This window comes from Macaca mulatta, chromosome 5, assembly GCF_049350105.2.
Source record: "Macaca mulatta isolate MMU2019108-1 chromosome 5, T2T-MMU8v2.0, whole genome shotgun sequence".
Taxonomy (NCBI): domain Eukaryota; kingdom Metazoa; phylum Chordata; class Mammalia; order Primates; family Cercopithecidae; genus Macaca; species Macaca mulatta.
The window spans coordinates 74877120-74949208 of NC_133410.1; the positions used below are offsets into that span (position 1 = coordinate 74877120).

General features: G+C 36.6%; 1 long non-coding RNA gene across 1 annotated transcript; it reads right to left on the bottom strand.

The window, feature by feature from the left end:
* Window positions 1–30873: 30873 nt before the first annotated feature.
* LOC144340983 (uncharacterized) lies at window positions 30874–38081 on the bottom strand. The gene is made up of 3 exons (XR_013417521.1): window positions 37711–38081; window positions 36939–37029; window positions 30874–31697 (listed from the first exon to the last, which is right to left on the bottom strand). It is a non-coding gene; the product is annotated as an uncharacterized LOC144340983 (long non-coding RNA).
* Window positions 38082–72089: the final 34008 nt, after the last annotated feature.

Sequence of the window (72089 nt, forward strand, 5' to 3'; positions counted from 1 at the left end):
ATGAAATGCAATATATAATTAACAACTAAGCAGGAACCACAAGCTGTTGAGTCCAGAAGAAAGTTTGCCTTGAGTTTTCACCGTAGCACTGGATCGCAGTGAACAGAAAATAATAAAATGGCTCTTTTAAAATCCTGTTTTCTCTGAACACTCTCTGTTTTTATGTATTTATTCCTATTTCTCACATCTTGATTCATGACTTACATTATTTTGCTTAGTTCTAAAAAAATATACAAAATTACCGAGAACAAACATTCACAATTATTTGGAGAATTTCATAGCATTAAGGTCTAAGTGGACAGGAAACAAAGATGGTGTGCAACAGCTGGCCAATTTTTTATTTGTATTGCCATTTCACAAGAACAATATCTGTTTTTTCCAGAGGGATGAGATTCAGCAAGTAATTATTTGAAGAAGAAGGAGAAAGAGGAGGAGGAGCAGAGGGACATAGAAGGTAAAGAAGGAAGAAAATCTTGTTCTGGTTTTTTTTTTCTATTCAAATCATTATAATCTTCTAAAAGTAAATATGGCAGACATTGTTTTTTTACTCATTTTCATTGTTCTATGTGCACTAAAAGTAATTCATTTCAATGCTAGGCTGTAAAATACACTAAACAGTGTGCGGGCAAATTTCAGTACTACTTTCAAGCTTCTCTGGATTACTAGGTATGATACAGAAATCTAAGGGAGAAAGGATATAATTTTACATTCAGTTCTAGAAATAGTCACCAATTAGGATGTTTAAACAAATTAGTCTGTCATTCTTCGTGTTACAAGGAAGAAATGAGAGAATCAACAGAACTGAGAGTTTAAGGGTATAGCCACTGGTTCTGTACTCTACTGCTTCTGACCTACCAAGGTCAAATCTGTAGCCGTGCAGCTTTTAGCAAATAATTTATACCTGTCTCTGAGCTTCAGTTTCCTTATTTGTAAGATGAAAATGAAAATAATAGACTTATCTGAATGAATGCATGCAAAAAGGTTAGAATAAGTATAAGCACATTGCAACATTCTTCAACATTCTTAAAAAGCATGAGCAATTATTATTTTTTTCATTTTAGAATTACTCCATTCTTTAAATTATACAAAATCATCTCAGGATAAAAGACAGAAAAATATTCATATCATTAAGCTTAGAGCAAAAGGATCAAATAATGTCCTATAAATATTGTGATATGAAAAACTTATATTCAACATGTATTGTTAACAAAGACAATAAATAAAACTATACAAATCTGAAAGTCACTTTTTATGGTCATCTCATCTTTTAAAATATGTGCTTTGGCTGTAGACATATCTTGGGGGGATACAAATTATATTAATTATCAGAATAATTGCTGGAATATGGATCAGATTTTTAAATTCCTAAGAAGCATTTATTTCCTTTCAAGATCAGTAGCCACAACTATAAATGTGAAAAGAAGTCCAGCCTCAAATAAATGCTTCACTTCACATGACATGCTCTCTTCTCAGACATTTACTAGAAACATATTTTAGAAAAATTCTTAAAAGAAAAAATATACATAAACATAAAAATAGTGTTTTGTATTAGTGTTTTCTTATCACAAACACTAAAATAATCCCACTAATCATGGCATCTTATAAAGCAATATGATATTTTATGCCATCTATTTGTAACATGATGCATAAAACATTATAATATAACTCTTTTAGAGATTTCATTGCTAACATGCCTTTATAAATCCATAAAGCATTCAGAAGGAAGAAGGAATACATGTTGTTCTGCTCCTATCTTAGTGTTCTTACTTTCCAATAAATTAAATTATTTTATGGAATCCAGTTATGATGTTAGATAATAGATCCTAGAAAGGAGAAAATTAAACCTCTTCCCAACCTACCCTTCCATTGTATCTTTAGTCACTCTCTGTTAAGTGATGAAGTATTCTGTTCAAGTGGAAACTATTCTGCTATGTACAGGCTCTTAGTTAGTGGGAGCCAGATGTCTTTTTTTTTCTGAGATCCTGAGCTACTTGGTAATATTGACTTTGTTTTATTCATCTCCGCAACACCAGCACCTAAAGCAGTGGTTAGCCCAATGCAACAAACTATTTCTGTATTTAATGAATATGCAAAAACTACTGTTGTCCTCAAAGCCAATAGAGAGACACTTCTTCACATTAGTTCTCAGCTTTGATAAATAGACACTAACTGAAAACACTTCTGTCTGGTAGGTTGTTTTCTAGAATTTCTATGAAATATGAAGCAGATTCTTAATTTTTTCCCTATTGCCTTCATGCTTAAAAAGTACACAAAAATTTACTTTTTATAAGTAATGATGAAAAAGTCAAAGTAGAACAAAAATATTAATAACAAAGAAGGAATTTTGTACATATTAAGAAACCTTCAGAGAGCCAGCCAATGCTAGCACTGAAACCTAAGTAGCATTTGGCTTATATCTTTTCACTTTCTTTGTATTCCTTCTATTACTCATCCCAGCCATTCTTGCCTTAAATGTCAGCCAATCCAAACCATCTCTCTTGCTTTAATTCTGTAGTCTGGAATCCTACATTTTACCATTCAGTCCAACTGTCTGTTGGAACTAGCATGAATGCATGGTACACAGTAGATCTACACCAAGTATTCATGTTCTGTGTGGACAATAAGGAAACAGTCTACTGTAACAATTTTATTTTTTAAGGTTGAGTCCTTAAACTCCAAAGAGATATTAGGTGAAATGGAGCAGCAAACAGTTAATGCCCAATATGTGGAAATTATAAGCCATAGAAGAGAATGTATGTCAAATAAAACTAAAATTTATTGAGCACCAACCAAATATCAGGCTCTTCAAAAGCTCCGTCTTGCTTAATTATTTCCTAACGACATATCGTAGGATTTATTACCAACAGTTCACAGGTACACAGAAGAGGCAACAGAGCTCCAGAAAGGTGAAAAAACCTGCTGCAAGTCAGGGAATCCAGATCTGCCTAGATCCAATGTTTCTTCTGTCTCCAAGAAAATCGCCCTGTCTCTAAAAGGTCATACCTGAAGTTTCAATAATAATTTCCAAGACATAGACTAACAGGATTCTATGTTTATTTTGGGTAGAAATAACATTAAAAATATCAGTTTTATACAAAAACAAAACAAATTATGTTTTCCTTTTGATTAATGTTAGTCAATACCATGGACTTACATTGTAAAATATGAACAGAAGATTATGCATGTACTGACCCCAGAGGTTATCAAAAATGTAGTTTGAAATTTAACATACAGGGATTATAATTCAAATAATTATACTCTTCTTTGGCTTTTTAAAAAAAATGCTTCTTTGGCATGCAGCTATTTCTCCCAGAATATTATGAGCTACAGATTATAGGAAACTTGCTTTATTTTTTTTAACCTCCATCTATCTCTGAATGCATAGTAGCTGCTTTTCCATCAATGAACAATGCATCTGACAAAGGTCTAATATTCAGCATCTATGAGAAACTGAAACAAATTTACAAGAAAAAAAAACTCATAAAAAGTGGGTAAAGAACATGAACAGATACTTTTAAAGAAAATATACACGTGGCCAATAATCATGTGAAAAAATTCAGTATCACTGATCATTAGAGAAACGCAAATCAAAACCACAGTCAGAATGGCTATTATTAAAAAGTCAAAAAATAATAGATGTTAGTGAGGTTGCAGAGAAACGGGAACCCTTATACGCTGTTCGTAGGAATGCAAATAAGTGCAGTCCTTGTGAAAAGCAGTGTGGCAATTCCTTAAAGAGTTAAAAGCAGAACTAGCACTCAACCCAGCAATGACATTACTAGGTATATATCCAGAGGAATATAAAATTTTCTACCATAAAGACACATGCGTGCTAACGTTCATTACAGCATTATTCACAGTAGCAAAGACATGGTATCAACCTGAATGCCCATCGATGACAGATTGAATGAAGAAACTGTGGTACATACATATACACCATGGAATACTTTGCAGTCATAAAAAACAATGAGATTATATCTTTTGTGAGAACATGGATGGAGCTGGAGACTATTATCCTTAGCAAACTAATACAACAGAGAAAACCAAATACTGCACGTTCCCACTTATAAGTGGAGCTGAATAATGAGAACTCATGAACACAAAGAAAGAAACAACAGACACTGGGGTCTACTTGAGGGTGGAAGGTGGGAAGAGGGAGAGGAGCAGAAAAGATAATTATTGGGTACTGGGCTTAATACCTGCGTGATGCAATAAGCTATACAACAAGCTCCCGTGACACAAGTTTACCTATGTAACAAACCTTCACAAGTACCTGCGAACCTAAAAGGTTTTTAAAAAAGAGAAACATTGCAACAAACTCCACTATAATCCAAAAATCCGTCTAACTGAATTTGCTAAAATATTTGTAAAACACACAAAGTCTCCAGACAGATAATTATAATTTAGTATATATTTTGGGACAATCTTTTATATTACTCAAACTGGATCCTGGTCCATATTTATATCCCATAAAGTCAGGTATTTAATCTAAAATCAGATCATCAAAGAGATACCGGCAATAATTAATGGTTTAAACTCAATGGGTCTCTCTGAGTTTTATTCCTGCTATAGGAGTACAGGATATTACTCCTATCATCAAAAGGTTTTCACACATAAAGTTACTATTAAGTATGCAATATCAAGTTTAGCTCACTTCTGGAAACTGGTTAAAAGATGAGATTTCCTAGCCAATGAAGATCTAAAATATTTGTACAATTTAAAGCAATGATTCTCCAAGTTCATCATGCATTATAATCTGCTTGTTAAACACAAACAACCCAGCCTCACCTCGAGTTTCTGCAAGTCTGAGACTGTGCTGAGAATTTTCAGTTCTAAAAAGTTTCCAGGTAATGATTGTGGTGATACTGGTCTGGAGACCACATTTCAATAATCATTTATTTAAAAAATATGTTTTAAGATGTAGTCCCTGACATCATCAGAGTAATAAGGTTTGTTTAGTAAGATGCAAATTCCCAGACACCACCCAAGTCTTACAGGATCAGAATATCCAGGATGAGGCCCAGATACCTGCATTCTTAACAGGAATTCTAGATGATTCTGATGCACATTGTAATTTGAAGACCAGTGTTCTTCCGTCCAATTCTGACATCCTGTTTGTTTTCTTTTTTTTTTTTGAGACGGAGTCTCGCTCTGCCGCCCAGGCTGGAGTGCAATGGCCGGATCTCAGCTCACTGCAAGCTCCGCCTCCCGGGTTCACGCCATTCTCCTGCCTCAGCCTCCCGAGTAGTTGGGACTACAGGCGCCCGCCACCTCGCCCGGCTAATTTTTTTTGTATTTTTAGTAGAGACGGGGTTTCACCGTGTTAGCCAGGATGGTCTCGATCTCCTGACCTCGTGATCCGCCCGTCTCGGCCTCCCAAAGTGCTGGGATTACAGGCTTGAGCCACCGCGCCCGGCCATCCTCTTTGTTTTCTAACCTACCGTGTGCTTTCACAACTTCGTGTAGTGTTCAGAGCTCCCAGTGGTAAGATTGTTTGTCTTTTCTTCCTCTGCTTGTCAATTTCTTTTCAATCTCCCAGACCCAAGCCAAATATGCCCTTTTTATAAGGCTTCCCTTCCCTGTCAGAAAGATTAATTTCTCCATCAATTCTGCTAGCAGTCACAGCATCACATACTCATGTCTCTTTCCGTTGACAGAAGGTGAGCTTCTAAACTAAGAAAGAGACCAATGTAGGCCAGGTGCAGTGGCTCATGCCTGTAATCCCAGCACTTGGGGAGGTCGAGGCGGGAGGATCACCTGAGATCAGGAGTTTGAGACCAGCCTGGCCAAAGTGGTGTCTCTATTAAAAATACAAAAATTAGCCCGATGTGGGGGCCGGGCGCCTGTAATCCAGCTACTCGGGAGGCTGAGGTAGGAGAATCGCTTGAACCCAGGAGGCAGAGGTTGCAGTGAGCCGCGATCACAGCTCTGCACTCCAGCATAGGCAACAAGAGCAAAACTCTGTCTCAAAATTTTAAAAAAAAGGAAAGAAAGAAAGAGACCAATGTTGTTTTTCACTAAGTTTTGCATTAAAACATTGGGCACACATTAAGCCATTAAGAAGATATTGTTGACTCAAAAAAAAAAAAAAAATGTAAGGGATATAAACTTGAAGACTCAATATAACCGAACTGAACTTGATTTTTCCAATATAGAACGGTATGCTTTCCATACCTGTAATCACTGACCTATTTCAAATGAACATCTAAGAATTTTCATTTCAATAAAAGTTGTCTTTTTTTGAAAGCATTTGTAATGAATGTCTGTGTGCAAACACATGATTGTGTAGCTTTTCTGACCTTTTCACAATGTTTTATTGACTTTTAAGGAAATGGATGGTCTATTTAAAGAGTTTCTGCAATGATCATTTGCCAATTTTCCCCATTTGTCTAATTGTAACAGCTGCTGCCTTAGGTAACATCTGTTCTCTATTAACTCCTCAGAAAGACATTTTGAAGGGTCATAAGGATCAGGGCTCTGATACACCTAGAGACTTGGCCTAAAAGACTTGATCAGTGGATTAAGTCACGATTTCCTAAGTTACTTTAGGTATTATGACACATCTGCAGATCAAAAGAAGCCGGTGAGGAGTTTAAATATGATATAACAATTAACAGAATGGATTAAAAATTTGAATAATGCCAAGCTCTTACCATTTTAATTTCACATCTATTAGAATGATAATGACTTGCTTAGTTGGTAATTATTGCTGTGGTTTCTTCCTTTCTTCTCTCCTTTGAGATTGAAAACATCAGCAAACAAAGATGAACACATTAGAACAAGAAGCAGGGAAGCTACTCCCTGATAATGGAAAAGACCACTTTGGCAGGACTGGCACATTCCAGATCCTCATACATCTAAAATATAGTTCTCTATGGATCCATTGTAATATTAATGACTCATTCTCCTGGTTGCAGTTTATGTTGGTTATCTATGTAATTTAGTAAATAAATATTGGCCACAGAAAACATCAAAAACACATATTAAATAAATCTGGTGCTCAAAATTAAGAGAGACTCTGAACTAAAATATGCACCAATATGAAAGTTGGTTTATAATTTGCTTAAAATTCCTACATTATGTATAATATGCTAATGGAGTAATAACAATCCACCTTTTTAATGAATTGGCAACACTGGGCACTTCACTTACGTTTTAGTGAATAATTTCAATTTATTCCTAGCAGCTAACCTGTTAGGGAGGGACAGTGTAAGTGTTCATAAAATAAATTCGTAAAGGCAACTTCCTTTAGATTTTTAAGACCTAAATCCTAAAAGGAAAGCAAGAAGAATTATTGTTACTGACAAGTCTTGTTAACTTCAGAATAGATACATACATTGAGATGTCACAGCTCTCTCTACAGTTTCCTGTGGCATAATGATGCATAAACCTATCAAGGATGTATGTGAATCAAAGGGAAAGTAGAAAATCAGGAAGTCTTGAAGAAACTGTTCATCTAAACATTTCACTTCAGTATTCAAGCATAGCTGAGTTGGTTTAGTATACTTAATGACATTTTGGTAATGCTATGAATATATGAGCTTATATAAAATAAGCTCTTCTCCCTAAATAGAGAAACACTGAGAACTGATGGAAAGGCAGAAAAAAAATTAAAATGGGAAATATTCATTTAAATCATGGCTTTATTATTTAGCAGATATGTATTATGGGGTCAGACACTACTCTCTCATCAGAAGTGGGCACAGCATCCTAATTTTATGTGATACTTAAATAATATAAAATCAAATATTCTGTAAACCATGAACTGTGAAGCAATTACAAGTTATTAAAGATTGTCTATTGAATAAAATAGGGCAGACACATAAGAGTACATAATTTAGGACTCATATATTTTTAAGATTTAGTCTTTATAAGTGAGAAGTCAGAATCGTGACTATTTAGGTGAGAGAAGACATTCTGTTTTTCTGAGGCCACACAATATTTTACACTGAGTGGTTTACCAGTAGCGCTTTGTAATCTCCAAGCCTCTTCCCACCTCAAAAACTCCTTTGGCACAAGTTAAAAAAGAGGCTACCAACTTTCAATGCTTCTTGTCAGTATTCACAGTCCTTATATCACTTTTCACGGTAAACCATCAGCATTAATCTCATTGTTTTTATAGCAGTTTGCATTGGTATAAGGTTTAGTTGTCTCAGCTTCTTGTCTTCATCTTCTGTATTCAAATCCTGATAAAACTTTTCAAAGTCTACTTTCTGAACAGTCCACTTTCTGGTATCTACCGTTCTTTCCTAACTCCTGAAATCTTTTTACTGTACCTTCTGAGGGTGATTCATCAGCCAAATCCTGCCTATCCTAAACCTATTCACATTCTTGCTCCAAAGGAAACCAGGTTCTCTCTTAAGGACAGATTTCCCTGTAGCTCTCTTAAATAGTGTTGTATAATTAAAAAAAAAAAAAAAAAAAAAAAAATTGTCTAGTCTTTGTCCTTAGTTCTTGGGCCTGAGCTTCTAATTCCTTGGATTTTTCCCAAGAAAAATAACCCCTTGCTTTATTTCTTAATAGTAAGTCCCTGGGACCATGCCTGAGTTTATCCTAGGGTGACGACTCATGGTGGGTCCCTAGATAGTTTTATAATTGGAACTGGCCATGCCAGAAAGACCAACCATATGATGAGAGGATTGAGGCTTTGAGACAGATGATATTACCCCAACATCTGAAGAGGAGAAAAACACATAAGATTGAGTTCAATTATGTGGCCAGTGATTCAATCATGCCCATCTAATGAAGTTTCCAGAAAAATCTGGATATTAGAGCTTCTGGTTGGTGAACATCCTGATGTACCAGGATAGTGATGCATCTGATTTTTCTAATTCAATTAGAGAAGACACAGAAAAGCTGTCTTGGGACCTTTTGAGAACTTGCTCAATGGTTCTTGAATAGTTCTTGATTTGTATCCTTGCAATACAAATGTCATTTAAATAGCATTTCTTGAGTTCTGTGAGTTGTTTTAATAAACCATTGACCTCCCATATTTGTAGCCATTTGTCAGAACTGTGGGTAACTTGGGAAGTCCCAAACTTGTGGCTGGTGTCAGCAGGGAAGGGGAGCAGTGTGGGAGACTGTGCCCTCTCCCTGTGAAATGTTTGCTCACTCTGGTAGTTAGCATCAAAATGGGATGACAAATGGTGATTATTTTCATAAAACTGCACCTGCAGGTGAGCTGGGTATTCTCTATGCCTCCCTTTTCTCATTCAAGAGCATTTTCAATGCCTCCCCCTCAAAACAAATAGATCTTCTTTATCAGCATATAAGTATCAGTACCTAAGTATCAGGATCTCTTACTGCCACCATAATCTGTAAGACCTGTAATTTCTTAGAGATTTCCAGTCTACTCCTTGTCATTTCTCAGAGATTGTCAGCTCCTGGTTAACTCCACTCTCTCCAACACTTATTTTTTTTATTATTTCAATAAACATATTATTGATATTTGCAATGTTCTGATCTCTCTCAATTCACTGAATTTTCTTCTCCAATAATCTTTTTATAATACTATCCCTCACCCTGGACATTTACCAGTATGGTCATTTCTTAGACTTTGTCATTACCAGTAACTTTAAACCTTCCATCATCTCAGATTCACCCCGTTCTACGCACTCTCAACCACCAACTTGCATCTTTCTAGTTTACATTTTTGGTAATCTAACTTCTATAACCCACCTTTAAGACATGTAACATTATCCCCCAATATTTTTATATTTCTAAGTACATTGACATTTACATTCTCCTCGCTTCGACACCTTTTCCCTTATCTACATTCTTAATTAATGACCTTCCTATTTTTTCTGAGAAAATCTAAGCAAATATCTATATTTCAAGTTATAAAAATGATCACAGAAAAGTTAAATAATTTCTCATGGTAAACATAAATTAAATTCAAGGTCTGTATTCTTAATATTTGTATTATCCAGCTACAGTCAAAATAATGCTGACAAATAAATGACTCCTAAACTCAGTAGCTAATTTTTTTAATTAGTGGTTATTTTCATGTTTCTGAGTGGCCGAGTATGCTGCAATTAAGCCATTTAGGTGATTAGGATGGGCAACTACATACTACATAATGATTTGTACCTGGACTGCTAGTTTGGTTCGGTATTGCTCTATTTGTGTTTGAATTAGGTCCTAGGTTTTCCTTTTTGGAATTAAATATGGATTTTCTTTAGAGATAAGAATAGTGACCGTATTTTAGATAATAAATATTGGGAATGAATAATTTTCTCAATTCCTTCTAAGATTATGGGGAGATACATCCCCAGATTGGGATTATATTTCCTTCTGTGAAAATTCTGATGTGTGTCCTAGCAGGTGACTGTGGATATAGTTAAGTTGTTAACAGCTTTGAGCATTACTTTATTGTTGTTTCACATTAACACTATATGCTGATTGCAAAAAGAAAAAAAATGACAGCTTTTTTTTCACACTTCAAAATTGTACTTCTTCAACTACTACTCTCACAAATGTTGTTCAAGAGTCCAAAAAGGATTATTTCATGAAAAGTGACTTACCTTCCTCTCTGTCATGCTCAACGGTGTAAAAGGTAGTGGGAACATAAACTGATTGTTGATTCTTTACAGTGGGGCATGAGTTAATTTTTTTATGATACAATTTGAATTTTTTCACCTTAAAAAGCCAGGAATAATATTCCCCCATGTTGTCCTTCCAGGTAACATATCAGACAAAGCCATGTCAGGAAATCCTCACAAAATATACTCCCCGCTTTCTCTTGGCCTCCGTCTTCGGATTAGTAGATAATGAGTACAGGAAAGTAGGTCACACAGTCCTGACCTTGTGAGATATAGCTCATAATACTGAAATGTCATGGCTGGAAAAAAAATGGAGATCATCATTTTCCCATCCTGACATTTTTCCACATCATAACTCACAGGTACTTCATTAAAGATCAAAAATGAAATAGAGTAATAAGACTATATTGACAGCCACAGTAAATAAAATTAAAATCTATGTAATATATTCAAGGTTAGGTCCTGATGTTAAAGTTTGGAATATGCCATTTTGTTATATAGATATTCATCATGAAGAAATTTAAAATACATATTAACTACACACAGATGAATAAAAAAGTAAAGAAAATGTTTACAATCTGTACTGTTAATAACTAAGGTAGTGTTGGTCATGGGGAGTACCTCCTTTTCTGAATCTCCATAGAGGTAATTGTAGATTTCAAGTTATATATGTGTATATATATATACACACACACAATACATATGACCAGCTAAGAAAAGCTTATCAAATATTAAGAGCTAGAAACAAATCAATCACCAGAACAAAACAAAGTGTAATTGTTAAATTTGCCATTTAAAAGAATGCAGTAGGAAATTATTTTTTTTCGTATAGCACTAACAGCAAGTTACCTCTTTTATTTCTATGCTACTACCATGCTTTATAAATATTTTCTATTCTTTTTATTCCCACTGATGACTGACTGTATCTTTCTTAACTGGCTATTCCTGAATTCCTCAATAAAGTCTGAACAGGTTTGTAGACTGAATAACTTTCCTATCTCCATCTTCAATTCTGTGACTTACAGCTGGTAGCCCAGTGGCATCAGAGTAACACGAGAGACAGGAGACAAAATCTGGCTATATTTTTACCCTTACAACTCATCACAAAATTTTTTTATAGAACTTTTTTACTTGATGGATGTGACTTGACACAAGCAAGAAATGGAAGGGAATTTGGGAATTTTCCTAAAGAGATTATTGACTGAAAAAGAAATCGAAGATGTATTTATGTTGTCATAAATGAAGGTTATGAGATGATAATTGTTCTGAAGCTGCCAAGATAACTTTTTCTCACCAGAAGTTTTATGTTTACATTTAGAAATTGAAAATTGTATATTTTTTATTGGCGTTTATAATCAGAATATTCTTAAAAATTTAATAATTTTAGAATTCTACATATCAAAATAAATATTAAATCTTCTCCCTGATTCCCTAAGAATTGTATGTGGTGTCTGAGTACATATGATTTCTGATTCAAAGACATACATTCATGTTATTTTTATAAAATAGTGCAATTTCTGGAATTTTTCCAACTCAATCCAACAAATGCTATTTTTTTTTTTAATAGCTAGGTGCTTGCCTGTGCATTTTTTGGATATCATATATTTTCCTTTTTTCAATTAGCTCAAGGATGCTCAGGAATAAACATACAGCTTACTGTGTGCTTGATCAAAAATCTGCCCCTGTAAAAGTCATCCAACAACTAGATTTCCCTGTAACTCCCACTAGAAATGCTGACCTAGTCGATGCCTTGAGAAGTGGGGTTGTGGCTATTCAAAACACAGATTGATATACAGGTAGCTTCTCTTTTTGTCCTGTTTTCACTATTTCTATTTATTTTTCTTTTTATCTTCCTCTCTTTTCCTCTCTCTCCACTATCTGCTCAGCTACCCATATATAGAAACCTTCCTGTAAATTGACAGAGTTAAGAATGTGTTTTTGGATGATTGTATTTTTTCTTTCACTTGTGAAAGACAGTAACATTAGAAAAGAATTAGAGAACTCTTTACAAATTCTGTGTTCACATGTAAATTTTACTTATGCATAGTAATATATAACATTAGCAATATAATAGTGCTAATGTTCGAATTTCAGGATTATAAAATGTTTCTGAAATTAAAGGAACTACAGATAATAGTAATAGTAGTTATCTTTATTTAGTAATTTGCTAAGTGGTATATGTGCATTATCTATTTTAATGTACAAAAATTACTCTTTGAAATCATTTCCAATTCTACAGAACTAGCAAATATCAGAACCAGTGTAGGAACCTAAGAGTTTATTTCAAAGCACTCTCTTAGCCAGTATATATATTACTCTTCAAGTAATACAGCAAATGTATTTGTTGAGGAGGATTGCAAAAGCAATGTCCGAGACACATGTCACTGAGCTTCATGATAATGTTTTCTTAAATGTAGAAACGTTCAAAATGATAATTAGTTTTACACTTTAGGATACTTCTTTATAATTAAAATCCTTTTAAAGTAATCAAGTGAAAATTATTCCTACTTTAAAAATCTATCATAACAACACCACACTAATTTTCTACTGTGAAATTCTATATTTGGGAGTCGTTGAAAGTGATGTCTATTTTGTTGGTCAGAGCAATATAATTGAAGCAAGTGTTCCAAAAAATATCGAAGACCACAATTATACATGCTAAAAGTACAAGGGTTTTGAGAATTGCCAAAGGTGTCCCGCAATCAACATCTATAATTTTCTGCCAGATTCTTCATTCCCATCATCACTCCTATTCTCATCAATGGGATCACTTAAGCCCTATCTGAAAGTCGTGTTCTCATACTTCCCAGACCTGGAGCGATCTTAAATTGTTCTAAAATGTTAACATTTTACAATACTTGGTTCATTGTTTTTGTATTTTTATAAAATAGTTACGGCTATCAATAAAACTCCCTTATTCCTCTAATCTCTCTCCTGCCCAGTTGGCATGAATAAGCATTTTAAATATATTTTGATAGATATATGTGTTATTTTGTAGAACAATTATGAATAGTAAAAATAAGCACAAATGTTTTCAGGCCTACAGATCCTCTTGCAACTTCCCTTTATGCTCACTGTTATATTTGCACAATTGATATTTTTTATCTATCAAGTTTTAGCTGGCTCATTTTTTTTTTTAAATCATTGTGTTGTTATACCACTCCTAGTCTCCTTTCCTGTTTTCAAACATTTGCTGTGACACATATTACTTCAAAAATTTTGTTTCATGTCATCCTTTGCATATGTGCCCAAGTCCATCTAATATATATAAATACACACACACACACATATTTGTGTGTAGTGTACATTGGTGAGCCTTTACTAGTAGTGTGTATCTTCAACTTTATTAAATTCCCTCTAGAAGTTCCTTAAGAGTACCTGTTTCTTTCCATCTTTTTAAACACACTACTCTCTCAGCTATAAACCCAGTGGGTATAAAATAGCATGACATTGTCATTTTGTATTTGCCTATTAATGAGGTTCAGCATCTTTTCCCATTATTAATCATTCTTGTTTTCTTGTTAATAAAAGCCCTATTTACATATTATCCCCCATTTTTTTCCTAATGGGATGCTTTAGGAACGTATTATATATTCAGGAAACAAAGTTGTTCATATGCATTGCAAATATATTTTCTCATTTAGCAGTTTTTTTCTTTTAACTGTGATGAGTTATATTGTTTTATACAAATTTCTTTCAAATTGAATATATTCAGATTTAACATGTTCTTTTACGATCTTTAACCTTTGAATTTTATTCAAGCAATCTTTTCATAATCAAATGTACTAAAAATACTTCCTATTTTTCCTTTTAAATGTATTACAACTTTTTCTTATATTTACATATTTGTTTTTTATACATTGGAGTCTAATTATTTTTAACATAAATATTTCATAGTTCCTGAACTGTATTTTAACTGGCCCACTCTTTGTCTATTGATTTGTAATGTCACTCTACCATAGAGCAAGTTTTCATGCATTTATGGATAGGTGGTTTGTTCTTAGCTATTGTTTGTCTTTGCTGACTCCATGTAAGACCATTTTCATTCTTATAGGTTGAACTCTGGCACTTGATATCTGAGAAAGTGGGCTTCTATCCCTTTCATCAAATCTCCCAACTTCCACTCATTCTCTTCCTCCTCTTTCTTTTTTGTCCTCCTTCTCTTCTTCACCTTCATTGTCTTCTCTTTTTTTCCCCTCCTTCCATTCTTCAAAAATTAAATATAGACTATTTTTTTCTGTTTACCATGTGTCAAGGAGTCACATTTTGTTATTTTTTTAAAAAAAATATGTTAGTATTTTGAATAAAATAGAATTAACCTACAGATTAATTAATTTTATTTACTATTAACTTTTTAATATTTTATTTCATAGATATGACATGTCTTGGAATTTATCCAGTATCTATGCTATTTCTTTCATTTGGGGACAGTTTAATTATAAAGGTTGTACATGTCCATGTGCTTTACGGTTTTTGTTACTTTAAAATTTTATTGTGAATGGAGTATTTGTCATATTCCATTTTAAAATAATTCCATTTTAAAATAATTGGTTTATATATATAAACCACATGATTGATTTTAGTGTTTTCATCTTATTTGCATCAGCCTTGATATTTTTTCTTTACATTTAAAATGTTTGACTATAGATTCTGTTAGATTTTCTACATATTATTTGCTAATAACATAAAATGTGTTTTTCCTTTCTCATCTTTATAATCTTCAATCCAAGGTTGACTAGGAGTGATGAAAATACTCATCCTAATATTGTACCTGATTTTAAATGGAATGATGCTTAAAACAAAAGATAAAGGAGATATTCTGTAAACATTTTTTAGCCAATTAAGAATATTTCCTTTTCTTTCTAGTTTGCTAAAGCTTTACCATAGAAAGCCACTGACTCTTCCTAACTATGAGACCTAGGATTAGTCCTTGTAATACCTTGTATGGTGGCCCCCAAAATGATATACCCATATCCAAATATGTAGGAATGTGAATGTTACTTTTTTTTTTTTTACTTAAATTCTGGGACACATGTGCAGAATGTGCAGGTTTGTTACAAAGGTATACATGTGCCATGGTGGTTTGCTGCATCTATCAACCCATCATCCAGGTTTTAAGCCCTGCATGCATTAGCTATTTGTGTTGATGCTCTCCCTCCTCTGGCCCCACCAATCCCTGACAGGCCCCAGTGTGTATTGTTCCACTCCCTGTGTCCATGTGTTTTCATTGTTCAACTCCCACTTATGAGTGAGAACATGCAGTGTTTGGTTTTCTGTTTCTGTGTTAGTTTGCTGAGGATGATGGCTTCCAGTTTCATCTGTGTCCCTGTAAAGGACATGATCTCATCCTTTTTACAGTTGCATAGTGTTCTATGGTGTATATGTGTCACATTTTCTTTAAAAAGAATCTTTGCAGATTAAGTTAAGGGCCTTGAGGTAAGATCATACTGGATTGCTTGGTTGGCCCGAAATCCAATGACAAGAGTCTTTGGATAAGACAGAAGAGGAAAAGGCACACTGAGGAGCAGGTGGTGTGAAGACAAAAGCAGAGGCTGAAGTGAGGAAGCCACAATCTAAGGAGGCCAAAGAATGCCGAAGCCACCAGAAGCAGAAAGAGACAAGAAGTTTCCTTCCCCAGGAGCTCCAGAGAGAGAAAAGCTGTGCTAACACCAGACTGCTGTAAGAGAGTATTTAGTTGTATTTTAAAGCCACTTTTAAAGTTTTTGGTATTTAGGGCAGCTATCAGGACATTCATACAGTTTCTTACCTTTTACAGCTTCCTTATTTATAAAGGTAGATAATAAAATTACCACATTAGGGCCAATTTGAAGAATAAATGAATGAAACCATGACCAGTCTTTAATGCAGTGTCTACTATACATTAATCACTATATCATTCTTTAACATATAATTACTATGTGAGAATGACCATTGCGCACCATAGAATACCACAGTCACTCCTTAACAGAACCAGCATGTTGGACAAATGTCACATGTCCTGATATTGCAAATAGAAGAATGACAGTGAGGACAAAAGGGATTAAGAAAATCTCAACAAAAAGTAAAGTGGGAAATACAAAAATTTCAAGATCACAAAGTCAGAAAATCACAACAATACTCCAACAATAAAGTTTTATTCAACAGGAATAACTCTTCAATTATTTATTAAACTTTCTTTGTAATAATTTTGGATATAACCCATCACAAGTAAAGCTGTGAGATAACAGTCTGCACTGACTAGTAGGGGTGAACGGTGAATACCACTTAAGTACTCCATATTTAAGTCGGTTCTATATCTAAAATAGCACTTGTGTCTTTCTATCTTCTCTAAAGCAATTCATAATGTTAACTTCTTTATCTGCCCCTATATATGCACAAGACTTGACAGTGATAGATTAAAGACATGACAAATTTATGGCAGGTATCTGGCATCCTAATAAAAATGTTGGTTGAAATATAAGAATTTATTTTTAAAATAGAGAATATTGTTAGGCTCTTAATCTTCTGGGTTTTTTTTCTTCACCCTGGTTGATTCATTCATTTACATCCTGAATGGTCTGGATGCTTATGTACCTCTAAAATTCATATGTTGAAGTCTTAACTCCCAATTTGATGGTATTAGTAGGTAGAGCCTTTGGAGGTCATTAGATTCAGATGAGGTCATGAGTGTAGAGCCCTCCTAATGAGATTGTTACCCTTATAAAAAGAGCAAGAGATACCAGAGCATCCTGTCTCTACCATCTGAAGATACAGCAGGAAGGCAGCCATCTACAAACTAGGAAAAGACCGTCACCAGAACTTGACAATGCTGGCACTTGACTTCAGACATGCCAGCCTTTGGAACTGTGAGAAATAAATGGCTACTATTTAAGCCACTCAGATTTTGCAGCCTGAGCAGACTAAGACACCAGCTTCAAATAAAATTCATATCTTAATGACTCCTGACTTTATATCTTCCATCCTGAACCATAACCTAGCTTCAAACTTATATTCGGTAGCCTACTTAATGTTTGCCTATGTTTACTCTTATCAGAATTTCATATTTAAGATAGCTAGAATAGAACTCTTGATTTCTCCCAAACTGTTTTTTCCAATCTGCATCTCACATCTTGATATAGAACACTATCAGCTCCTGCATTGTTCAGGGAAAATATCTAGGCATCTGCCCAAATTCTTCCATTTCTGTAACTAACAGCCAACATATCAGCAAGCTCTTGATAATCCTTCTTCAAACTGAATCCCAAACTCCTCTATTTTGTAAAAATATTAGCTCAAAACATCATTATCTACCACCTAGACTATTTAAAAAAAAATTTAAACCGGTCTCCTTGCTACCAATTTTATGCTAAAATTGATTCTGTAGTAGCTACTGATATGGTTTCATTCAGTTTCCCCACCTAAATCTTGTCAAAATTGTAATTCCCATTGTTGAGGGAGGGACCTGATAGGAGATGCTTAGATCATGGTGGTGGATTTCCCCCTTGCTGTTCTTGTGATAGTGAGTGAGTTCTCATGAGGTCTGGTTGTTTAAAAGTGTGTAGTGGCAGAGTTTGCAGTGAGCCCAGATTGCGCCACTGCACTCCAGCCTGGGCGACAGAGCGAGACTCTGTCTAAAAAAAAAAAAAAAAAAAAAAGTGTGTAGCACCTCTCCCTTCTCTCTCTCTCTCTCTCCTCCCACCATGTGAAGATTGTGCCTGCTTCAGCTTTGCTTTCTGCTATGATTGTAAGTTTCCTGAGACCTCCCAGCCACGTCTCCCATACAGCCTGTGGAACCATAAGTCAATTAAACCTCTTTTCTCCTAAAGACTCCTGAGACTCCTAAATTACCCAGTCTCAGGTATGCCTTTATAGCACTTTATAGCAGTGTGAAAACTGACTAATACAGCTCCAGTAATATTTTATAATAATAAACCTCATCGTGCTATTTTATGTTTTCACCTTGGAATTATGTTTATTCATATACAATCAAAATTTAATTAACAAAAATAAAAACTGACCTAGGTTGTTTGTATTACTATAACAAAATGTGTGAAAGTAGGTAATTTATAAGAAATATAAATTTATTTCTCACAGTTCTGAAGGCTTTGTAATCCAAGAACAACACATAGGCAAGATCCTTGTCTGATAATCAACCAATGGCTTTTTACCCATTTGACATATATTCTAGCTGCTTTCCCATGGTTGAACAACTCAAAATGACCTGTACCCTATCCCTGAGACTTCACTTATACCTTGTCTAGCTATGCAATATGCTTCAAGCACAGTGGTCCTTGCTTTCTTTCATTTATTTATTTATTTGTTCATTTTTATTTTTTGCTATTTATCCCTTCAAAGACTATGCCACCCTGATTGCTTTCTCATAGTCCCTTATTGAGCTGAAACTGTTTCCCCTGACTCTTTCATACCACTTAGGTCTCAATTCAAAAGTCCTCTCCTCAGAGAAGACTTTCTCAACTAAACAAAGTTTCAGTCACCTCTTCCTAAACAATACGCCCAGGTATATTACCTCACTTTGCATTTTCTTGATAGCACTTATTGTTGTTCCATTTGTATACTATAACAATATAAACTATAATGAAATGCATAGTAATAAGATTTATTATTATTATTATTATTATTAACTAATTTACTAAGCCACTGCTCTAGCTATCCCAAATGAATACTCTAGGGAAATGGGGCAGTTTTAAAACATGGTCACAAATACTTTAACATAGCTCACACTAAGAGATGTTTATATATCTTCTCTCTTTGAATCTAGGAGTTGTAACTGCTCCAATTAATGAAGAATCGTGCAAGAGTCACTACGTGATTTCTCAGAGTAGGTCATACGAGGCCATGCAACATCACCTTTGATCATTTGAACACTTGCCCTTAAAGCCTTGAGTGACTCATCATGTGGAAATACTATGCTCAAACAGACACATGTAGAAAGTCCCTGGTGGGCCCAGTTTTTAACCATCTCAGCTAAGTTAACAGGTGAGAGGAAAATCCTCTCAACCCATTTAGAGTGCCCCACATACTACACAAATATCACTGAGTGGTCTCTATAAGTGCTACATAGAAAAGACGCATTACCCAGGCAAATCCTGACCAAATTGTGATGAACAATTTTTAAAAGATACCATTTTAAGTCAGTAAGATTTGGAGGTGGTTTGTTTCACAGCAATCAATAACTGTAACACAGGTCTTCTAGTATACATTATTCAGAATAAAAGCAGATTCTGTGATTTATAATATGCAGTATTTTGTATGTGAAAGGGAATGGAAATAAAAGTATACAGACACACAGAGAGCAACACAAAGACATAATAGAAAGTTAAATCAGACATTATAAATAGCTACATATAAGAGAGAGAACGAAGTAGGAGAGGAGGCAAAAATTAAAATTATATTTTTGAATGTATGCTATTTTATAGGTTTTTACCTTGGAATTATGTTTATTCATATACAATCAAAATTTAACAAAAATAAAAACTGACCTAGTTTGTATTACTATAACAAAATGTGTGAAACCAGGTAGGTAATCTATAAGAAATAGAAATTTATTTCTCACAGTTCTGAAGGCTTTGTAATCCAAAAACAACACATGGGCAGGTTCCTTGTCTGATAAAGGTCTGTCTCTGCTTCCAAATGGTGCCTTGAATGCTAGGTCCTCACATACCAGAAAAACAGAAGAACAAGAAATCAAAAAAGGATGAACAGTTCACTTGCGCTTCTTTTACAAGGTCACTAATACATTTATTTGGGATCCACCCTCATGACTTAAATCACCTCCTAATGACCCCAGCTCTTAACAACATCACATTGGCCATTAAGTTTCAACATATAAATACAGTAATAGTAAATATGGGAATAGATATAAAATACTATTTAAAACATTTTCAGGGGCAAGGGGAAGGAGAGCATTAAGACAAATACCTAATGCATGTGGGGCTTAAAACCTAGATGATGGGTTGATAGGTGCAGCAAACTACCATGGCACATGTATACCTATGTAACAAACCTACACATTCTACACATGTATCCCAGAACTTAAAGTAAAATAAAATAAAATAAAATAAAATAAAATAAGAGAATCAACCAAACAAAACAAAACCTTTTTTTGTTAAAAGGCAACAGACGAGAGTAAAAAATAAGTATGAATTTTGGGGGACATATTTACACCATAGCAACAACTTCTAAACATCAAAAGTATAAAGACACAAATGAACCTGACTGTATCAAGTGTATGTTATAAACTGTGGCTCAAAATAGTATTTCAAACAATTTTGAAATACTGCATTTGTGTATACAGTGGAACATATATTATGAAGAGTTGGCTACAAAAATTATTTAACTTAATTAGTTTTACTATTAGAAATGAAATACTGTATTTTAAATATAAATTTTGAATATACATATATAATACATAAATAAGTAAATAATTATACCTTTTAAAATCAAAATTTTCTTTGGAAGACAAAGGAAATATCATTGGAACCTAGATAAAGAAAAAAGTATGGCCAGGCGTGGTGGCTCACATCTGTAATCACAGCACATTGGGAGGCCAGGGTGGGTGGATTACAAAGCCAGGAGATTGAGACCATCCTAGCTAATACAGTGAAACCCCATCTCTACTAAAAATAAAAAAAAAAAAATGAGTTGGGTTTGGTGGTGGGCACCTGTAGTCCCACCTACTCAGGAGGCTGGGGCAGAAGAATAGCATCAACCCGGGAGGTGGAGCTTGCAGTGAGCTGAGATTGCACCACTGCACTCCAGCTTGGGCATCAGAGCAAGACTCCACCTCAAAAAATAAAAAAAGAAAAAAAAGAAAAAGAAAGAAAAAAGGGATGACCAAACAATTAAATAAGTATGACAATTTATTTCATAAGAATGTTAAATCAGAGATCCAATAAAATTAATAAACCCAAAGAATAAATCAAAATAAAATTAAAACACAATACATCATACTTAAATTGCTAAAAGCAAAATAAGGAGAAAATCTGAAAAGGAGTCAAAAGAAGGAAAATTGAAATTTCATAATGGCATAAAAATTGTTCAATATCTATAAAAAATATATATTTTGTGTGTGTGTGTGAGATGAAGTCTTGCTTTGCTGCCAGGCTGGAGTGCAGTAGTGTGATCTTGGCTCACTGAAACCTCTGCCTCCTGGGTTGAAGCAATTTCCCTGCCTCAGTCTCTTCAGTATCTAGGATTACAGGCACGCGCCACCACGCTTGCCTAATTTTTGTATTTTTAGTAGAGACAGGGTTTCACCATGTTGGTCAGGCTGGTCTCGAACTCCTTACTTCATGATCTGCCTGCCTCAGCCTCCCAAATTGCTGAGATTACAGACATGAGCCACCTCTCCTGGCTGAGATATTTTCCAAGACAGAAAAGTAAAGAACAATAAAAGAAAGAAAGACCCAAATAGAAGAACTACAGTGTGCTCACCACTGCTCCATCTGTAAGGGTGCACCTTTCTATAGAAGTAACTCACCTTGCTAAGAATTACAAAGAAAATTTTATATTTGAGTGCTATTTATTTTGCAGCACTAAAAGTTTATTTATAACAACATGGGGGCTCCCACTGTGATTACATTCCCCTCTGGGGATGGCCTCTGGTTCTCTCTCCAGAGGAGGCGTGCTCTGCCCCCTTGTGGCAGCCTCAGGAGTGAGAAATCAAGACCCACCCAGTGCGAAAAATAACTCAAGCTCTCAGGAACGTGGGGGAAAAAAAAAAAAAAAAAACTGGCCAGCAACCCAGCTTAAAGGATTCTCACATACTGCAGCAATGATTTTGTGCACAGACCAAGAAAGGAGAAGCCATGGGAGCCGGTAAAGTACTTCTTTTGTAGTCAAATTCTGGATGGCTAAATATGTGTGTAAATGAATGATCACAAACAACAACCCTACTTGTGGTGTTGTTCGTGTGGATGGTGACAAGTCCTACTGCTGGACGGAGTGAGTGGGTCCTCTCCACGGTTCCATAGCCACCTCATGTGGCTTAGGGTGGATCCTGCTGTGGGATTAATTCCAGCACACCAACACTAAGAGGGGCCTAATTCTCCCTGGGGGGAGCGGCCAGAGAGGAAAACCTGAGTCAGAAGTATGCAAGGGACCTTCAGAGGGGAAAAGGGAGGAAACAGGTCAACTTTCCAGAGCAGCAAGGCAAGACAGCCCCTGGCATGAGGGGTTGAGCCTTCCAGGACAGCAAAGGCGAGACATCCCTGGTTTTGTGTCTGGAATTGGTTCTTTCCAGTGGGTTCTTGGTCTTGCTGACTTCAAGAGTGAAGCTGCAGACCGTCATGGTCAGTGTTACAGTTCTTAAAGATGGTGTGTCTGGAGTTTGTTCCTTCAGATGTTCAGACATGTCCAGAGTTTCTTCCTTGTGGTGGGTTCGTGGTCTCACTGGCCTCAGGAGTGAAGCTGCAGACCTTCACAGTGAGAGTTACAGCTCTTAAAGGTGGCACATCTGCAGTTGTTTCTTCCTTGTGGTGGGTTCATGGTCTTTCTGGCTTCAGGAGTGAAGCTGTAGACCTTCGCAGTGAGTGTTACAGCTCTTAAAAGGTGGCGCGTCCAGAGTTGTTCATTCCTCCCGGTGGGTTCGTGATCTTGCTGACTTCAGGAGTGAAGCTGCAGACCTTCACGGTGAGTGTTACAGCTCATAAAGGTAGTGCAGACCCAAAGAGTGAACAGCAGCAAGATTTATTGTGAAGAGCGAAGGAACAAAGCTTCCACAGCGTGGAAGGGGACCCGAGCGGGTTACTGCTGTTGACTCGGGTGTCCTGCTTTTATTCCCTTATTTGACCCCACCCACATCCTACTGATTAGTCCATTTTACAGAGAGCTGATTGATCCGTTTTACAGAGTGCTGATTGGTCCATTTTTACAGAGTGCTGACTGGTACATTTACAAACCTTTAGCTAGACAGAAAAGTTCTCCAAGTCCCCTACCCAATTAGCTAGACACAGAGTGCTGATTGGTGCATTTACAAACCTTTAGCTAGACACAGAGCACTTATTGGTGCATTTACAATCCTTTAGCTAGACAGAAAAGTTCTCCAAGTCCCCACCTGACCCAGATGCCCAGCTGGCTTCACCTCTCAATCCCCCCTCTAAACAGGACACCCCAACTGCTGTTGGGAATTTGGCCAATGACCACTCTAGTTACTTCCTCCTGGGTAGGGGTGAAGAAGGGGCCCTGAAGTTGTAGTGTCCTACAGAGGGGAACTCTTTAGGCCAGTGGAAGGGCCAGCAGGTCAGTCCAGGGGTCCTCAGAAGAAGGTTTTAGTTGAACTCATTTGGGGTTCCATTTGTAAGACCATCTGTAGCTTGATGGCCTCTATTCTAGAGGAAATAAATTTGACAAGCAGGTTAAAGTACAGGGCCCAAAGGCGAGTAACAGCAAGATGGCTGCCACAGGACCTAGGAAAGGGAGGAGCCATGTTGCCCAACTTCAGAGGTTGGTTAAGAGTTTGAAAGGCGTTGTCTGATTTCAGAAACCTTTTCCTGTAAATGCCAGGTGGCATCTCGTACTATCCCTGACTGGTGAGTGTAAAAACACTCTTCCCTTAAGAAGGTGCAGAATCCTCCTTTCTCAGCAGTGAGGAGGTCTAGGCCTCAGTGGTTTTGGAGAGTCACTGCTGCCAAAGAGTCTATTTGGGATTGTAGAATAAGGATAGTTTTTGTTATTTCTTGCAAACTGTCTGAGAAATCCTTTGCGAGTGTGTGGAGGTAGGATAATGAAGTAGATATACTGGCTATTACGGTTCCTGTAGCAGTAGCCATTCCTAACCCTATAAGTAGGGGTATTAATTGTGTGGCTCTGCACTGATGGACTTGAGCTTTGAGAGGTACTGATAAGGTCTGATTTCCTGGGGCAATGTTAATATTGGGACTTAGAAAGACTAAGGTGCAGGTGCCTGTCCAATTAGTGGGGAGGCAGATATAGGTCAATGTTCCACATAAGAATATACCTGGCTGGGTAGACAGAACTGGTTGTGTATGTTAAAAACGTGTGTGAATTAGTTGTTTTCATTTTCCCATACTCCTAGAGTACTTACCAAGGTAGCTCCAGTGAGCAGCTGGAAAGAGCTGTTGGGAGCCAACTGAGTGGCTCCCTATGTTCTATTTTCCCATTGGAGAAAAACTGCTTTGTATCTACTAGGAACCATTCCAGAGAGTGATTGAAAGAGGGGATGAGAAGGCATTCACTAGTGGTGGGGGCGCTGCTATATGGTCATGCAGGCAGTATGTATGCCATTTCAAAATCTGGACTGTTTGTTAAGCAGGGAGGAGGTAATGATTTTGGGGGGCCCTGAGAAGTAGACAAGCCATCTGAATGGATCTGTTTGGGTGACTCAGAAGTTACTATGATCAGTTGGGGCTTGAAGTTGTAGGGTGTAATTACACTGATGGGGTAGTAGGTGCCCCAGGGGCAGGCCTGATACAGGTTGTGTTGGATGCATAAAGGGGATGGAAAGTTAAGATGGTATTTGTAGTTACAGGGCTGTGTATGGGCTTTTCATTGCTTGTGTAATAGGTGAGGTTGGAAATGTAAGAACGTAAAAGTTGGATTGTACATACTGTTAGCGTATTCTTGGCACTATCAAGGATGGGGAACTTAGCTAATGATTGTATATTTAGAAGTCAGAAAGGGGTCTTTTCCTTCATAACGAGGGTGGTAGGTTAAGTTGGTAAAGACCCAGTTTTTTTGCGGGAATGGGAGTGGCAACGTAAGCAGAGATACATAGCCAACAGTCATTTGCAGGGAAGGATTGTACTGTTTTAACAGAGAGTGGGTTAAATTGAGAGTCTTGTAGAGGTAATTAGGAGCTAGTGGAAGGGGAGGGGTGATTGTATGAGGTATCCAAGGAAGCAGCAGGGATAGATAGGCAAAGAGTAAATAGGAAGGTAAAGAGGGTGCTCTGGAAAATGAGATCATCTTATCCAGTGTGGGTTAAAGGTAGGAGTAAATTGCTGTCAGAAGAAAGGAAGATACAAAGAAGGTTGATGTGATTAGGATTTTTGTCACAGCAGAAACTACAGTATATAGTCCTATCACAAAGAGTATGGTTAGTATGTTGCTTAATGATGTGATGAAATAGTGAAAGGATTCCATTAAAGGGGCAAGAAGAGGTGTTAAAGATAAAGATTATGTAGGTTTTCACTTATCTTTAAGGAGGAAAGGGTTTTTCTTCAGGATCAGTGGTAGGAGCCTTTTTAGTCTGGGATGTTTCCTTCTGAAATAGGAGATGCAAGTCCTCCAATGGTTTGCAGGTGTATCAAGGCTGGTCTGGCTGATCTTGGAACTCCTGAGCTGACGGCCCTGCAGGTTCCTCAGGAGATGTCCAAAATTTAACTCGGATGTGGTGAATTCGAGATTCCACTTCTGCCACCTTAACTGCAGTAGGAGTAGAGAGGATTACCAAATATGGTCCTTTCCACAAAGAGTCCATAGATGGGGAGGTAGAGGAGAGAGATTTGACCAACACTAGATCTCCTGGTTGAAACAACTCTGTTCCCTTTTCTCTGTGACATCCTTCAGGTAGGTTTTTGAGGTTTTGTTGATATTTTGCCAAAGAAGTTATATCTTTGAGCAAGTTGGCAGTTTCCTGATCAAGTAGGAGGTCATTTGTGAGAAAAGGTCATCCGTACAGCATTTCATATGGACTGAGCCCCATTTTGTGAGGAGAATTCCAGATTCTCAACAAAGCCAAGGGCAAAAGAGTAGGCCATGGGAGATGAGTTTTTGGTGTTAATTTCCTTAAGTGCCTCTTGAGTGTTTCACTTGCCTTCTCAACCTTCTGTGAGGATTGTGCACCCCAGGCACGGTGAAGGTGATATTGTATGCACCTGGAAATTCCCTGCGATATTGTGGCTTTAAAAGTCAGACCATTGGCACTCTGTAGGCTTTGGGGAAGCCCAAATCTAGGAATTATTTCATGAATTAGGACTTTAATCACTTCCTGAGCCTTCTCTGTCTTGCAAGGGAAAACTTTTATCCGATTTGTGAAGGTATTAACAAAGACCAACAAGTATTGAAATCCCTTCAACTTAGACATATGGGTGAAGTCTAACTTCTAGTCCTCTCCAGGATAATGATCTATACTTTGTTCCCCCAAAGAGGCCTTATGATGGAACAAAGGATTATTCCTTTGGCACACCTCACAAGTTTTGACTACCTGTCGGATGGTCCAGAGGAGATTTGGCCCTTTAAATAGGGATTTGGCCATTTGATGAATGTTTTCAAGGCCTATATGAAAAGTTTGGTGGCGGGTTTTAAGTATTTTCCACTGGCTGGCTTCGGGTATAAGTACCTTTTCTTATTCTGTGGTTAACAACCCCGAGGGGAGAAAACTATGCCCCCGTGAGAATTCCCATTCTGTTTCAGTCAGGGAATACTGGGGCTTAATCTCTTGGAGGGGATTGTTCCATACCAAGTGTCCTTCCATAGGTATTTCTAATGGGAAGTTCTGCCTGGCAGCAATTTTGACCTCCGCATCTGCCCGATAGTTTCCTTCTGCCTTTTCTCCTTCACCTTTCTGATGGCCTTGGCAGTGTAAGACTGCCACCTCCTTGGGTTTCTGTACTGCATGCAATAACTCCATACTTTCCTTGTAGTATTTAATTTAAGTTCCCCCTAGAGGTTAGGAACTCCCTTTCTTTCCATATTGCAGTATGGGCCTGTAGGATTAGACAAACATGCTTGCTATCTGTATACACATTTATTCTTTTTCCTTTTCCCAGTTCTAAGGCTCAGGTAAGTGCCACTAGTTCTGCTAACCGGGCACTGGTCCCTGAGGGAACAGGCTTACTTTCAAGTACGGTTACTTCACTAACTATGGCATAACCTGCCTTTTGTATTCCATTCTCCACAAATGAACTTCCATCGGTATATAAGTTAAGGTCAGAATTAGCTAACGGGACTTCTAAGAGATCATCTCAGGTGACATAAGTCTGGACTATAATTTGTTGGCAGTCGTGCTCGATTGATTCCCCATCCTCTGGGAGAAAAATGGCAGGCTTGAGGGCTACACGTGTACGTATTTAAAGCACTCAAGGAGTGCTTAAGGTCCCTCAAGGAGTAGTGCCTGGTATCTAAGTAGGCAGTTGTCTTATAGCCATAAACTTCCTTTGGCACCTAGTATGCCATTTACATCATGAGTAGTCTAGACAGTGAGATCCTTTCTTTGTATTATTTTGATAGCCCCTGACACTAAGATGGCCACCACTGCAACTACCCTTAAACAGTGAGGTCAGCCTTTTGCTACTACATCAATTTCCTTACTTAGGTATTCCACTGGTTGTGGGGTTGTCCCATGAGTCTGAGTAAGGACTCCAAGAGCTATCTCTGCTCTCTCTGACATATAAAGAGAAGTTATTTCCTGTGTGAAGGCTTAAAGCTGGAGCTTGTACTAGGGCCTTCTTTCAGGTTTTGAAGGCTGTCTCTGCCCCTGGTTCCCATTCTACTAGATGAGTATTTGCCTTCTGGGTCTCCTTTATTAGAGTATATAAAGGCCTGGCTATCTCACTGTATCTGGGGATCCATAGTCGACAGAAGCTGGTGATTCCAAGGAACCCCCACAACTGTTTTTACATCTTAGGGTGAGGATAAGACATTATAGGCTGTATTCATTCCTTGTTGAGGTCCTTGGTTCCTCTCACTAAGATTAGGCCTAGATACTTGACCTGCTGAAGGCAAAGCTGGGCCTTTACCCTAGACGCCTTGTACCCTTGATTAGCTAGAAAGTTCAAGAGATCTAGAGTAGCCTGCTGACATGAATGGATGGGGGTGGGGGGCTTGTTGGACAATCTTTTTAAAAATGTCCTTGTAAACCACACTGATAACAAGCCCTACCAGCTGCTTGGCCTGCTCCATTTTCTGTCCTCTCTGAACCACCAAGGTTTGTTTGTCTGAGGGCCATGACTAAGGCTGTGGACTTTCTCGGATATCACTTTTCCTTTTGGGACTATTATTCTCGGTCCCTATTATAGAACACTGAGGTTGCCAGGTTTGAAAATCCCTTCAGAGTTTGTTCAGGGCCCAGGGCTTGCTTTTGGAGCTTTCTCCTGATATCTGCTCCTGATTGGGTAATAAATTTATCTTTCAAATCAACTGACCCTCGAGTGAGTCAGGTGACAGGGGAGTATATTTTCTTAAGGCCTTTCATAGCTGCTCAAGGAAGGCAGAAGGATTGTCTTCCTTTCCCTGAGTTATGGTGGACATCATTGAAGAATTCATGGACTTTTTCCTAATTCTCCTTAATCCTTCTAGAACACAAGTCAGCAGATGTTTATGACTCCAGTCCCCATGATCTGAGTTGAGGTCCCATTGGGGATCCATACTGGGGACAATTTGCTGACTGGTAGGACATTTACACCTTCTTCAGCTGTCATTGTATCATTTACTTGACTAAGATACCAGGTATCTCCAAACTCTCAGGCTGCAGCTAAAGCTGTATTCTTTTCATTAAGGTCAGGGTGTGATCTAACAATAGCATAACATCACTCCAAGTGAGATTGAAGGTTTGCCCTAGACCCTGTAGGACACCTGTGTATCTATCAGGAGCATCTGAAAACTTCCCCAGGTCTGCCTTGATCTGCTTTAAATCAGAGAGGGAGAAGGGGACATGTACCCAGGTTGGGCCAAATTCCCCTACCCTTAGAGCTTGAAGGGGACATGTACCCAGGTTAGGCCAAATTCCCCTACCCTTAGAGCTTGAAGGGGACATGTACCCAGGTTGGGCCAAATTCCCCTACCCTTACAGCTTGAAGGGGACATAACCAATAGCCTGGGGATTTTTGTAGTCCTTTGGAGGTTTTCTTGCTTATTTCCTTCTGCGTGGGGGAGATTTAGAGGAGGCTTATCATTAATAGGAAGAGGAGCTAAAGGGAGGCTAGGATATAGTGGTAAGCTGAAAGGTCCTCCTGTGCGATGTAAATTGCAAGCTTTGCATAGTTCTGTATTAAGCTTGGACATAAGGTATTTCACTCCATTTGCCTTCCCTCTTACAGAAAAGGTCAACCTGCAGGGTAGTATTGTAATTTGTACTTCCCTCAGGTGGCCATTTTTCCCCATCAGAGAGAGAATATTGGGGCCATGGCACAGTGCAAAAAAAAATGAGCTGCCTCTTTTTCAGGATTTGTAGATCAAATTGGTCCCAATGGCTTAGGATGCATTTCAAGGGTGAGCCATTGATGTCTGAGTGTTTCCCATCTGAAAGACAAAACTACCGCCGTTTTGGTTTGTTTGTTTCTCCCCCTGCCCAAGAACCCACAATGGCCCCTGGACACTGCTGATCAGAATAGTTGCGCTCACCAACGCAGCATCAGAAACATTAGTTTTCCTCCCAGACCACAAGGAGAACCGAGGAAGGTTGGATTTAGTGGCCCTTACAGACACATTCTTGAAAACCTGCACCCTTGTCTGTCCTCCTAGACTACAAGGAGGACTGAGAAAAATCAGATTGGCCCTTAAGGACTCATTCTCTAAAACCTATTAGAGTCCTAAGCATTCTCCTGTTACTATTGGGACTTTACCCCTGTCCTATAAAGATGTTATGCCACAAAAATGAAGTGGAAGGTCATACCCTGAGGGAGGGGAGGGATCTCCAGAGTTGGAAGAGTGATGCCTTTTGTTCTCACTTATACGAATAGGAAGGATACAATTTCTGAGGCTCCACATATCCTAGCTTCAGGAATAGCTTTTGTTAGGCCTGCTTGTCTGAGGAGGGATCCTAAAATTCCAGGTAGTCCCCTTATGATGGAGCTTTGGACAAAAATTATGTCTTTCTGATTAGTGAACCCAGGTGTCTAAAGAAGGTAACAGAGTCCTGAAGTTTATACTAGTAATCATTCTTACAGGAGAAACTAGAAAATCACCAGAGACAGGGAAAGGTTTTTAGAAGTGGGACTAGCCTTGGAGAAGAGAGGTGAGAGGAAGTTTGTCTGACAGGCATTAGGACCTAGGAGACAGGGGTCAGGATAGATAGGATAGATGGGTGAGTCTCCCTTGGGTGTCATGACTATAAGAGTTCCGCTCATGGCCACAGGGTCAACCAACTTGTTGTTGGGCCCCCGGAACTGAATGGCTTTCCTCTCTGTCAACACTTGGCTCAACCCAGAAGTACAGGAAAAATGGAAGCTGGTTCCAGGAAAACCAACGCTTCCAACACTGAAGAGTCAGGGGTTGTTAGACAGCCCTTTTCCAGAAAGCCTGACACCTGTGTCTTTAGTCTGGTGGCCCTGCTAGTTGCTTTTAACTGGCTGACAGGTGCCCAGTATTTGCCCCCAAATTCTAAGGAAAAATAGGACAGAATAGCAAGTGAAAGGGGTCTGATGGTACTCACTATTTGGCGATAGGTCCAATTAGGGTTGCCAAAATGTGTCTGGAATTGGTTCTTTCCAGCGGGTTTTTGGTCTCGCTGACTTCAAGAATGAAGCCACGGACCCTTGTGGTGTGTGTTACAGTTCTTAAAGATGATGTGTCTGGAGTTTGTTCCTTCAGATGTTCAGACGTGTCCAGAGTTTCTTCCTTCTGGTGGGTTTGTGGTCTCGCTCAGGAGTGAAGCTGCAGGCCTTTGCAGTGAGTGTTACAGCTCTTAAAGTTGGTGCATCTAGAGTTGTTCATTCTTCCCAGTGGGTTTGTGGTCTTGCTGGCTTCAGGAGTGAAGCTGCAGGTCTTCGCAGTGAGTGTTACAGCTCATAAAGGTAGTGCAGACCCAAACAATGAGCAGCAGCAAGATTTATTGCAAACAGCAAAAGAACAAAGCTTCCACAGCATGAAAGGGGACCCCAGTGGGTTGCGGCTGCTGGCTCAGGTGTCCTGCTTTTATTCCCTTATTTATTCCCACCCACATCCCACTGATTGGTCGGTTTTACAGAATACTGATTGGTCCAATTTAGAGAGTGCTCATTGGTCCGTTTTTACAGAGTGCTGATTGGTGCATTTAAAAACTTTAGCTAGACACAGAGCACTGATTGGTGCATTTACAATCCTTTAGCTAGACAGAAAAGTTCTCCAAGTCCCCACCCAACCCAAAAACCCAGCCAGCTTCACCTCTCAGTTTGAGGGATTGAGACTTCCACTAATAAGGGTTGAACATGACACAAACTCCCGTTTCCTTTCTTCTTGGGGGAAGAAAGAGCGTCTCCACTCCTGCAGGTCCTTCCCCTAGAGGAAGGGGAAGGAGAGCAGAGAACAACAGCATAAGTGGCTGGGAGAGGTAGGGAAAGACCAGCAGAGAGGAAAGAGAAAGAGTAAGGAGAAAGAGAGAGAGAGAAGGGAGAAAGAGAGAGAGAAAGAGGGAGTTAGAGAGAGAGAGAGAGAGAGAAAGAGAGACAGAAAGTCAAAGAGAGAAAGAGAGACAGAAAGTCAAAGAGAGAAAGAGAGAGATAGAAGTAGTAAAGAGAAAACAGTGTACCCTATTCCTTTAAAAGCCAGGGTAAATTTAAAACCTATAACTGATAATTGAAGGTCTTCTCTGTGACCCTATAACACTCCAATACCACCTTGTTGTCAGTGTAAACAAGGGCACAGCCCTAAAGCACTGAGGCCACTGACAACTCTTAGCCTTCCTATCAAAAATCCTTAACCCAGTAACCTGCAGATGGCCCAAATGCATTCAATCTGTAACGGCAACTGCTTTGCTATCAGAGGAAAGTAGAAAAATAACTTTTAGAGGAAACCTCATTGTGAGCACACCTCACCAGTTCAGAACTATCCTAAATCAAAAAAAAAAAAAAAAAAAAAAAAAATCAAAAAGGTAGCTTACTAACTCAAAAATCTTAAAGTGTGGGGCTATTCTGTTACACAAAGCTCTGACCAGACCTAGGAGGAACTCCTGTCAGGACAGGAAAATAGATAGTTCCTTCCCAGTGATTGAGTGAAAAAGATACAATGGGTATTCAGTAATGGATAAGGAAACTCTTGTAGAAGCAGAGTTAGGAAAGTTGCCTAATAATTGGTCTGCTCAAACCTGCAAGCTGTTTGCACTCAACCAAACCTTAAAGTACTTACAGAATCAGGAAGGAGCCATTTATATCGATTCTAAGGTAATATGGACTGAACGAGGTCTCGTTAATAGCAAAGAGTAATTGAAATCCCAGACTTACAAGGTTTTCAACAAAAGCAAAGTTTGCTAAAAATTAAGAGTGTCACATGTATTATCCTAACTTCTAGTCTTGTGGTCTTAGGCAGTGTAGTCCACAGACATGAAGGAAGTTTGCTTTGGAAAAGAATGATCATCTTTGGAAAAAAAAAAAAAAAAAAAAAAGGAGGGGATAATTCACCTAAAAAGAATGTTATATGGTAAATTCTTGTCCTAAAATAAATTAACTGGTTGTTTAAATAAAGGGATGTTTGCAACAAGTCAGAAAGTTGAGGCATGTTGAATAATTGTCTGTGAAAGTCGTGAAAAAAAAAAGTGTGTTTTAAAAGGGAATTTATGCAAGAAATGTTGTATAATTTAAAAGTAATTAGGCCTCCTGAGTGTAAAACTATTGAAGGCACAGTTTATGTGCAAGGTGTATAAGGAAAGTAAAATACACTTTTGGTATATTGGTAAAAGTATTATAAGAAGGATTTTTACCTACACTAAAATGTTAAAAAAATTTGTTTTGAAGGTTTATGCAAGTTTTAAAATGTTAATTATAAAGAAAATTCGGTGGTTGGGAGTGGTGGCTCAAGCCTGTAATCCCAGCACTTTGGGAGGCCGAGACGGGCGGATCACGAGGTCAGGAGATCGAGACCATCCTGGCTAACACGGTGAAACCCAGTCTCTACTAAAAAATACAAAAAACTAGCCGGGCGAGGTGGCGGGCGCCTGTAGTCCCAGCTACTCGGGAGGCTGAGGCAGGAGAATGGCTTGAACCCGGGAGGCGGAGCTTGCAGTGAGCTGAGATCCAGCCACTGCACTCCAGCCTGGGCAACAGAGCGAGACTCCATCTCAGGAAAAAAAAAACAAAAAAAGAAAATTCTGTGGTAAACATATTGGTTAAAGCTAAAGGGGTATCATCCAGTTTTTCTGTGAACTGGACATTAAAATAAAAGCACAATGGGATTTTCTTAAGGCACCAACATGCTTTTTAACAAAAATCATAAAAGGTTAAAGAGAGTCTATAAAAATCTTACCTTATTGTCAGATGTTAAAATTGGATAAATATGTCTACAAGGTTTTATTAAAATTAAGTTTAACAATAACACACTAATATAAAGAAGAAATTTAGCTTATCTGATATAAAAATCATACAGGAAGCATTGTCAAATATAAAATGATGTTTGACTTTCTTTGGTCTAAAAGCTAATAAAAATAGGTGCTAAAGGAAATGTCTCAGTAAAAAGTTACCAAGGACTATAAAGTCCAGTGCTAATGTCTCCACATTTAAAGCAAAAGATCAATTTCTTAGAAATTATATACTTGGTTTATCTTCCACTTTCCTTTCTCTCAAAACTAAAAGTCTTTTAGTACAACTACCACCCCTCGAATTTCCGGTAAACCAGCACAAGCCTGAGGATCACGTTCTCATCAAAGGTTGGAAAGGACAATTCGAGCCAGCCTGCGAAGGACTCTACCTTGGGCTGCTAACCAGTGAGATTGCCGTTCATACAGCAGAAATGGGATGGACTCATCACACCCGAGTCAAGAAAATGCCTCCCACTCCAGAGTCATGGGCCATGGTCCCAGGGGAAAACCCTACCAAACTAAGGCTAAGAAAAATTTAACTCTCTTTCATCTATTCTATTACTCTTTCTTCTTTCCTCACTCTGTTGCTGACTATGTAGTTATTAACACAACCAAGTTAATTTTGCCTGAAACTATTGCATTTGATGCTTGCCTTGTTATACCCCATGAGGACTTGACAAATCAATTACAGCTCTCTACTTCAGAAAAGTACCTCTCTCCCTCCTGACTCTCCTCAGATTGGGCATTAGTAAATTGGGACCATTTAATCTGGGGAGATTTTGATAAAGATCCCAGTGTCAACCAGGAGTCTTGCCCCCCCCCCCCCCCCCCCCCCGATGTAAAGCTTTTATGCTGTAGCTTATCCTACATTCTCTAGACCACTAAAGAGCAAGGATGGATTGCCCCATCCGGTGTTTGTCATTTCCTAAAACCATACATTCATTTTACTAGAGGGACAGCTCTCCATCTAACTGTCAGCCAAACCAGTGCAATCCTATATGGTTATTATCTCCAGCCCTTAAAGTTCTTCTCCTTTTCTAAGCTTGTTCCCTTCTTTAACCTGGTTTTATGGTTTGGAGGTTAAGGTTTCAGGGGCAGACCCTATTGGATTCTTTGACATGTGTTTCTTTGATCCCCTTGCCGCCTGAACCTTCCTCTAAGCCTTCTTCCAAAACCTCTCACAGTGGAACAATTGCTCCTCCTCCATCTAATGACAAGACCAAGATAGCTAGCGTAGAAGTTAAAGACTTAAACTTTGGCAATTAAGACAGGATACCAAGATGCTAATGCCTGGTTGGAATGGATCAAACATTCCATCTGCATGTTAAACAAAAGCAGTTGTTATGCTTGTGCACACAGCAAGCCAGAGGCCCAGATGGTCCCCTTTCCACTAGGGTGGTCCTCCAGTCGACCGGGTATGGGCTGCATGGTAATTCTTTTCCAGGATTCTACAGCCTGGAGTAACAAGTCATGCTAAGCTCTCTCTCTGCTATATCCTGAAGTCTGGCACCCTGCGGGTCAGCCCCTGAGGGCCATCCAGCTTCCGTCTCCCAACACTAAGTTCACTTCGTATCTCTCACTACAGGGAGGAAACTTAGCATTCCTTGGAGACCTGAAGGGATGCAGTGGGCTTAAGAATTTTCAAGAGCTTTATCAATCAGTCAGCCCTTATTCAAACTCGAGTGCATGTGTGGTGGTATTATGGTAGATCTTTACTGGACACTCTGCCAAATAACTGGAGTGGCACTCGTGTTTTAGTCCAATTGGCTATCCCTTTCACCCTGGCATTTCATCAACCAGAGGAAAGAAAAATAAGACATTGTAAAGTGAGAGAAGCCCCTTATGGGTCTTTCAACTCTCACCTCTATTTAAATTCAACTGGAGTCCCACAAGGAATACCAGATCAATTTAATCAATTTAAAGCCCAAAATCAAATAACTGCAGGATTTGAGTCAGTATTTTGGTGGGTAACAATTAATAAAAATGTAGATTGGATAAACTACATCTACTACAACCAACAGTTATTTATTAACTACACTAGAGATGCTGTTAAAGGATTAGCTGAGCAATTACGGGCTACTAGCCAGATGGCTTGGGAAAATAGGATAGCCTTAGACATGATATTAGCAGAAAGTGGAGGAGTTTGCATCATGATTAAAACTCAATGTTTTACCTTCATCCCAAACACCACCACTCCTGATGGAAGTACAACGAAGGCATTGCAATGTCTGACTGCACTGTCCAGTGAGTTAGCCCACAACTCTGGGGTAAATGACCCCTTAACAGGATAACTAGAAAAGTGGTTCGGTAAATGGACAGGATTAATAGCCTCAATTCTTACTTTCCTCACAGCCGTAATGGGTGTACTTATTCTTTTCGGTGGCTGTGTCCTACCATGCATCCATGGGTTGGTGCAGAGGATCATTAAAATGGCACTTAAAACCTCCTTTAACTATTATCCGTCTTATCCAGAGAAGCTTCTTCTTTTGAAAAATCAAGCAAAACAACTAAGCTAAGACATGTTTTAAAAAGTTTGAAAAGAAAGAGCTGTAAGGAAATGCAAGGGGTGGGGTTGTTAGATATGAGTTCTAAATTTATTTTCATAGAATCAGCATGTCAGTGTGTTCAATTCTTTGCCTTCTACTTTTAAACTTAACTTCCTCACAAAGTAAACTTTTTTGATTACCTGCTCCACCCTGACTTATTCAAATTACCTGCTACCTCCACCTTAACTCATTCTCCACCCTGCATAACAATTTTTCCCCCAAAACCACTCACCCTCTCACTCTAAATTAGCCAATCAGAATTAGTTTAGCTTGTGTGGTCTAACCCTAGCCAATAGGTGAATGACACAGCAGCAGGGGCCATGTTCATCAGGGATAAAAGCCCCTTCCCCTTCCTTGTCGAAGTGTGTACTCACCATTTCTCCATCTATAGGGGCACACCATTCTATAGAAGTAGCTTGCCTTGCTAACAATTAAAAATAAAATTAAAAAAAAGAAAAAAGGAAACCTACAAAACAAGAAATTTTTCATGTTGGAAAAAATGATGCTAGCTAAAAACCTTTGGCTTTATAAGAAGTAATGAAGAATACAGAATGGTAACTATTGGGATACATATAAAATACTATTTAAAAATGTTTTCATGAAAGGCAACCAACTAGGCAAAACATTTTGTAGCTTATAGAATATTTAAAAGACAATACACAGGCCAGGTGCGGTGACTCATACCTGTAATCCCAACACTTTGGGAGGCTGAGGTGGGCAGATCATGGGGTCAGGAGATCAAGGCCATCCTGGATAACATGGTGAAACCCTGTTTCTATTAAAATACAAAACCAAAATTAGCCAGGTGTGGTAGCAGGCACCTCTAGTCCCAGCTACTTGGGAGGCTGAGGCAGGAGAATGGTGTGAACCCAGGAGGTGGAGCTTGCAGTGAGCTGAGATTGTGCCACTGCACTCCAGCCTGGGCAACAGAGCGAGACTCCCACTCAAACAAAAAAAAAAAAAAAAAAAAAAGAAAATACATGAAAACTTTACAAACGTGGAATTTAGATAACAGAAATTCAAGTAAATACTTCTAAGTTAAGTGTACACATTTTACTCCCTTGAGTAACAACTGAAAAACAATAACAGACATATAGCTGGAATATATAACTTAGTATACTAGAATAGTATAATAGAAATTCAGAGAAGTGGAATTTAGTATAATAGAAAATCAGGTAAATACTGCTAAATTAAATGTACATATTTTACTCCCTTGAGTAACAACTGAAAAACAAGAACAGACATATAGCAAATAAGATATGATAAATATGTGAGTGTCAGTTTGGCCAGACTGAATTACATTTCACAAATATATTTCTATATGTTTCTGGTTAGGGTGGACTACCAAGAAGATTCTCACATGAGGGTGCAAGGGAGGCAATACCCATTTTGTAGCACACACGTGCGCGTGGACACACACACACACACACACATTGTTGCTAATCTGCTGACTCACCCCATTGGTGTGAAGCAGCAGCCGGGTCTGCAGTTGCTCTACCTTGCCCTATGAGGGCAAGGTTTTTCTGACTCATAGGCCAATGTGTGTTGAACTCTCTGATGAAAGACCTGGCTTCTGCAGGATACTCATGTTCTCAAGGTTAGAGACAAAAAGAATGAACAAGCACATGTATTTCAATTCATTCTTACAGGTTCCAGCTTGTAGAGATGCAGGCTACTCATGATCTTTCATTCCAGACTGTCCATGAATTTAGCTTGAGCTCCAGCATTAGACTCAAAGACAGCCTTGCAGCTACTCTTCAATCAGCCACCATGAACGTTTAATCCAATTCCTTGTTATCCATCCATCCCAGTGGTTGAACTCTGACTGACACATAAGCCAGTAGAAGAGATAAATAAAAATACTTTAAAAAATCTGTCACTTAGGGTTCAAGGATGAAACTACTTTACATGTATACTAGAGTTGTACAAATAAATAAATTTTATTTCAGATAATGGGAGCCAAATTTTTCACTGTCAGATAAAAAAGTTACAAACAGCAAAGAAGGATGTTAGAATGAGTCTTGTGGTACACCTTTAGATAATATATCTTGAACTCCAGCATATTTTAATACATTGATATATAGATAGATAAAGTAATTATAGATATGAGTGTATATATGTTAGAGTGAATGTATACGTAGGTTAGTATTAACACATACATTCAACTAATTGAAACTACGGGATAATATATGATTTTATTAAAATCATGTTTTTTTTTTTATTTCAATAGTTTTGGGGGAACTGGTGGTTGTTGGTTCCATAAATAAGTTCTTTATTGATGATTTCTGAGATTTTGGTGTACCTGTCACCTAAACAGTGTGCACTGTACCCGATATGTAATCTTTTATTCCTCACCCCCTCCCCTACTTCTCCCAACCCCCAAAGTCCATTGTATCATTCTTATGCCTTTGTATTCTCATAGCTTAGCTCTCACTTATAAGTGAGAACACATGATAGTTAGTTGTCCATTACTTAGTTACTTCACTTAGAATAATGGCCTCTAACTCTATCCAAGTCGCTGCAAATGTCATTATTTCATTCTTTTTAGGGCTGAATAGTTTTCTGTGGTGTATATATACCACATTTTCTTCATTCACTTGTTGGTTGAAGGGCATTTATGTTGGCTCCATATTTTTGCAATTGTGAATTGTGCTGCTATAAACATGTGTGTGCAAGTGTCTTTTTCATATGACTTATTTTCCTCTGGATACATACCAAGCAGTGGGATTGCTGGAACAAATGATAGTTCTATTTTTATTTCTTTAAGGAAACTTCATACAGTTTTCTAACACACAGTCTAACCATATTGCTTATACTAGTTTACATTCCCACTAGCAGTGTAGAAGTCTTCCCTTTGCACCATATCCAAGCCAACATCAACTATTTTTTGATTTTTTAATTATGACCATTCTTGCAGGAGTAAGCTGGTATCTCATTGTGTTTTTATTTTGTATTTCCCTGATAATTAGTGATGCTGAGCATTTTTTCATACTGTTTGTGGCCATTTCTATATCTTATTTTGATCCTTTGACTCACAAAACAGAAAGCTGTGGACTAGTTTTTCTCATATTGTAGATACATGTTCTTGTTTCTCTATACCATAGCAATAATTCCCTTGGATAAAAAACGTAAAAATGTAATTATTCTAAAATAGTTGCATAAGTATTTCTTTAGGTTAAAAATATGGCTGACAAAATAGCTGTTCATTTTGAATATAGCTGTGCATCCACCTTTGAAGTACAGAGCTTTTTTAAAGAATCACTCTGACACACTATTAGGTAAAATATATCATTATTTTATCATGACAAAGTCATATTGATTCAGTTAAAAACTCTGTAGTTGGATTTCATATATCTGGATAGATAACCACTTATTTGACAATTTTCAATTATTTCCTCACTTAGGATCTTTCAATTTGAAATAAAATGCCAATCACAAAGGGTTAGAGTTAAAATTTCATAACATAATTTATGTGAAGAACATAATCATAAAATTTACAACCTAAAAGTCTCTCCTTGATAACAAGTAAAGCTAAATCCAAAGTAAAAGACATTATTGGGTAACTGGCCAGATGCCCGAATAGGAACAACTCCAGTCTGCAGCACCCAGTGAGATCCATGCAGAAGGCAGGTGATTCCTGAATTTCGAACTGAGGTACATGGTTCTTCTCATTGGAACAGTGGATGCAGCCCAAGGAGGGCAAGCTGAAGGAGGGTGGGGCTTTGCCTCACCTGAGAAGCGCAAGGGGATAGGGGATTTCCCATTCCTAGCCAAGGGAAGCTGTGAGAAACTGTATCGGGAGGAAGAGCAGATTCTGGCCCAGATACTGTGCTTTTCCCACAGTCTTCACAAACAGCTGACCAGGAAAATTATTCTCCAGTGCCTGGCTCAGAGGGTCCCACCCCCACAGAGCCCAGCAAGCTAAGATCCACTGGCTTGAAATTCTCCCTGCTAGCACAGCAGTCTGAGGTCAACCTGGGGCTCTAGAGCTTGGTGGGAAGAAGGACATTTGTCCTTGCTGAGGCTTGAGTAGGCGATTTTACTCTCACAGTGTAAACAAAGCCACCTGGAAGTTTGAACTGGGTGGAGCTCACTGCAATCCCCTGGGACAGAGCACCTGGGGGAAGAAGCGGCTGGGAGAGCAGCTTCAGCAGATTTAAACATCCCTGCCTGACAGCTCTGAAGAAAGCAGTGTTTCTCTCAGTACAGTATTCAAACTCTGATAAGGGACAGGCTGCCTCCTCAAATGGGCCCCTGATTCCCTGTGTATCCAGACTGGGAGACACCTCCCAATAGGGGCCAATAGACACTTCATAGAGAAGAATGCTGGCTGGCAACTGGCAGGAACTCCTCTGAGACAAAGCTTCCAGAGGTAGGAACAGGCAGCAATCTTTGTTGTTCTGCATCTTCCACTGGTGATACCCAGAGAAACAGGGTCTTGAGTGGACCTCCAGCAAACTCTAGCAGACCTGCAGCAGAGGGGCCTGTTAGAAGGAAAACTAACAAACAGAAAGGAGTAGTATCAATATCACCAACATCAAAGACCAAACATCAATGTCCCACAAAGATGGGAAAAACCAGTGCAAAATGACTGAAAATTCCAAAAACCAGAATGTGTCTTCTCCTCCAATGGATCAAAACTCCTTGCCAGCAAGGGAAAAAAACTGGACAGAGAATGAATTTGATGTTGACAGAAGTAGGATTCAGAAGGTGGGTAATAACAAACTCCTCTGAGCTAAAGGAGCATGTACTAACCGAATGCAAAGAAGTTAAGAACTTTAAAAAAAGGTTAGATGAAGTGTTAACTAGAATAACCAGTTTAGAGAAGAACACAAATGACCTGATGGAGTTGAAAAACACAGCACGAGAACTTCATGAAGCATATACAAGTATCAATAGCTGAATGCATCAAGAAGAAGAAAGGATATCAGAGACTGAAGATCAACTCAATGAAATAAATTGAGAAGACAAGATTAGAGAAAAAAAGAGTGAAAAGAAACGAACAAAGCCTCCAAGAAATATGGGATTATGTGAAAAGACCAAATCTATATTTGATTGGTGTACCTGAAAGTGACGGGGAGAATGGAACCAAGTTGGAAAACACTCTTCAGGATATTATTCAGGAGAACTTCCTCAATTCAGCAAGGCAGGCCAACATGCAAATTAAGGAAATATAATACCACAAGATATTCCTTGAGAAGAGCAACCCAAAGGTACATAATCATCAGATTCACCAAGGTTGAAATGTAGGAAAAAAATGTTAAAGGCAGCCAGAGAGAAAGGTCGGGTTACCCACAAAGGGAAGCCTACCAGACTAGCAGCAGATCTCTCCACAGAAACCCCACAAGCCAGAAAAGAGTGGAGGCCAATATTCAACATTCTTGAAGAAAAAATTTTCAACCCAATATTTCATATCCAGCCAAACTAAACTTTATAAGCAAAGGAGAAATAAAATTATTTACAGACAAGAAAATGCTGAGATTTTTTTGACCACCAGGCATGCCTTACAAGAGCTCCTGAAGGAAGCACTAAACGTGGAAAGAAACAACAATTATCAGCCACTGCAAAAACAAACTAAATTGTAAAGGTCATCAATGCTATGAAGAAACTGCATCACTAATTGTTAAAACCAGCTAGCATCATAATGACAGGATCATATTCACACATAACAATATTAAACTTAAATGTAAATGGGCTAACGGCCCCAATTAAAAGACACAGACTGGCAAATTGGATAATGAGTGAAGAACCATTGGTGTGCTGTATTCAAGATACCCATCTCATGTGCAAAGACACAGATAAGCTCAAAATAAAGGGATGGAGGAAGATTTAGATTTACCAAGCAAATGGAAAGCAAAAATTAAAAAAATAAATAAAAATAAAAAAGTGAGGTTGCAATCCTAGTCTCTGATAAAACAAACTTTCAACCAACAAAGATCAAAAGAGACAAAGAAGGGCATTACATAATGGTAAAGGATCAATGCAACATGAAGAGCTAACTATCATATATATATGTGTGTGTGTGTGTGTGTGTGTGTGTGTGTATATATACACACCCCCAATACAGGAACACCCAGATTCATAAAACCAGTACTTAAAGACCTACAAAGAGACTTAGACTCCCACACAATGATAGTGGGAGACTTTAACACCCCACTGTCAATATTAGACAGATCAATGAGACAGAAAATTAACAAGGATATCCAGAATTTGACCTCGGCTCTGGACCACATGGACCTAATAAACATCTACAAAACTCTCACTCCAAATCAACAGAATATACATTATTCTCAGCACCACATCACACTTACTCTAAAGTTGACGACATATTTCGAAGTAAAACACACCTCAGCAAATGCAAAAGAACGAAAATCATCACAAACAGTCTTTCAGACCACAGTGTAACTAAATTAGAATTCAGGATTAAGAAACTCACTCCAAACTGCAGAACCTCATGGAAACTAAACAAACTGCTCTTGAAAAACTACTGGGTAAGTAATGAAATTAAGGCAGAAATAAAGATGTTTTTTGAAACCAATAAGAATAAAGACACTATGTACCAGAATCTCTGGGACACATTTAAAGCAGTGTGTAGAGGGAAACTTATAGCACTAAATGCCCACAAGAGAAAGCAGGAAAGATCAAAAACTGACACCTTAACATCACAATTAAAAGAACTAGAGAAGTAAGAGCAAACAAATTCAAAAGCTAAAAGAAGACAAGAAAAAACTAAGATCAGAGCAGAACTGAAGGAAATAGAGACATGAAAAACCCTTCAAAAAAATCAATGAATCCAGGAGCTAGTTTTCTGAAAAGATCAACAAAACACACTGCTAGCCAGACTAACAGAGAAGAAAAGAGACAGAAATCAAATAGACGCAATAAAAACTCATAAAGGGGGTATCACCACAGATCCCACAGAAATACAAACTACCATCAGAGAATACTATAAACACTTCTATGCAAATAAACTAGAAAATCTAGAAGAAATGGACAAATTCCTGGACATATACACATTCCCAAGACTAAACCAGGAAGAAGTAGAGTCTCTGAATAGTCCAATACCAAATTCTGAAATTGAGGCAGTAATTAATAGTCTACCAACAAAAAACGTCCAGGATCAGATGGATTCACAGCCAACTTCTACAGAGGTACAAAGAGGATCTGGTAGCATTTCTTCTGAAAATATTTGAAACAATAGAAAAACAGGGAATCATACCTAATTCATTTTATGAGGCCAGCACCATTCTGACACCAAAACCTGACAGAGACACAACAAAAAAAAGAAAATTTTAGGCCAATATCCGTGATGAACATCGATGCAAAAATCATCAATAAAATACTGACAAACCGAGTCCAGCAGCATATCAAAAAGTTTATCCACTATGATCAAGTTGGCTTCATCCCTGGGATGCAAGGCTGGTTCAACATATGCAAATCAATAAACACAATTCATCACATAAAAAGAACCAATGACAAAAATCACGTGATTATCTCAATAGATGCAGAAAAGGTCTTCAACAAAATTCAACACCCATTCATGCTAAAACCTCTCAATAAACTACGTATTGATGGAACATATCTCAAAATAATAAGAGCTATTTATGACAAACCCACAGCCAATATCATACTGAATGGACAAAAACTGGAAACATTCCCTTTGAAAACTGGCACAAGATGAGGATGCTGTCTCTCATCTATTCAACATAGTACTGGAAGTTCTGACCAGGGCAATCAAGCAAGAGAAAGAAATAAAGGATATTCAAATAGGAAAAGAGGAAGTCAAATTGTCTCTGCAGATGACATGATTGTATATTTAGAAAACCCCATTGTCTCAGCCCAAAATCTCCTTAAGGTGATAAGCAACATCAGCAAAGTCTCAGGATACAAAATCAATGTGCAAAAATCACAAACATTCCTACACACCAATAACAGACAGAGAGCCAAATCATGAGTGAACTCCCATTCCCAATTGTTACTAAGATAATAAAATACCTAGGAATACAATTTACAAGGGATGTGAAGGACCTCTTCAAGGAGAACTACAAACCACTGCTCAACGAAATAAGAGAGGACACAAACAAATGGAAAAACATTCCATGCTCATGGATAGGAGGAATCAATATCGTTAAAATGGTCATACTGCCAAAAGTAATTTATAGATTCAATGCTATCCCTATCAATCTACCATTGTCTTTCTTCCCAGAATTGGAATAAACTACTTTAAAGTTCATATGAAATCAAAAAGAGCCCACATAGCCAAGAAAATCCTAAGCAAAAAGAACAAAGTGGATTTTAAAATTATCCTATGTGGCTACAGTAACCAAAACAACATGGTACTAGAACCAAAACAGATATATAGACCAATGGAACAGAACAGAACAGAGACCTCAGAAATAACACCACACCTCTACAACCATCTGGTCTTTGACAAAGCTGACAAAAACAAGTAATGGTGAAAGGATTACCTATTTAATAAATGGTGTCAAGAAAACTGGATAGCCATATGCAAAAAGCTGAAATTGGATCCATTCCTCACATACAAAAATTAACTCAAGATGCATTAAAGACTTAAAGATAAGACCAAAAATATAAAAATTTTAGAAGAAAACCTAGGCAATACCATTCAGGACATAGGCATGAGCAAAGACTTCATGACTAAAACACCAAAATCAATTTCAACAAAAGCCAAAATAGACAAATGGGATCTAATTAAACTAAAGAGCTTCTGCACAGCAAAAGAAACTACCATCAGAGTGAACAGGCAACTTAAAAAATGGGAGAAAATTTTTGAAATCCATCCATCTGACAAAGGGCTAATATCCAGAATCTACAAAAAACTTAAACAAATGTCCTAGAAAAAAAACTAACAACCCCATCAAAAAGTGGACAAAGGATATGAACAAACCCTTCTCAAAAGAATATATTTATGTGGCCAACAAACCTATGAAAAAATGCTCTTCATGACTGGTCATTAGAGAAATGCAAATCAAAACCACAATGAGATATCATCTCAAGGCAATTAGAATGACTATCATTAAAAAGTCAGAAAGCAATAGATGCTTTAGAGGATGTGGAGAAACAGGAACGCTTTTATACTGTTGGTGGCAATGTGAATTAGTTCATCCATTGTGGAAGACAGTGTGTCAATTCCTCAAGGATCTAAAACTAGTAATACCATTTGAACCAGCAATCCCATTATTAGGTATTTACCCAATGGATTATAAATTATTGTACTATAAAGACTCATGCACAAGTATGTTTACTGCAGCACTGTTCACAATAGCAAAGACTTGGAACCAACACAAATGCCCATCAGTTATAGACTGGATAAAGAAAATGTGGCACATACACACCATGGAATACAATGCAGCCATAAAAAAGGATGAGTTCATGTCCTTTGCAACAACATGAATGAAGCTGGAAACCATCATTCTCAGCAAACTAACACAAGAACAGAAATCCAAACACCACATGTTCTCACTCATAAGTGGGAGTTGTACAATGAGAACACACGGACACAGGTAGAGGAACATCATACACCAGGGCCTGTCAGGTAGTTGGGGGGTTGGGGAGTTGGGGATGGATAGCATTAGGAGAAATACCTAATGTAGATGTCAGGTTGATGAATACAGCAAACCACCATTGTACACGTATACCTATGTAAAAAACCTGCATGTTTTGCACATGTATCCCAGAACTTAATGTATAATAAAAAAAATTAAATAGATAAATAACACATTTATTAGTCATTTACTATTCATAGAAAGCATTTTGGGTGTTAGGTATATTGTGAATTTTTAAAATGCCTATTTTTGAGGAAATACTAATCTTGTTGAAGAGATAACTCTTACACATAGAAAAGTAAGTAACAATATTACAATTGTTCCTCAGTATCCACCAGCTATTAGTTCCAGAACCCCTGTGAATACCAAAATCCCGTGATGTTAAGCTCCTTTTTTAAAATAGGGTAGTATTGCATATAGCTCATGCACATTCTGCCACCTACCTTAAGTCATCTCTAGATTACTTATAATTTTTAATCAAATGTGAATGCTATGTAAATAGTTGTTATACTGTATTGATTTAAAATTTGTATTAGTTTTAATGTTGTATTGTGATTTTTATTGTATTTTTAAACATATTTTCCATCTGCATTTGGTTGAATCTGCAGATGCAGAACCCACAGACATAGAGAGTCGCCTGCACTTGCTGACTGTACCAAGAGAAGTAGACTGTATATGTACCGTGTAGAACTTAGAGAAAACTGTGGTCATACAGACAAGATCTTCTCTTCGTATTTGAAAATGAATTATTGATCCATAAATTGGATGTCGGTCAGCCTTTAAACAAACTTTCCAGTTGTGGCAATAGTTTGAAAATAAATCAATTGAATTCACTTTTACATAGTTCATTTTCCAATAGTGTATTTCCTTCATTCAAAAAAGTTATGGAGTAAAGTATTGGAACACAGAAAAAAAATGATATGAACTTGTACTGAAAGACTATAAGGATGCTAACTTATTCGTGAGTACAGACATACCTCATTTTATTAAGTTTTGCTTTATTATCCTTTGCAGATAATGTGATTTTTATACATTGAAGGTTTGTGACAATCGTGCATCAAGCAAGTCTATTGAAGCCATTTTTCCAACAATATGTGCTCACTTTATTACAAATTTTAGTAGCATTTTTAATTAATGTATGTACACTAGTTTTTAAGACATGATGCTATTGCACACCTAATAGACTACACTATAGCATAAACATAATTTTTATATGCACTGGGGATCAAAAAACTACTGTGACTCGTTTTATTGCAATATCCACTTTATTGCAGTGGTCTGGAACCCAACCTGCAATACCTGTGACGTTTGCCTGGAAATGAATTTTTAGGGATGTAAATGAATCAAAAGTCACTTAGCCATATATCATAGCCACTTAGGAATCCTTCATATGTCATTCCAGCCTTTGAATAAATATCTTTATTTACTGGGGATTATATATTTCAGAAAATCAGTCTGATTCTGTCTCACCAAAAACAATCAAGTTAGAGAAAACGAAAACATATGCCGTTATGGCAGCTTAGACATTGAAAGATTTCATTCACTTTATTTTCCGCAGGAGACTATATGACAAATCAAATACCATGACAGGAACAAAGAGCTTGGCTAAAATTATATAACCATTCCTCTACATTTAATTAAAATCCAGGTTCTAATGTAGGAGTGCAATACTTCAGTTCTCTTTTAGTGGTTGTATATCTGCCTAATATATTCTTGTGCACCTGCAGCCATTGCTCAATCAACCAGATTGATATAGGTATAACCTGGCACTCTGACCTCTCCCTCTCCTTAGCCACATCACCTATTGCCTCACTTTTGCTATAAGGCTTTTCAAATGAACCTATGCAGGATGTGTGGGGGAATTAGACAACCTGGAAGTGACAGTGTTCGAACACTCTAGAGCAACTCCTGTCCACTGGGAAATGGGGTGTAGGGGGAAAATGGTCACTTTTTACCTCCCTTCAAAGGATAATTTTGATTTTCTTTCTATACAGCAAAACCCAGGGGGTTCCAGGAGCATCAGGTGCCAAATGTTCACAGTGGAGATCGCCTTAATTGTATAGCCTTGCATGGCCTTTATCTCCTTGCCTCTTTTATACTTGTAATTCACTTCCTTGGGGGCCATGTCCCAAAATAAACTACCCGCATACTAGCATTGGTCCCAGGCTCTGCCTCCCAGCTGAAACACAAGCTAAGACATTGGCCTTGAAGTTTCTTTCTTTATTCTTTTTTTAAACAAATTATGGTTAAATATTTTATGAAGTAATTTAATATGCCATATATGCACAGATCATTTTAATTTTGCCTGGAGTCATCTGTCCATTCTATACTTTCAGAAGTTAATTATTTTCAGTCTTATGAGGCAGTAAACTGATCATTACTATATATGAAGTGCGATCAGTAATGCTAGCCTGCAGATAAATAGAAGTTATATTTTCATTTTTTCCTGTCAGCAGAATAAAAGATATAAAATACAGCTAACATTCATGATAAATGGGGATTGGGTATATGAGAAAAGAATGTTTTATTTGACAGAGGCAGGAATAGGACAGAGAGAGAAGAAAGAGCAACTGTAGATAGTCAACATTTTTCTTGTTAAGAAATAATAGCATATTCACATTTATGATTTCCTATAGTTTGGTAACAGATGTTAGGTCCTTTCCACCCCTCTGTGACTCGATATTCAGAATTATCTTTTATTAATTATTTTATTTCTGTACATTATATAAATATTTGGTGCCACAGATAAATTTTATATTGCTGCATGCTTTTTTGTTTCAAAAAGGAAGACACTGAAGAATATGTAATAGAATCTGTAAACATATCATATAAGCATAAAAGATTTATTGGTGATGTATATTTAGATACAGAAGTTCTCTAATTTGAAATGACTAGTGATAAGGTTTTCTAAAATGTAATTATGCACTGAAATAATGAATTAACAGTGAAACAAGTTAAGTTTATATAAAAGCAAAAAAAAAATTGTCAAATAACATTTAACATAAAAAATGCATTTTTTAGACAAAAACTTATTTTGTTTAGACCTGTCAGCTGGTGAACCTTAAAGCTATGAGGTGGCAGAATATTTTCTAAAGTACTGTGATCATTGAAGGTTTATTTAAGGCCGGGCATGGTGGCTCACGCCTGTAATCCCAGCACTTTGGGAGGCCGAGGTAGGCAGATCATGAGGTCAGGAGATCGAGACCATCCTGGCTAACACTGTGAAACCCCGTCTCTACTAAAACTACAAAATAAATTAGCCGGGCGTGTCGGCGGGTGCCTATAGTCCCAGCTACTCCGGAGGCTAAGGCAGCAGGATGGCGTGAACCCGGGAGGCGGAGCTTGCAGTGAGCCGAGTTTGCGCCACTGTACTCCAGCCTGGGCTACAGATGGAGACTCTGTCCCAAAAACAAAAGAAGGTTTATTTAAATTCATGAGCCACTTCATTTCTGCTAAATCTAAAATTCAATTCTAATACTGAGTGTCCTTCTTCTCATATTGTACCCAGAATTATAAAACCAATTTCATTCATTACTGATACATGATATGTCCTGTGCACTAGACAGAAATTTACTAAAAGTCTACCTTCATAATTAACATTCTAGGACAGATTTGTTCATAAAGTGCTTTCATTCAGCCTATTACAAATCCTAGTAAAAGTCAACACATAGCTGTTGATGAGAAATGAATGAATTAAAGAGTGAGGTAAAGTAGAGTTTTCAAGTATTTTCTTTCGTTTCCTTTTTGGATATGTCTCTGAGTTGAATAACTTAATTTAACTAATTTTTTTCCAATGTCAATTGCTTCAGTCACAATCACATAATAAAATATAGATCCAATGTTAGGGGATAATTTTAATTTAAATTGAAATTGAATCATTTAGAATGATTCTCATTACATTACATAGGCCCCAGTACTCATGGGATTGTTGATTTGGGGCACTCTAGCTTTAATAAAAACACTTGTCTGTAAACATGTACTTGGTAGACAAAATAATGCCATGGTTTTATTTCAAGAAGGACAGTAAAAACTGGTATGTGTAAAACTGACATTGCCTTTTAGACTTTGGTGCAATTTCAAGTACAATCTCTACTTTTCCTCAAATGGAGTATGGTATATGAATTTGAAATGAGTTCAATTGAATGCAATCTGACATGAGTCCAGAAACAAAAATTTAGCCCACTTGAAGTAGCTAGTTCAAGACTATTAATACTATATATATTCAAGTCCATGTTTCAGGACAACCAGAAATGATCTAAAGCCAACCCTTCCACATTTTCACATTTTACATTATACTAAAAAACATTTGAAAAGTAATCTTGGTATTTGCTATGAAAATTACAATATTTGGAAATTTTCATATAACTGTTAGAAAATTAACTTAAATATTTCTTCTAACAAAATTTCATCCACTATTTTTCCTTGAAAATACAAACTCATGTACTCTTCCTCCATGATGTCCTTTTTAACTCATTACTGATTTTAATAGTATAAAATTATTGATTTCTAATTAAAATGTGAGATACCCAGAACATTTTTAAATGATATGTAAATATAATTAAAATATGCATTTTATATTTTCTCTATTTCCAAATATTTATTTTTTTATTTAATTTACTGTAAAATATAGTGTTTTTCTTCTAAGTAAAATTTTTAAAGTCAATCAAGGCTCTCAAAGGAGTTTTACATATTTTTGGTAAAATAATGAAGCTAATGTAATCAATGAATTATTTTTCACTTTAAAAAGTAGTAGTTGTGTTATAAATAAAAATGTAACTTTATTGTAGGAGCTTCAGGAGGAAAAAATATCACATATGTTAATTTGTGTCTACTAACATTTCAACATCACATATTCTTTAACTTGCAATTTTGCATATGTACATGTGCATATACAGTTTCTACTGCAACTGTGTAAAATTAAAAGGAAAAAACATAAATAACTACCTGTCATCACAATACCCAGAGTTTACTTTTAGAATAATTTTTCCAGTCTCGGTTTCATCTTTCAATATTATATGTATTTTAATTTTCAATTTATATACTATACACTTTTAAAAAGCTAAATATAGAAGATTAAATATTGTCCAGACGCAGTGGCTAACACCTACAATCTCAGCACTTTGGGAGGCACAGGAGGCTGGATCACCTGAAGTCAGGAGTTCAAAACCAGCCTGACAACATGGAGAAACCCCGTCTCTACTAAAAATACAAAATTAGCCGGGCATGGTGGCACATGCCTGTAATCCCACCTTCTTGGAGGACTAAGGCAGGAGAATCGCTTGAACCCAGGAGGTGGAGGTTGCAATGAACTGAGATGGTGCCATTGCACACTCCAGCCTGCAACAAGAGCAAAACTCCATCCCCCCCCCCCAAAATATTAAATATCAATTAAATATAACAAATATTTAAAAATATAAAATTTTATTATCACATAACTTCAAATTTACAAAGGAATTATATTATAAAGAAATGTTGCATATCCTTAATTAAGACTCATGTGTTGCTATAATTTAGCCTCTTCACTTTATCATCATCCCTCCTCTCTTTTCTTGCCCTCCTCTTTAGATAGATAGATAGATAGATAGATAGATAGATAGATAATAGATAGAGACATAGAGACACAGAGACATAGATATACAGATACACATAATTTTATTGTCAAGCCATTTGAGAGTAAATTACAATATCATACTTCTTTATGTTAAGTACTCCAGTGTTAAGTTACTGAGAACAATTGAATTCTATTATATAGCTGCAGCATAATTATTAAAATAAAAATATTAATAGCATGTTATTATGTAACCTATAACACATACTAAAATTTTATTTGTTGTCCCTTACGACTAATGTATGTCCTTTACAACTATTGTATTTTCCTGCCCAGTATCAACTCCTTTATCACTCGTTGCATTTGACTCATTTCTCTTCAGTGAGTTAAGTCCAAGTTCAATTTAATCTCAGGTTTGTTTCAATTGAGTGCTTTATTTTGAATATAACTTCCATTTTTCAATGCATGTATCAAGGAAATATTTACTGCAAACTAGACACATTGGATAGTATGTTGTGGATACTCTGTGTTCTGCTAAAATCCATGCAAGTAAGTCAGGAAACAACAGGTGCTGGAGAGGATGTGGAGAAATAGGAACACTTTTACACTGTTGGTGGGATTGTAAACTGGTTCAACCATTATGGAAAACAGTATGGCGATTCCTCAAGGATCTAGAACTAGATGTACTATATGACCCAGCCATCCCATTACTGGGTATATACCCAAAGGATTATAAATCATGCTGCTATAAAGACACATGCACACGTATGTTCATTGCGGCACTATTCACAATAGCAAAGACTTGGAATCGACTCAAATGTCCATCAGTGACAGACTGGATTAAGAAAATGTGGCACATATACAACGTGGAATACTATGCAGCCACAAAAAAGGATGAGTTTGTATCCTTTGTAGGGACATGGATGCAGCTGGAAACCATCATTCTCAGCAAACTATCGCAAGAACAGAAAACTAAACACCACATGGTCTCACTCATAGGTGGGAACTGAACAATGAGATCACTTGGACTCAGGAAGGGGAACATCACCCACTGAGGCCTATTATGGGGAGAGGGAGGGGGGAGGGGGAAGGGATTGCATTGGGAGTTATATCTGATGTAAATGACGAGTTGATGGGTGCTGACGAGTTGATGGGTGCAGTACACCAACATGGCACAAGTATACATATGTAACAAACCTGCACGTTGTGCACATGTACCCTAGAATTTAAAGTATAATAATAAAATATATATATATATATATATATATATATATATATATATATAAATTTTTTCTACTCATTAACTTAGCTCTGTCTTCCTGTCAACCTGACACACTCTCAGGTTATCCCATGTTCATGACCTTTAAATTTCCTTCATTTGAGTGGAAGAAACATGTGCTTCTAATTAATAGAAGAGAGCAAAGGAGATGGGTTATCACTTATTTGTTTATGTTACATTACATAGCAAAGGTAATGGAACACCACCCCCATTATCATATTATATTATATAAAACTATATTAACAGACTGATTAGGCATTCTGTTGCTGGTCTTGAAAAAGAAAATTGCATCTTCCTATAAAGTGGAGAGGCAGAAGATTACTAGAATCTGAGAGGAACTAGTAATGGGAAAATAAATTCTGTCGAGAGTCAGTGATCTTAGAAAAGGATCCAAATCCTCAGTTGAGACCCTGGCTCCAGCTGATTCCTTGACTGCAAAGGACCTAGCTAAGACCCATTCAGACTTTTGAGTTTTGAAAACTGTGAGATAATTATGTGTTGTTTGAAGCCACGATGTTTTGGATTCCTTTTCCATGCAGCAGCAGAACACTAACACACTTCTTCATGGTAGGTTACAATCAAAAGTTCAGATAAGTGATTTGAGTGAGCATTATATTTACATATTGGTATGTACTTAGAAAATAAGTTTTTGCAAAAAGAAGCCTCAGTAATGGTGTTTCCCATATCATGACCAAAATTTTTTTATGAAGTCCATACAGTTTATTAATGAGGACAATGGAGAAATACATTCACAACACACTATACACAGAGAGATACAAACAAGTAATATTTTAGACTAGCTCCTAGTTGGGATAGAAATACTTTTTTAAAGTATTAATCATTGAATGTACCTAATGTAAAATTATATCTGTAAAATGTATGTAGGAAGAAGACCCTAAATCTTCATACAACTTTAATGATATAGGCCCACATGGCAATTGCAAAAAGTGAATAAGATTTGGCATCGTGAAATTGTCCAAGTATCCTCTAGAGGCAGGTGTCAGTAACTACTATTAGCTATGATATCCTTGTTTTGCCTCCTAAGGTATGGTATTAGTCTGTTCTCACACTGCTAGAAGAACTACTTGAGACTGGGTAATTTATGAAGAAGAGGTTTAATTGACTCACAGTTCCACAGGCTGTACAGAAAGCATAGTTGGGGAGACCTCAGGAAACTTGCAATCATAGAAGAATGATGAATGGGAAGCAAGCACCTTTTTTCACATGGTGAAGTGAGAGAGAGAGAGCGAGTGCGCAAGCACAAATGATTACGTGCTACACACTTTTAAACAGCCAGATCTCATGAGAACACACTCACAATCATGAGAATAGCAAAGGGGAAATCTGCCCTCGCAATTAAATCACCACCCACGAGGTCCCTCCCCCAACATTGGGAATTGCAATTCTACATGAGATTTCAGTGGGGCCACAGAGCCAAACCATGCTTTGGGTTTCCCTAGAGACTCCTTCCTATAAAGTCTGAGCCTTGCAGTTATTTTCAGCTATAATCCTTTTTTACTATACAGAAGCCCTATTGATCTAATAGTAAGATGTATGAGGATGGGCACTGTTCCATAATTTTATGATTAGGTCTTAGACTCTGTGAGCTTGTGCCCCTAAGCTGTGATATTTATTAGTATTTTTCAGCTTCCCCTCCTCCCCAATCCTCAGCTTAGAGGCAATTGGAGTTGGGTATTTCTCTTTCCCCAATTTAAAGGCTAGAAGGTACTTGGGTTGGGTACTTCCTTTTCTACATATAGCTCAGGCTTTGGTAAAGTGCACATTGGTTGGCTCTCGTAAAATAGCAGGATTTTGTTAAAGAGATAGACTGTTCCGGGTTTATTTCAAATGGTAACTTTTCCCTACCCCTTGAAAGAAGCATGAGGGGAATTTTCTCTGATCTTCATTCTGAGAACTTGGTGCTGCAGGTAAAGCTCACAAAAGTGTGGAGACTCTCTGAAGGCTCAGTCTCCAGGGGGAGTTATTTTTTCATCTAGTCCACTCTTAGTCTCTAGTACTTGGTCAATTAAATTTCATGTATTCCAACTCCATGCTGATTCAACTAGCAGATTCTGCTCCCAGCTTTGATTATCTGTATTTGCTTCTCTTCGCAATTTTCATGATGGTGGTTTTCCCTGTGACCTCAATTTTCTGACTAATGTAAGTAGAATTGATGATTTTCAGATTGTTCTACTTTTTCAGAAATACTAAATAGTAGTTATGCGAAGTTACTACCCTCTTAGATGTTATAGTCAATACTAAGTAAATTAGAGTCAATTTAGACCTTGCAAATGTACCTATGACAAGTAGCCTTGTGAAGGGTGATTGTCAAATAAAAATAATAATAATAAGTTGCTCTTGTTTAGGCAGGAAATCCACAATTTCAAGGACACATGCATCTATTATTATTTCCAATCTCATAATGGGCCTGGGCTTCCAAAGGCTGACTAAACCCTACTATCAGCCATCCTGCAAGATAAAATGAATGTGCAAATAGCTATCTGGTCTGACAATATGAACATAATAAAATAGTGATACACACCTTGATGATGATAAGATTTCAAGGCTAATTGTCATATGTACATTTGCATGATCTAAATTGACTCTGATTTATGAATTATAGAATATAACATCTATGAAGGCAGTAACTTTTTAAAACTACTATTCAGTACTCAGAAGATATCATTAAGGGATCACATATTAGATGCTCAATAAATACTAAATTTTAAAAAAGTGAATGTTCTTTTTTGGATTTATTTTCTAGCCCTATGGACTCCCTTCCTTATGTTAATTCATTTTATAGTAGTGGATAATAGGATTTTTGTTATATTTTGATTTAGATTAAGATAATCTACATAGTCATGTAGACCTAAATTCTCAAATTTCCATGAAATGTATATACTGTTTGTCAAATTGTCATTTTTTTCTTAGAAAGATAGTGTTATTATTACCGATCCCTTGAGGGCCACATCTTACATGGTTATCAATAGGATAAGGAATAAAAAATCATGGAACTATATAATTTGTCAATCAAGAGTTAGAAAAGTCCTAATAACAAAAAATTGTTATTATGGTACCCATATACCCTTGAGCAAAGCCTGGTATTTTTAATAAATGCACATTAAATGGAATTCAAGTCCTTCCTATCTGAACCATTAAATGTGGCCACTGTAGACTTGTGATGCATAGAGAATTAGTACTAATATGTGGGACAGTTAATAATATAAACTGGGTTAGGAGAACAAAAGTGAACTGAGTCTATTACTTATCACTCTACTTAGTGATGCTTGAATAGAAGGCCAGCACAGGTTCACACTTTCCAGACAACTTTACAGTGATAGTTCCCAGATACAATTAAATGGCATTATTTTGTAAAAAAGAAAATAGTCTTGCTTTCCAGGTTCTAAATATGTAATAAATTGGGGTTATTCAGGTGAAGTGAATTAGCCCAAGACTTGAGGGTGATAAAAATTAACAGAGTTACAGAAACCACGCAGCAAAATAATAAAATAAAAGTAAAGTTCTTAGTTGCAGGTTCATTGTTTATTCCCCACATCTCCATTTAGCTGACATTCTAAATTGTATAGTTGTTTAGTGACTAATTCTGCTTTTTGTTTTATTGTTTTATGGAGTTAATTTGTACATTTGATCAGAGGTTTTATTTTTAATATTAAAATTTTAGTGTGTTAGTGGTCATGAAATCCTACATTTTAGGTTAATCAATGTGTGCTGTCATTAAGTTATGTCTTCACATTATGTAAACAAATATACATACGATGATTTTTATTTAAAAAGTATATATTTAATTTGTCTTTTTTCCCCCAATTTGTGATCACCTATCCTGTGAACCATGTAGTTTGAGCTTTCATCCAGCAGATTATGTACCTCAACTTGTACTTCCCTCTTGTATCATAAGACAGTTTCAGGATTCCTTATTTGTATTTATCAGTTGTTTCATTGCAGGCATGGCAAAATAAATTTTGGGGTCTAGGCCATTCATTGACTAGACTGCTATCTGTAATTTATCAGGTTCCTTGGACCTGTCTGCCATCATGATATATGGCTAGGGAGACAACACCATAAAGGAAACAATTATTGAGAAGATAAATGGCCTGTGAGAGAGCTACAAGTCTCTAGAGTGTGTGAGGAAGGGCAGAAAGTTACCTTGGGCAAACATTTTGCTAGCATCCATGGGCCCAGGAACAGTGTATTTTCACTGATAGCTTCCCCACCTTTCAATTTCATTCTTGTTCTCTTAGTTAATACTCCATAGAAAGTGCCCCTGGCCCCACGCTGATTATTTCTTTGGCCTACTGCAGAAATTAGAATATATTTTGAATTTTAAAATGGCATTCATTGAGCAACAGTTTTATCTAGAAATTATCCAAGTCTCTCAGAGTTTTTTCTGAGTTTAGGACTTAATGGCAAAAAAAAATGGTGGCATATGTGAAATCTTTAAACAGATATAAAGGTAAATCACGATTTGTCATGTAGGCTTGGATAACTCAACCTTCAATCAAGAAAAAATAGACAGAACAAAAAGAAAGGAAAGAAAAAGGAAAAAAAGAAAGGAAGTAACTAACCCTACATCAAGTGAGAAAAATTTGTACTTTATATGTGATTTACTGAATTAAAAAAGACAAAAAAGACTTATGTAATAGCCGCATAATAGTCCTAAGTGAGATCCAAGAGAATATTATCTCTGTAAAATACGAGAAAAAGACAGGGATAATGTAGGTCATAATAACAATATATTTGACAACTAATAGGAAAAAAATAGGATGAAAACTAGCAAACTACATAAATACATACTTATATACATAAATGTAACAGAATTAACTGCACTCCAGAAAAAAAAATATTTGCCTCTGAAGAAATTAAATTATGAGTTGGAAGCCACTGTTAAAAAATATTCCTTAAATCAGAGGATGTAATATACATCAACAATCTAGAACAGTAGGAGATTCAACTAAATTATACTAATTCTAAAAGGATAAAGCACTGCCAATGAATCAGAAGAAATGTTGTAGTATAAAAAAAGGGAAATTCTGGGCTTGGAAACCATTAGGAAAATAATTAAGCTTGGAGATATGTGTTATAGTTCTTTTTGAGTGAAGGAGTTAATCAGATAAAAGCAGGTATAACCAGATTCATGGGCTATATTCTTTGGGCATTTGACATTTTCAGTGATGGTGAAGATTCCTACACAAGTGTAAACTAAAGAAAAAAAATACCCAAAGGGCCACATTTTCTAAGTGCCTACTCTGTACCAAGCTCTGGAGACACAGAAGTGAGAAGACAGTCAGGATCCTTCTTACAAGCTTTCAGAGCTATTGCAGACAAGGGGCAGGATGCTAAGAGAGCGACACAATAACATAACGAGTGCTAATGCTGATTGAGCACTTGCTCTGGACCAGCACTGTTCTGTATGTTCTCAGTATTTAATCTTCATTATGTATTTTACATATAAGGAGGCTGAAGTGCAGAGAGGTTAAGAGATTTCTGATTCATGGAGTTCTTAGGTGAGAGAGCTGATATTTGAACACAGCTTGTCTAGTTCCACCCTCCTGATTTTTTTCTACTCATCTTAAGGAGGAAGACATTTTTAAATTCAAGCCAGTAAGTGAGGCAGAGAGCAGAGCCGATGTAGGGAAACACAGGAAGCAAGAGTTTTCTAAGTAGAGAAATAATCTTTTTCACAGGCCCTGAAGTAGGAAAGAACTTGGGGAATTTGAAAGACCTATATGGTGAGACTAGAACTATGTGGGGCAAAAATTAATCAACAAATGTGCCTTCTACCACTCACCTTTAGTGTACTTCACTGGCTGTACACTGTAGGCCTTGCAAGGCCTCAAATATTGGTATGTCCAGAATTATTTTCTTATTTCTCTTTTCTTTCTACACATTTTTCCTTGAATTAAATGCTGCCCTGATTTAATTACCATAGATATGAAAATTACTTTTAAAATCTTTCTGATTATTCTAAGTAGCCTATTTATCTTTCCCCCATCATAGTTCTCTCTTTCTCCCCTCTCTCTCATTCATCTCTGATACTACCTACTATGTAAGTGAAAAACAAAAGCCACCCAATCTCCCAAGAAATAAATCAAAACCTCAATATTGATGATTCTTCATGACTTATCAGGCCCTCACATCATCAGTGGACAAATCATATAGAATCTACCTCCTAGACAGCTACCAAACCCATTTGGCATTCCCATAACTTCTGCCTGAGCCTACAGTATTGACACCCATTATTACTCATAGGATTATTTTCCATCAGAACTCTGTACTTTTTAGATTCTGATTTATAAGTTCTATATTAATCAGAGCTCTCCAGAGAGAGACAGAAACAAGAGATGAATAGATAGATACACAGATGATAGACAGAAGATTTATTAGGGGAATTGACTCATCTGATTACAAAGGCTGAAAAGTTCCACAATAGGCCATCTGCAAGCTGGAGAAACTTGCAGTGAAACTGGTGGTGTAGCTGTTAAAGTCCAAAGGCATCAGAACCAACGGAGCCTACAGAATAACTCTCAGTATGAGGTCAGAGGCCTGAGAACCTGACAGATTGCTAGTGCAAGTTCCAGAATTCGAAGTCTGGAGAACCTTGAGTTCTAATATCCAAGGGAAGAGAAAATGGTATTCCAGCTCCAGAAGACAGAGAGCAAACTATTTCACATTTCCTCTGCCTTTTTATTGTATCCAGGCACTCAGCTGATTGGATGACACCTGCTCCCATTGGGTGAGGGCAGATCTTCCTTACTCAGGCCACTGATACCCTCACAGGCATACTCAGAAATAATGCTTTATCAACTCTCTGGATATCCTGTAATCCAGTCTACCTGACACCTAAAATTTACTCTCACAAGTTCCTTCCTTTTGTCAGGAGCTGACAAACTCAGCTAGAGATAGCTGAGCTGCCAGGTGTCATAGTAGGCAAACAATATAACAAGGCAAAATGAAAGTAACAGTCAAGATTTCAATTATTGACTGTGATGTGATAGTACAGTCATGCACCACATAGTGACATTTTGGTAAATGACAGACCATGATGGTGGTCTTATAAGATTATAATAAACCTTAAAAATTCCTATCACCTAGTGACATTCTCGCTGTAGTAAAATTTTAGCACAACACATTACTCATGTTTGTGGTGATGCTGGTATAAACAAAACTACTGTGAATCATGTGAAAATATAGTACACACAATTATGATACCTGATAATGATAATAAATGACTATGTTATTGGCTTATGTATTTACTATACTATGATCTTAATTGTTATTTTTAGAGTTGTACTTCTACTTAGAAAAAGAAAGAAGTCACAGTAAAACAGTCTCAGGCTGATCTTTCGCGGGCATTCCAGAAGAAGGCATTGTTATCATAGGAGATGATAGCTCCACATCAGTTACTGCACCTGATGTCCCTCCAGTGGGTCAAGATAGGGAGGGTGGAAGACAGTGATACTGGTGATCCTGACACTGTGTAGGCCTAAGTTAATGTGTGTGTTTGTGTCTTCAGTTTTAACAAGAAAATTTAAAAGGTAAAAAACAAAACTAAATCTTTAAAGATAGAAAATTTGTGTCTTCAGTTTTAACAAAAAAGTTTAAAAGGTAAAAAACAAAACTAAATCTTTAAAGATATAAAAAAATTATAGAATAAGAATGTAAGGAAAGATTACTTTTGTACTGCTATACAATGTGTTTGTGTTTTAAGCTGTGTTATTACAAATGAATCAGAAAAGTTAAACAAATTTAAAAGTTTATGAAATAATGGTATAGTAAGCTAAGATTAATTTATTATTGAAGAAAGAATATTTTTAATAAGTAAAGTGAAGCCTAAGAATACAGTATTGATAAAGCCTATAGTAGTGTACAATAACATCTTAGGCCTCCAAATTCTTCACTCACTGACTCACCCGGAATAACTTCCAGTCCTGCAAGCTCCATTCATGGTGAGTGCTCTGTACCTGTGTACCATTTTTTATCTTTTATATTGTATTTTTACTGTACCTTTTCTATGTTCGAATACTTTTAAGTACACAAATACTATCGTGTTATAATTGCCTACAGTTATTCAGTACTTCCCAAGTAGCTAGGAGGCATGTGCCGCAGCACATGGCTAATTTTTATATATTTATTTGTTTTTGCAGACCAGGTCTCACTATGTTACTTAAGCCGGTCTCGAACTCCTGGCTTCAAGTGATCCTCCCACCCCAATCTCCCAAAGTGCTGTGACTACAGGTGTGAGTCACTGCACCAGGCCCAACCTGAAACCTTGACTGCAACTCACCTCAGAGACTTCAATATACTGGCTATGCCCCAAGTCAGGTGTGGAGAGGGCAGCTTTTCTCATCAGGCCTGGCAGGTAAGGCCTTTTTAATTGCCATTGGTTGAGTATCAAAAACATAGGTATGTACTTTAGCCAGGAACCAAACTCTTCAACGTTTGGATTTGTCTCACATTTTGATCTTCCTCGTACTATGCACTCCCTCAATTCTCCATGTGTTTATCTCTCATATCTTTACTTATTCTGCTTCTTCTGCCTTGCACACTCTCTCAGCTATTTTTGGTATATTTATCCCTTCCTTATACATCAAGTCTCCAGGAAACTTCTCCAGCCTACTAAGTTTTCTTTAGCATTTTGAGCGATTTCAGTCACCATCATCTTCGACTCTGGGTATCAGTAAAGATTTCTTTATTATTTGTGTCCTGAAACTCATGTTAGATTTATGTATTATTTAAACTTTCATGCTTTCTAAATTTTCTGTAATATATATCCCTACTTGAAAACAAAACTTACTAAAAAGTAGTATAGAGTTTCTCTAAAGGAAGATGGTCTGTGATAAAAAACAAAAACAAAAACAAAAACAAAAACAAAAACAAACCATGTGTTCTATCCTCTGGTTAAACAAACGTGTAACACAAGGATTCATTTAGGAGCAATTAAAATCATTAGAAAATTGCTTCATAAACTGAGAAAATATCTACTATACTTTCAACTCTTAGGACTTGGCCAACATTTATAGTCTTTTTTGTTTGTTGGTTTGTTTGTTTTATGTGATGGGCATTTGCTTATTTGAAAACAGGTATCAGTACCTTCTCTCTTTTTTTGTTATTCTTAAAATGCGAATGGTTTTCAGGTTTTTTTCTCACTCCAAACATTATCACTTTGATGAGCTCTTATCTCTAAATGTTTTTATAAAGTGTAATCCTGTCATTGAACAAAATAAAATGGGTGTAATCTTAATTTAACAAACTGAGTTATATGAACTCTCTTAATCCTGTTACTGTAATTCTTATCTGGGTTTGTTACATAGTTCTATAAATTACATTTTAAATATCTCAAAAATCCACCTGTGTTAATAGCTTCTTTCCCTTTAAAACTAGAGATAAGTGAACTATTAAATGTGTGCATATTTGAAGATATAAACTAAAATGTTTCCTTTATCATTTTAAGCAAACATTTGGACACTAAACCTTTTTATCTCCTCTACATATATTTCCCTACTAATATTTACCTTTATCTCAGATATAATTTTGTGATTTTATCAGTAAAGCATATCTTCTACAGAGGATTAACTGACGTCTATTGGTACCAGGCTCTACTAAATTGAACACAGACAGAAGGAAAAGAAAGGCATGTTCTGGGAGCTCAGAGTCTTTGTTACACATGTCTCGAAGGATACTAATACATCCCCAGTAGGTGTGATTATGCCATGAAATGTCTCTAATAAAAATTACTTTTTGAAATAACTATTTTTCACTTGCTCTTTTGGAAACATTATTCCAAAAGACTGTGTCTCTAATTTTACCATGGAATTCATTTGGAAACTTAATTTACTTTACAAAAATTGTTGTTAAATATATTTTGATGGAATCCAATAAAGAGAAATCAATACTATATGTATTTATACATATTCATATTTCAATACCATTCAGTCTCCTCTAGTCTATGAAATAGGGATCATGTGAAAATCAATGTAAGCATTTCCAAGGAAGATTTAATAACTTAACATGTCAAAAATGTTTTATTAAATTCAGCTATAGTTCATCTGTAACAAAATTACGCATGAAGATTGAAGTCTCTTAACTTGCAGAAGATTCGTCCAATCATTTGCAGAATGATTTAAGAAGAAACAGTGAGTCTCTGCTGATAGTGACATTTAGGCAATAAATATTTACTCAAGCAAGGATATGTAAATAATTTAATGAATAATTTAATTTTTGAGAAATAAACTTTGGGAATATTTCTAATGCACAAACATAATTACAGTAGGCAGGAAAAGTTGGTGACCATAAAAATGTCTCTGCATCAGGAGTCAGAGTTTCTAATACAATGGTAAAGGCTGTTCTGAAGGAGGTGGAGGCAAATCCTAGAACGAAAAGCCTGGATACATCACTTAATAGACATGCTGCTTTTCCTCATATTTATAATGGGAATAATAATTGTACTAACCCAATTCATTCATTGAGAAGATGAAAAGAATTATCCCATCTAAAGTACCCAGTACAATGTTAGGCACATATGAATAACTCAACAAACAATGTCATTATTTGCTTTGTGAAACTGCATAAATCACAAAAATCTCTGCTCTTTTTCTTATTAATTTGAAATACTAGCATTTTGTACTCTCACAAAGATTTTGAAAATATTTTTAAGTAGTGAAACTACAAAATTTAAAAGTGCAACTGTTTTGAATGAATGTACTTTCTAGAATAGTTCCTAACATATAGAATTAATTAAGTAAATTTGTAATAAATGAAGTAGGGTTTGGACATTCTGAAGTTCCAAGCATGGCACCTCTCCATACTTCCAACCCTGAGGCACTCTCTGAAATCCTTATGCTCTGGAATACTATGAGAATAGCTACATCCCGGCCACAAATGTGTTCTGAGAAAAAAGGCACTGAAAAACCAAACAAAGCAGGAATTGAATCCTAAAGAAATGGGATGTTGAGGCTCAGAATTAGGCGGCACCCAGAAGTTCTCCAACAGTATCTATAATTGGACTTCAAAATCGGTTTATTCTTATAATGGGAGCAAGAATTTGACATCTGTTGAAATATAGCTTTTTAAAATACTGTTTACTATAGTGTTACAACAGTAAACAGCGTTTCAACACTGACTAGATGCAGCCAATTCTTTCTCCTTAAGAATTCTTAGAGCATTCAGAAATATTGTTTCTCAAACTCGTCCAAAACTGACGAATTTGGTAGTCAATAGCTTTGCCATTTCTTTCTTATGCTGGACATAATTTAAAGTGACTAAAAACATTCACATATATCATTGCATTAAAAACCCCTCTGGCCACTGCTGTCCCTTTGTCATCCAGAGCAATGTAGTTTTCTCTTGTTTTTCTTTTTTTTTTCTTTTTAATTCACTTCTCCAACCACCCACCACTTCCTCGCCTAAAAAAAAGTCTACTTTTTCTTAGATGTCTCAAGTAATAGTATAAAAGTTAAAAAAAGTGATAATTTATTTTTATTCTTGTTACTATTTGATAGCAAGATTCTTGTTACTATTTGATTAGATTATTACTATTATATATATATGACTGATGTAAAATCTTTTTCCTTAGAATATTATACCATTTTCTTAGGTTCAAATTGAAAACAAAATCTGATGAAATTATGCTTCAACTGAGATCACCTTTCTCTATCAGTGAATCTAGATTTGGAGAAGGATAATTGGATGAAATGCTAAGTAATTGCTAATGCCCAGCCTATCTGAGGCCTGAATTTGCTTCAGGAGCCCTCAATGGGCATTAAAAAAACATCATAACAACAATAAAATTTCATACCTTTTTTCCTTTACTAATTCTTACGCTAAAACAACTAAAAGCTTGGAACGGTATTTCCAATGTGTAATTTGCTTTTTAAAAAACACTTTTTTTGGTGGGGCGTAGTGGCTCACACCTGTAATCCTAGCACTTTGGGAGTCCGAGGAGGGCGGATTACCTGAGGTCAGGAGTTCGAGACCAGACTGGCCAACATGGTGAAACCACATCTTTAAGAAAAATACAAAAATTAGCCAGGCATGGTGCGTGCCTGTAATCCCAGCTACTCAGGAGGCTGAGGCAGAAGAATTACTTGAGCCCTGGGGGACGGAGGTTGCAGTGAGCCCAGGTTGTGTCTCTGCACTCCAGCCTGGCCAGTAGAACGAGACTCAAAAACAAACAAACCACCGAAAAAAAAAAACCTTTTTTCTCTTTCTTCACATTCTAGTATTATACTTCAGGAACAATGTATGCATAATTATTCATGTAAATTGGAATTTCCTTATTGCCTTCTTGCAAATAATTTGGAATTTGGCAAATAACTTTTTACAACAGATGCTATGAGAGATGCAAGTAATTTTCCATCCTTAACATCAGATATGAATACGTAACCCAAAATCTAGTACCGGATGTTAACATAATTGTTGACAACATAGTTTTTGTTTGTTTTTTTTTCTTTAATTTGATTATACTTCTACTCAAAATAATGAGAAGAGGTTGATTGAAATCTGATAAATTATAGGCAGAAGCAAAGGTCACTTATTTATTATTTCTTCATGTCAGATTTCCTGGCCTAAGTCACAGAGTTACTCCAAAAAAAAAAAAAAAAAAACTGATTTAAATTATTTTCACTATTTTTTTTCTCAGAAATGCCTGTGTACGTTTAAAATGTCCAAAAATGCTTGTTCATTAGATTTACATGTATTTTAATCCAAATTTCAATGCTATAATTTTTATAGACTGAAAAATCAGGAACAACATAGCAAGACTTCCAAATAAACCTATTTTTGTAATAAAAGAATAAAGCTGTGTATGTAATCTCAAATGTGGACTCTAAATTTAGCCCTGGAAATTATATATTGTATGACAACGAACAAGATTGGGCCTTTCCTGCTCCAATTTGTCATTTGTAGTATCGATTGGTTGGACCAGCTACTACTTATGTTCCTTTGAACAAATTCTATGTTTGAAAGAAGTCTTATAGAAGTAGGCATTTTAAAAAGTGGCATTTAGAATTAAATAGACTACCTTAGAACTATCACTGCTTTGCTATTAATTCAGGTGTTATAGAGTTTAATGATAATTTATTGTCATTATTCTAAGTCACCTCAAGCTATGTCTTTGTGTAATATATTTCTCTGAATTTCCCATTTGAATAAACTTCCATAGAGTGCATTTAAGTAAGTTAGTGGAAATTAAGTTTTTTTCCCAAACACTTAGAAATTTATAATTGTCTAAGTCTTGAGCTTCTCATAAAATTTATTTAAAAAATCACATTTGTTTAACTTTTAAACTGTAACTTCATAAAAGTAGAGAAACTTCATAGCTCTAACTTAGCTTTTGCTTCACTAACATATTTTTATAAAGTTGAATTTTATAAATCATAAAGAGAGACCTAAAAATTATTTATATATATATATATATTATATATATATATATATATATATTTAAGAGGTAGTCTCACTCTGTCGCCCAGTCTGGAGTGCAGTGGCCGGATCTTGGCTCACTGCAAGCTCCGCCTACCGGGTTCACGCCATTCTCCTGCCTCAGTCTGGGTAGTAGCTGGGACCGCAGGAGCCCGCCACCACAACTGGCTAATTTAAAATTATCCTATCATTTTTTTAAAAACAAAGAATGATAATCCAGTTTTAGCTGATGACCAAAGTAAGGTTTCATTTTAAAATTTTATCTAAATCAGAGAATATGAAAAATGGAGAACATAGGCCGGGCGCGGTGGCTCACGCCTGTAATCCCAGCACTTTGGGAGGCCGAGGCGGGCGGATCACAAGGTCAGGAGATCGAGACCACGGTGAAACCCCGTCTCTACTAAAAATACAAAAAATTAGCCGGGCGCGGTTGTGGGCGCCTGTAGTCCCAGCTACTCGGGAGGCTGAGGCAGGAGAATGGCGTGAACCCGGGAGGCGGAGCTTGCAGTGAGCCGAGATCGCGCCACGCCACTGCACTCCAGCCTGGGCGACAGAGCGAGACTCCGTCTCAAAAAAAAAAAAAAAAAGAAAAATGGAGAACACTAGGAGTTACTTTATGATTCTAAACTTGGCATTTACATAAGATTAAACAGAATTTAAATTATTCTTTAAATAGAGATAATGGGCCAGGTGTGGTGACTCATGCCTATAATCCCAGAACTTTGGGAGGCCGAGGTGGGCAGATCATGAGGTCAAGAGATGGAGACCATCCTGGCCAACGTGGTGAAACCCAGTCTCCAAAAATACAAAAATTAACTGAGTGTGGTGGCACGCATTTGTAGTCCCAGCTACTTGGGAGGCTCAGGCAGGAGAATCGCTTGAACCTAGGAGGCGGAGGTTGCAGTAAGCCAAGATCACAGCACTGCACTCGAGCCTGGTGAGAGAGCAAGACTCGATCTTAAATAAATAAATAAATAAATAAATAAAGGTGATGTTGTTCTCATATTTAATCATTTTAAAAAATATTGATCTCAGTTAAGGAAAAAAAATCTTATATATTCTTTGAAAGGCAAGAAATATGGAAGGAGGAAAAGAAATCGGTTTTGCAGGTTTTGACGATAGACGTGAAAACATATGAAAAAAGAGAATGTCTTGCCTACAGAACATTTCTGCAAGTCGGATAACAACTATTTAAATCCTAATGTTAAGCCACGTAAAAGCATTTCGAAGATGACTACCTGATTCAGGAATGACATTTTCTAAGTCAAACTTGTAAACTGGAGTGCTTAACTGCCCCATTTCATTTTCTTAACTACTTTCTCACCCTATGTATGATAAATTAATCTACAATGGGCTCTCTTTAAAAATGAATATTAAATAGAAAGGAATTAAACTAAGTTTTATGCAAAAATACTACACAAGTAAAGATTGAATGTCCCATATCAAGATGGAAAATAAACAACCAAAAAAATTCATTCTGAAAAAACTTGTATGGATTATTATTTTCCTGTGCTATCAGCGAAATTATATAACTTGGAATACTTAGTTAAAAACACACAAGTAATAGTTATAATAAATAGCGGAAGAGATGATTGAGTAGGGGAAATATGGAGAAGATTGCTGTCTTAGGCCTTGAAGCAAGCAGTGAGAGAAGATTTCTATGTAAATGATTTATTAAGACACTTCCAGAAAAACATGCTTAATAGCCCAAGGAAGTCCCCTGAGGAGAAAAACAGGTGTAGACATAGAAACAAACAAACAAAAAATACATACAATGGTTAGAGGAGGAAGGCAGAGAACCAGGGGATGGAATGCAAGAACATATGAAGGTAGAACAAACAACATCCACTAAAATTGCCTTGGTGTGTGTTCCCACAAAAATCTACTCTGAGTCAAGTTCTCAAGTGCAAAGAGTTAATTTGAATGATGATCCCAGAAAAGGCTCTTTGGAGAGTGAGGAAGTGAAACAGGGAAAAGAAGAAAGGAAACAAACGATATTTGATCTACTTGATCGAGCAAGCTTCCTGGATACTTGAAACTTCATCCTGCTGCAAGCCAGATGTCTTCTCCACTTACTTCTCCACATTTAAGGAAGTAAAAAAATAACTGTCTTAAACTCTTCCAGAGAATAGAAAAAACACTATTAATGTAGCCAGCATAACCAAGCAGAATATAATGCTATATTCTATTTATATGATATTCGAAGACAGTAAAAAAGTCACTATGGTGTTAGAAGTTAAATGGTTAACTTTGAGAGGAGAGAGGATATTGGGATTGTGCAGAGGCTGGGGCTTTTGACTATGGTATCAATAAGATGAGTGTGTTCACTTTGTGATTATTCACTGAGCTATCTAGTTATAATTAGTATACATTCCTGCTGTATACTTTTTAAAAATATTAAAAATAAGTAATGTCCTGAGTGACCCAATTGTAAATCCAACTACAGATTTCTGAACACTGCTGCTGGGACCTTTGGTCAATTATATTTTCTGTAATTGGAGTCTCCTAGCTCTCCTACTGATGGTGTTACCATTTGATTTGCCTAAAGAAATTTCTTTAGAAGACTGTAAACCCAACTAATTTGAATTGCCTGTTCTCTAATATTGATGCATGCTTTTTGACCTGGAATCTTTTTTATCGTAACCTTGGGGATTCACTATACTTAATATCTGAGTTGTAGTCTCAGTTTTCTGTATTCTGTGTCTTAGTATGTATTGAAATATTCCCTTAATTGATAGAGCACAACTTCAAGAAGCTTCATAAAAAGGGTATATGCAAATACATTTTTGACATCTTGCAAGTGTTAAAATGTCGTTATTTTTCTCACACTTTGTAAATATCTGATTGTTTATAACATTTTGTGTGATTTTAATTGCATTTCCTTTTTGGTTAAATTTTCAATTGAGTAAAACAGTTAAATATACAAATTCTAAATTTAAAATTGAATAAATTTTACCAATGTAAATGTTTTCATAAACTCAGTCAATATACAGAATATTTTAGTCGGTCTAGGACATCCCCTATAGCCCACTTCCAGTCAATGTCCACTCCACATGACCTGTATTCTGATTGCTATCACTATAAAATTGTTCATAACATTTTTGAACTTATATAAGCGGAATCACACAATATGTAACACTTGGTATTGGCTTCGCTTTGCTCAGTATAATGTACCGAAGATTCATTCACATCATACTAAATAATATTTCATCCTTGGTAATACCACAACTTATTTATTTATTTTATGCCTACTTGAAAAGAGGGCTCAGAGGAGCCTGCCTAAGTTTTATCAAAGAGACTTTGTCAGTATGCCCTTAGATTTTCATTTATTTGAATATTCTTGTTCATGTACTTGAAATAGATTACCTCCACCCCGTTATTTGATATATCACCTTGCTCTTATTTAAACATAATTTCTTTCTGTGGCGTCTTTCATTAGCTTCATCAGAAATAGTGAGATATCTTTAGTCTTGTCTTCCCAAAACAACTTTTGCCAATCCCATTGCATGCCAATATGTAGATTAATATTCTCCTGCAATAGACTCTAGCTAAGGAATAGGATTATGTCATATTCAACATTTACTCCCCACGTCATAACAATAAGCTCTGAAAGGTTTGTCAAATTGTACTTTCTTGATCTACTGCAATTGGATAACCCTCAAAAATCATTTGGAATTTTGGATATCACCCAGATCTGTGAAACTTTTCAGTATCAGCCATGATTATTTTTATATTTGTAAGCACTCTCTGAATATAAATTAATGTTTTGGACCAAAAATCAAAAGAAAAAGAAGGTCAATTACTATTTGAAGGATAATGAATTTTGATTGTCAGCGATAATCACAGACATGATGACATGTCTATTGCCATTTATCTATCATCCTTTATTTTACACTTGATTTAATTTTATAAATATAGTTCACTTTCATTGACATTTTGAAATAATATTTTTAAGAGTTTTGAATGTGAACAGATACAATCTAATGTAAGAAATACCACACATTATATATTATTACTGTAGGTCCTCTATATTTCATGTATGTCATCTATGAAATACAATTGTATTCTTTGTTTATTATGAATTATTATTATATACTTAATAAATTTTTAATTATATTGAATTTACCTATATATTTGAGAATAATTTGTTGGTTCCATAGGATTTTGGACTTCACTACTTCTGAAATGGGCTAGTTGCTAAAATCAAGAGATAATGATACTGAAGGAAAATGTCACAGGAGATAGAAAGCAATGACTTCCCTTACCCTTGAATGGTTTAAGGAAAACAGAGTTTCTCTGTTTTGTGGCTAGAATTTCTCTAAACATGCCAAGTTTACTAAAGCTGTATACCTTGCTCATAAATCAGAAAGTATATCTTAGAGAAAAAACAATTTTTATCAGATCCAGCTACAGCAGATAAAAAATAATAATAATAATAGAGCTAGTAACAGAGTAACGGACAGAAGACTAAGGAAATGGGGGAGGTAATGCCACATAAACTCGAAAGAAAAGAGAAAAAGTGAAGTAGCCTGAACAAAATAAAATAGAACATTGGTTGAAGAAGGATACTTTAGACAACAAATAGAAATCCAAAGGTACATAAATGTAGAAATAGGAAATAATCAAGAATTTTATACTTACAATTTGTTTTCATTGCAAGTAAGAGAAATCCAACTGACTCAAGAATACCGTGGGGTAGAGGAGGCAAGGGATATTGTAGTCTTATATAACTGAAACATGTGTAACCTAAAGTATGTTGGATCCAAATGTTTAAGTACACTATCAAAACTCTGTTTTCATCTCTCTTTGCATTCATTCTTAGTCATGCTTATCTCAGGCTATGAAACATATGAATATATGAATATATGAAATACCACAAGGTATTCAAGACTAATATACAACCAGCTTAACACATTTTTAGAAAGTGAATATATCTTTCCTAGAAGGGCTACAAGCTTTTCCAGATTCTTTTCACTGGCCAACTGTATGTCACAAACTCAACCCAAGGCAATCACAGTGGTTATGACAATGGATTGCATTGACTGAACAAGCTAAAGTGGGAAGCCAGCTGTAGAGACGGTCATCTTCACCTGAAGTTCATAAACTAAGAGTGGATAAGGACAGGAAAATCTGGTACTGGAATCTGAGAATAGGGGAGTTAATTTTGATCAGTCACCAACAGGTAAGACACATAATATATACAGGTAGGAGGTGGTTTAGACAGTGACAGATACTAGGCTACAAGACAAAAGCAAAAAGGAAACAATGTGGATAATGTAAGACAAGTGAAGAAAGAAAGTAAATATAAGGTGAACATAAAAAAGGATATAAAAACTGATTACAAGCAGATTTGTATATAATTGTTATATGTTTGAAAACTGTATACACACACTAATAATTTACTAATGGTTTGCATATATGTGTGTGTATATGCATGTATAGCTACATATATACATGGTAGTGCATGTGTGTGTAGATATAGTAAATTTACCATACAAATTAGTGTTTGGGAGCAGTTATAGGAAATCTGAAATACCGTGTGCATTCCTCAATTTCCTTTTTCTTATCCAGTTAATTAGTGCCATGAGATGAAGCAGTAAACAAAACAGATGGTAACTTAGTCTTCCTTCCCAAATATGCAGTTGTCTTGCTGAGTGAAAGGGGACACACTTGTATTTCAGGTAGGCACATCTTACAAACATGCATTGATATAGCTAAATTTTTGTCTTTGACCTTAGCTAATTCTAAACTTAAAAGTAGAGGTGCTAGCAAATATAATGGAATTGTGCATGGCTGCATAAGGATGCTGGTGTATTGTACATAAAACACTGCAAACCTTTTTGAAGTGGATGAGGGCTAAAGGTTGAGTGGTTGTAATGAAGCAAAATTGCAGGTTCCCGAGGGCAGGGTGGAAAAGCAAATGAACTGTGTTTTCAGTTCTTTAGAAATTACTTTGGCAATTAAGAGGTGTTCATATGTGTGGTTTGACTGCAGTCAGAGCACCCAGT